This window comes from Carassius gibelio, chromosome A6, assembly GCF_023724105.1.
Source record: "Carassius gibelio isolate Cgi1373 ecotype wild population from Czech Republic chromosome A6, carGib1.2-hapl.c, whole genome shotgun sequence".
Lineage (NCBI taxonomy): Eukaryota > Metazoa > Chordata > Actinopteri > Cypriniformes > Cyprinidae > Carassius > Carassius gibelio.
Window position 1 is genome coordinate 833284 of NC_068376.1, and position 72089 is coordinate 905372.

Here is a 72089-nt window from a genome sequence, read left to right on the forward strand (position 1 = left end):
TGCAATGCTGTAAGACAGTTTTTAATGTGTTAGAAGTTATATGCACAAAAACTAATGTTAGGACTGCAATGATCAAGATTGTCAGTTTACAGCTTTCTGAGTCCAGTAATGTTGAAATAGTGTTTCTGTTCAAATGAAGTGAAATCAAGCCCAAATCTGCTCAAAAGCTTTTCTCTCTATTAGATAAAGCTGTTTCATTCAGTATTCAGTGCAAATCTTGCCAAACTGAAACAAGCTTATGTCTTATGAAGTACAATTTTTTCTGCAATGCTGTAAGACAGTTTTTAATGTGTTAGAAGTTATATGCACAAAAACTTATGTTAGGACTTCAATGATCAAGATTGTCAGTTTACAGCTTTCTGAGTCCAGTAATGCTGAAATAGTGTTTCTGTTGAAATGAAGTGAAATCAAGCCCAAATCTGCTCAAAAGCTTTTCTCTCTATTAGATAAAGCTGTTTCATTCAGTATTCAGTGCAAATCTTGCCAAACTGAAACAAGCTTATGTCTTATGAAGTACAATGTTTTCTGCAATGCTGTAAGACAGCTTTTAATGTGTTAGAAGTTATATGCACAAAAACTTATGTTAGGACTTCAATGATCAAGATTGTCAGTTTACAGCTTTCTGAGTCCAGTAATGTTGAAATAGTGTTTCTGTTCAAATGAAGTGAAATCAAGCCCAAGTCTGCTCAAAAGCTTTTCTCTCTATTAGAGAAAGCTGTTTCATTCAATATTCAGTGCAAATCTTGCCAAACTGAAACAAGCGTATGCCTTATGAAGTACACTGTTTTCTGCAATGCTGTAAGACAGTTTTTAATGTGTTAGAAGTTATATGCACAAAAACTAATGTTAGGACTGCAATGATCAAGATTGTCAGTTTACAGCTTTCTGAGTCCAGTAATGTTGAAATAGTGTTTCTGTTCAAATGAAGTGAAATCAAGCCCAAATCTGCTCAAAAGCTTTTCTCTCTATTAGAGAAAGCTGTTTCATTCAATATTCAGTGCAAATCTTGCCAAACTGAAACAAGCTTATGCCTTATGAAGTACAATGTTTTCTGCAATGCTGTAAGACAGTTTTTAATGTGTTAGAAGTTATTTGCACAAAAACTAATGTTAGGACTTCAATGATCAAGATTGTCAGTTTACAGCTTTCTGAGTCCAGTAATGCTGAAATAATGTTTCTGTTGAAATGAAGTGAAATCAAGCCCAAATCTGCTCAAAAGCTTTTCTCTCTATTAGAGAAAGCTGTTTCATTCAATATTCAGTGCAAATCTTGCCAAACTGAAACAAGCTTATGCCTTATGAAGTACAATGTTTTCTGCAATGCTGTAAGACAGTTTTTAATGTGTTAGAAGTTATTTGCACAAAAACTTATGTTAGGACTTCAATGATCAAGATTGTCAGTTTACAGCTTTCTGAGTCCAGTAATGCTGAAATAGTGTTTCTGTTGAAATGAAGTGAAATCAAGCCCAAATCTGCTCAAAAGCTTTTCTCTCTATTAGATAAAGCTGTTTCATTCAGTATTCAGTGCAAATCTTGCCAAACTGAAACATGCTTATGTCTTATGAAGTACAATGTTTTCTGCAATGCTGTAAGACAGTTTTTAATGTGTTAGAAGTTATGTGCACAAAAACTAATGTTAGGACTTCAATGATCAAGATTGTCAGTTTACAGCTTTCTGAGTCCAGTAATGCTGAAATAGTGTTTCTGTTGAAATGAAGTGAAATCAAGCCCAAATCTGCTCAAAAGCTTTTCTCTCTATTAGAGAATGCTGTTTCATTCAATATTCAGTGCAAATCTTGCCAAACTGAAACAAGCGTATGCCTTATGAAGTACAATGTTTTCTGCAATGCTGTAAGACAGTTTTTAATGTGTTAGAAGTTATATGCACAAAAACTAATGTTAGGACTGCAATGATCAAGATTGTCAGTTTACAGCTTTCTGAGTCCAGTAATGTTGAAATAGTGTTTCTGTTCAAATGAAGTGAAATCAAGCCCAAATCTGCTCAAAAGCTTTTCTCTCTATTAGATAAAGCTGTTTCATTCAGTATTCAGTGCAAATCTTGCCAAACTGAAACAAGCTTATGTCTTATGAAGTACAATGTTTTCTGCAATGCTGTAAGACAGTTTTTAATGTGTTAGAAGTTATATGCACAAAAACTAATGTTAGGACTTCAATGATCAAGATTGTCAGTTTACAGCTTTCTGAGTCCAGTAATGCTGAAATAGTGTTTCTGTTCAAATGAAGTGAAATCAAGCCCAAATCTGCTCAAAAGCTTTTCTCTCTATTAGAGAAAGCTGTTTCATTCAGTCTTCAGTGCAAATCTTGCCAAACTGAAACAAGCTTATGTCTTATGAAGTACAATGTTTTCTGCAATGCTGTAAGACAGTTTTTAATGTGTTAGAAGTTATATGCACAAAAACTAATGTTAGGACTTCAATGATCAAGATTGTCAGTTTACAGCTTTCTGAGTCCAGTAATGCTGAAATAGTGTTTCTGTTGAAATGAAGTGAAATCAAGCCCAAATCTGCTCAAAAGCTTTTCTCTCTATTAGATAAAGCTGTTTCATTCAGTATTCAGTGCAAATCTTGCCAAACTGAAACAAGCTTATGCCTTATGAAGTACAATGTTTTCTGCAATGCTGTAAGACAGTTTTTAATGTGTTAGAAGTTATTTGCACAAAAACTTATGTTAGGACTTCAATGATCAAGATTGTCAGTTTACAGCTTTCTGAGTCCAGTAATGCTGAAATAGTGTTTCTGTTGAAATGAAGTGAAATCAAGCCCAAATCTGCTCAAAAGCTTTTCTCTCTATTAGAGAAAGCTGTTTCATTCAATATTCAGAGCAAATCTTGCCAAACTGAAACAAGCTTATGCCTTATGAAGTACAATGTTTTCTGCAATGCTGTAAGACAGTTTTTAATGTGTTAGAAGTTATTTGCACAAAAACTTATGTTAGGACTTCAATGATCAAGATTGTCAGTTTACAGCTTTCTGAGTCCAGTAATGCTGAAATAGTGTTTCTGTTGAAATGAAGTGAAATCAAGCCCAAATCTGCTCAAAAGCTTTTCTCTCTATTAGATAAAGCTGTTTCATTCAGTATTCAGTGCAAATCTTGCCAAACTGAAACAAGCTTATGTCTTATGAAGTACAATGTTTTCTGCAATGCTGTAAGACAGTTTTTAATGTGTTAGAAGTTATATGCACAAAAACTAATGTTAGGACTTCAATGATCAAGATTGTCAGTTTACAGCTTTCTGAGTCCAGTAATGCTGAAATAGTGTTTCTGTTCAAATGAAGTGAAATCAAGCCCAAATCTGCTCAAAAGCTTTTCTCTCTATTAGAGAAAGCTGTTTCATTCAGTATTCAGTGCAAATCTTGCCAAACTGAAACAAGCTTATGTCTTATGAAGTACAATGTTTTCTGCAATGCTGTAAGACAGTTTTTAATGTGTTAGAAGTTATATGCACAAAAACTAATGTTAGGACTTCAATGATCAAGATTGTCAGTTTACAGCTTTCTGAGTCCAGTAATGCTGAAATAGTGTTTCTGTTGAAATGAAGTGAAATCAAGCCCAAATCTGCTCAAAAGCTTTTCTCTCTATTAGATAAAGCTGTTTCATTCAGTATTCAGTGCAAATCTTGCCAAACTGAAACAAGCTTATGTCTCATGAAGTACAATGTTTTCTGCAATGCTGTAAGACAGTTTTTAATGTGTTAGAAGTTATATGCACAAAAACTAATGTTAGGACTTCAATGATCAAGATTGTCAGTTTACAGCTTTCTGAGTCCAGTAATGCTGAAATAGTGTTTCTGTTCAAATGAAGTGAAATCAAGCCCAAATCTGCTCAAAAGCTTTTCTCTCTATTAGAGAAAGCTGTTTCATTCAGTATTCAGTGCAAATCTTGCCAAACTGAAACAAGCTTATGTCTTATGAAGTACAATGTTTTCTGCAATGCTGTAAGACAGTTTTTAATGTGTTAGAAGTTATATGCACAAAAACTAATGTTAGGACTTCAATGATCAAGATTGTCAGTTTACAGCTTTCTGAGTCCAGTAATGCTGAAATAGTGTTTCTGTTGAAATGAAGTGAAATCAAGCCCAAATCTGCTCAAAAGCTTTTCTCTCTATTAGATAAAGCTGTTTCATTCAGTATTCAGTGCAAATCTTGCCAAACTGAAACAAGCTTATGTCTTATGAAGTACAATGTTTTCTGCAATGCTGTAAGACAGTTTTTAATGTGTTAGAAGTTATATGCACAAAAACTTATGTTAGGACTTCAATGATCAAGATTGTCAGTTTACAGCTTTCTGAGTCCAGTAATGCTGAAATAGTGTTTCTGTTGAAATGAAGTGAAATCAAGCCCAAATCTGCTCAAAAGCTTTTCTCTCTATTAGATAAAGCTGTTTCATTCAGTATTCAGTGCAAATCTTGCCAAACTGAAACAAGCTTATGTCTTATGAAGTACAATGTTTTCTGCAATGCTGTAAGACAGTTTTTAATGTGTTAGAAGTTATATGCACAAAAACTAATGTTAGGACTTCAATGATCAAGATTGTCAGTTTACAGCTTTCTGAGTCCAGTAATGCTGAAATAGTGTTTCTGTTGAAATGAAGTGAAATCAAGCCCAAATCTGCTCAAAAGCTTTTCTCTCTATTAGATAAAGCTGTTTCATTCAGTATTCAGTGCAAATCTTGCCAAACTGAAACAAGCTTATGTCTTATGAAGTACAATGTTTTCTGCAATGCTGTAAGACAGCTTTTAATGTGTTAGAAGTTATATGCACAAAAACTTATGTTAGGACTTCAATGATCAAGATTGTCAGTTTACAGCTTTCTGAGTCCAGTAATGCTGAAATAGTGTTTCTGTTGAAATGAAGTGAAATCAAGCCCAAATCTGCTCAAAAGCTTTTCTCTCTATTAGATAAAGCTGTTTCATTCAGTATTCAGTGCAAATCTTGCCAAACTGAAACAAGCTTATGCCTTATGAAGTACAATGTTTTCTGCAATGCTGTAAGACAGTTTTTAATGTGTTAGAAGTTATATGCACAAAAACTAATGTTAGGACTTCAATGATCAAGATTGTCAGTTTACAGCTTTCTGAGTCCAGTAATGCTGAAATAGTGTTTCTGTTCAAATGAAGTGAAATCAAGCCCAAATCTGCTCAAAAGCTTTTCTCTCTATTAGAGAAAGCTGTTTCATTCAGTATTCAGTGCAAATCTTGCCAAACTGAAACATGCTTATGTCTTATGAAATAAAATGTTTTCTGCAATGCTGTAAGAAAGTTTTTAATGTGTTAGAAGTTATATACACAAAAACTAATGTTAGGACTGCAATGATCAAGATTGTCAGTTTACAGCTTTCTGAGTCCAGTAATGTTGAAATAGTGTTTCTGTTCAAATGAAGTGAAATCAAGCCCAGTCTGCTCAAAAGCTTTTCTCTCTATTAGAGAAAGCTGTTTCATTCAATATTCAGTGCAAATCTTGCCAAACTGAAACAAGCGTATGCCTTATGAAGTACAATGTTTTCTGCAATGCTGTAAGACAGTTTTTAATGTGTTAGAAGTTATATGCACAAAAACTAATGTTAGGACTGCAATGATCAAGATTGTCAGTTTACAGCTTCCTGAGTCCAGTAATGTTGAAATAGTGTTTCTGTTCAAATGAAGTGCAATCAAGCCCAAATCTGCTCAAAAGCTTTTCTCTCTATTAGAGAAAGCTGTTTCATTCAATATTCAGTGCAAATCTTGCCAAACTGAAACAAGCTTATGCCTTATGAAGTACAATGTTTTCTGCAATGCTGTAAGACAGTTTTTAATGTGTTAGAAGTTATTTGCACAAAAACTTATGTTAGGACTTCAATGATCAAGATTGTCAGTTTACAGCTTTCTGAGTCCAGTAATGCTGAAATAATGTTTCTGTTGAAATGAAGTGAAATCAAGCCCAAATCTGCTCAAAAGCTTTTCTCTCTATTAGAGAAAGCTGTTTCATTCAATATTCAGAGCAAATCTTGCCAAACTGAAACAAGCTTATGCCTTATGAAGTACAATGTTTTCTGCAATGCTGTAAGACAGTTTTTAATGTGTTAGAAGTTATTTGCACAAAAACTTATGTTAGGACTTCAATGATCAAGATTGTCAGTTTACAGCTTTCTGAGTCCAGTAATGCTGAAATAGTGTTTCTGTTGAAATGAAGTGAAATCAAGCCCAAATCTGCTCAAAAGCTTTTCTCTCTATTAGATAAAGCTGTTTCATTCAGTATTCAGTGCAAATCTTGCCAAACTGAAACAAGCTTATGTCTTATGAAGTACAATGTTTTCTGCAATGCTGTAAGACAGTTTTTAATGTGTTAGAAGTTATATGCACAAAAACTAATGTTAGGACTTCAATGATCAAGATTGTCAGTTTACAGCTTTCTGAGTCCAGTAATGCTGAAATAGTGTTTCTGTTCAAATGAAGTGAAATCAAGCCCAAATCTGCTCAAAAGCTTTTCTCTCTATTAGAGAAAGCTGTTTCATTCAGTATTCAGTGCAAATCTTGCCAAACTGAAACAAGCTTATGTCTTATGAAGTACAATGTTTTCTGCAATGCTGTAAGACAGTTTTTAATGTGTTAGAAGTTATATGCACAAAAACTAATGTTAGGACTTCAATGATCAAGATTGTCAGTTTACAGCTTTCTGAGTCCAGTAATGCTGAAATAGTGTTTCTGTTGAAATGAAGTGAAATCAAGCCCAAATCTGCTCAAAAGCTTTTCTCTCTATTAGATAAAGCTGTTTCATTCAGTATTCAGTGCAAATCTTGCCAAACTGAAACAAGCTTATGTCTTATGAAGTACAATGTTTTCTGCAATGCTGTAAGACAGTTTTTAATGTGTTAGAAGTTATATGCACAAAAACTAATGTTAGGACTTCAATGATCAAGATTGTCAGTTTACAGCTTTCTGAGTCCAGTAATGCTGAAATAGTGTTTCTGTTCAAATGAAGTGAAATCAAGCCCAAATCTGCTCAAAAGCTTTTCTCTCTATTAGAGAAAGCTGTTTCATTCAGTATTCAGTGCAAATCTTGCCAAACTGAAACAAGCTTATGTCTTATGAAGTACAATGTTTTCTGCAATGCTGTAAGACAGTTTTTAATGTGTTAGAAGTTATATGCACAAAAACTAATGTTAGGACTTCAATGATCAAGATTGTCAGTTTACAGCTTTCTGAGTCCAGTAATGCTGAAATAGTGTTTCTGTTGAAATGAAGTGAAATCAAGCCCAAATCTGCTCAAAAGCTTTTCTCTCTATTAGATAAAGCTGTTTCATTCAGTATTCAGTGCAAATCTTGCCAAACTGAAACAAGCTTATGTCTTATGAAGTACAATGTTTTCTGCAATGCTGTAAGACAGTTTTTAATGTGTTAGAAGTTATATGCACAAAAACTTATGTTAGGACTTCAATGATCAAGATTGTCAGTTTACAGCTTTCTGAGTCCAGTAATGCTGAAATAGTGTTTCTGTTGAAATGAAGTGAAATCAAGCCCAAATCTGCTCAAAAGCTTTTCTCTCTATTAGATAAAGCTGTTTCATTCAGTATTCAGTGCAAATCTTGCCAAACTGAAACAAGCTTATGTCTTATGAAGTACAATGTTTTCTGCAATGCTGTAAGACAGTTTTTAATGTGTTAGAAGTTATATGCACAAAAACTTATGTTAGGACTTCAATGATCAAGATTGTCAGTTTACAGCTTTCTGAGTCCAGTAATGCTGAAATAGTGTTTCTGTTGAAATGAAGTGAAATCAAGCCCAAATCTGCTCAAAAGCTTTTCTCTCTATTAGATAAAGCTGTTTCATTCAGTATTCAGTGCAAATCTTGCCAAACTGAAACAAGCTTATGTCTTATGAAGTACAATGTTTTCTGCAATGCTGTAAGACAGCTTTTAATGTGTTAGAAGTTATATGCACAAAAACTTATGTTAGGACTTCAATGATCAAGATTGTCAGTTTACAGCTTTCTGAGTCCAGTAATGCTGAAATAGTGTTTCTGTTGAAATGAAGTGAAATCAAGCCCAAATCTGCTCAAAAGCTTTTCTCTCTATTAGATAAAGCTGTTTCATTCAGTATTCAGTGCAAATCTTGCCAAACTGAAACAAGCTTATGCCTTATGAAGTACAATGTTTTCTGCAATGCTGTAAGACAGTTTTTAATGTGTTAGAAGTTATATGCACAAAAACTAATGTTAGGACTTCAATGATCAAGATTGTCAGTTTACAGCTTTCTGAGTCCAGTAATGCTGAAATAGTGTTTCTGTTCAAATGAAGTGAAATCAAGCCCAAATCTGCTCAAAAGCTTTTCTCTCTATTAGAGAAAGCTGTTTCATTCAGTATTCAGTGCAAATCTTGCCAAACTGAAACATGCTTATGTCTTATGAAATAAAATGTTTTCTGCAATGCTGTAAGAAAGTTTTTAATGTGTTAGAAGTTATATACACAAAAACTAATGTTAGGACTGCAATGATCAAGATTGTCAGTTTACAGCTTTCTGAGTCCAGTAATGTTGAAATAGTGTTTCTGTTCAAATGAAGTGAAATCAAGCCCAAGTCTGCTCAAAAGCTTTTCTCTCTATTAGAGAAAGCTGTTTCATTCAATATTCAGTGCAAATCTTGCCAAACTCAAACAAGCGTATGCCTTATGAAGTACAATGTTTTCTGCAATGCTGTAAGACAGTTTTTAATGTGTTAGAAGTTATATGCACAAAAACTAATGTTAGGACTGCAATGATCAAGATTGTCAGTTTACAGCTTCCTGAGTCCAGTAATGTTGAAATAGTGTTTCTGTTCAAATGAAGTGCAATCAAGCCCAAATCTGCTCAAAAGCTTTTCTCTCTATTAGAGAAAGCTGTTTCATTCAATATTCAGTGCAAATCTTGCCAAACTGAAACAAGCTTATGCCTTATGAAGTACAATGTTTTCTGCAATGCTGTAAGACAGTTTTTAATGTGTTAGAAGTTATTTGCACAAAAACTTATGTTAGGACTTCAATGATCAAGATTGTCAGTTTACAGCTTTCTGAGTCCAGTAATGCTGAAATAATGTTTCTGTTGAAATGAAGTGAAATCAAGCCCAAATCTGCTCAAAAGCTTTTCTCTCTATTAGAGAAAGCTGTTTCATTCAATATTCAGTGCAAATCTTGCCAAACTGAAACAAGCTTATGCCTTATGAAGTACAATGTTTTCTGCAATGCTGTAAGACAGTTTTTAATGTGTTAGAAGTTATTTGCACAAAAACTTATGTTAGGACTTCAATGATCAAGATTGTCAGTTTACAGCTTTCTGAGTCCAGTAATGCTGAAATAGTGTTTCTGTTGAAATGAAGTGAAATCAAGCCCAAATCTGCTCAAAAGCTTTTCTCTCTATTAGATAAAGCTGTTTCATTCAGTATTCAGTGCAAATCTTGCCAAACTGAAACAAGCTTATGTCTTATGAAGTACAATGTTTTCTGCAATGCTGTAAGACAGCTTTTAATGTGTTAGAAGTTATATGCACAAAAACTTATGTTAGGACTTCAATGATCAAGATTGTCAGTTTACAGCTTTCTGAGTCCAGTAATGCTGAAATAGTGTTTCTGTTCAAATGAAGTGAAATCAAGCCCAAATCTGCTCAAAAGCTTTTCTCTCTATTAGAGAAAGCTGTTTCATTCAGTATTCAGTGCAAATCTTGCCAAACTGAAACATGCTTATGTCTTATGAAATAAAATGTTTTCTGCAATGCTGTAAGACAGTTTTTAATGTGTTAGAAGTTATATACACAAAAACTAATGTTAGGACTGCAATGATCAAGATTGTCAGTTTACAGCTTTCTGAGTCCAGTAATGTTGAAATAGTGTTTCTGTTCAAATGAAGTGAAATCAAGCCCAAATCTGCTCAAAAGCTTTTCTCTCTATTAGAGAATGCTGTTTCATTCAATATTCAGTGCAAATCTTGCCAAACTGAAACAAGCGTATGTCTTATGAAGTACAATGTTTTCTGCAATGCTGTAAGACAGTTTTTAATGTGTTAGAAGTTATATGCACAAAAACTAATGTTAGGACTGCAATGATCAAGATTGTCAGTTTACAGCTTTCTGAGTCCAGTAATGTTGAAATAGTGTTTCTGTTCAAATGAAGTGAAATCAAGCCCAAATCTGCTCAAAAGCTTTTCTCTCTATTAGATAAAGCTGTTTCATTCAGTATTCAGTGCAAATCTTGCCAAACTGAAACAAGCTTATGTCTTATGAAGTACAATTTTTTCTGCAATGCTGTAAGACAGTTTTTAATGTGTTAGAAGTTATATGCACAAAAACTTATGTTAGGACTTCAATGATCAAGATTGTCAGTTTACAGCTTTCTGAGTCCAGTAATGCTGAAATAGTGTTTCTGTTGAAATGAAGTGAAATCAAGCCTAAATCTGCTCAAAAGCTTTTCTCTCTATTAGATAAAGCTGTTTCATTCAGTATTCAGTGCAAATCTTGCCAAACTGAAACAAGCTTATGTCTTATGAAGTACAATGTTTTCTGCAATGCTGTAAGACAGCTTTTAATGTGTTAGAAGTTATATGCACAAAAACTTATGTTAGGACTTCAATGATCAAGATTGTCAGTTTACAGCTTTCTGAGTCCAGTAATGCTGAAATAGTGTTTCTGTTGAAATGAAGTGAAATCAAGCCCAAATCTGCTCAAAAGCTTTTCTCTCTATTAGATAAAGCTGTTTCATTCAGTATTCAGTGCAAATCTTGCCAAACTGAAACAAGCTTATGCCTTATGAAGTACAATGTTTTCAGCAATGCTGTAAGACAGTTTTTAATGTGTTAGAAGTTATATGCACAAAAACTAATGTTAGGACTTCAATGATCAAGATTGTCAGTTTACAGCTTTCTGAGTCCAGTAATGCTGAAATAGTGTTTCTGTTGAAATGAAGTGAAATCAAGCCCAAATCTGCTCAAAAGCTTTTCTCTCTATTAGATAAAGCTGTTTCATTCAGTATTCAGTGCAAATCTTGCCAAACTGAAACAAGCTTATGTCTTATGAAGTACAATGTTTTCTGCAATGCTGTAAGACAGCTTTTAATGTGTTAGAAGTTATATGCACAAAAACTTATGTTAGGACTTCAATGATCAAGATTGTCAGTTTACAGCTTTCTGAGTCCAGTAATGCTGAAATAGTGTTTCTGTTGAAATGAAGTGAAATCAAGCCCAAATCTGCTCAAAAGCTTTTCTCTCTATTAGATAAAGCTGTTTCATTCAGTATTCAGTGCAAATCTTGCCAAACTGAAACAAGCTTATGTCTTATGAAGTACAATGTTTTCTGCAATGCTGTAAGACAGTTTTTAATGTGTTAGAAGTTATATGCACAAAAACTTATGTTAGGACTTCAATGATCAAGATTGTCAGTTTACAGCTTTCTGAGTCCAGTAATGCTGAAATAGTGTTTCTGTTGAAATGAAGTGAAATCAAGCCCAAATCTGCTCAAAAGCTTTTCTCTCTATTAGATAAAGCTGTTTCATTCAGTATTCAGTGCAAATCTTGCCAAACTGAAACAAGCTTATGTCTTATGAAGTACAATGTTTTCTGCAATGCTGTAAGACAGCTTTTAATGTGTTAGAAGTTATATGCACAAAAACTTATGTTAGGACTTCAATGATCAAGATTGTCAGTTTACAGCTTTCTGAGTCCAGTAATGCTGAAATAGTGTTTCTGTTGAAATGAAGTGAAATCAAGCCCAAATCTGCTCAAAAGCTTTTCTCTCTATTAGATAAAGCTGTTTCATTCAGTATTCAGTGCAAATCTTGCCAAACTGAAACAAGCTTATGCCTTATGAAGTACAATGTTTTCTGCAATGCTGTAAGACAGTTTTTAATGTGTTAGAAGTTATATGCACAAAAACTAATGTTAGGACTTCAATGATCAAGATTGTCAGTTTACAGCTTTCTGAGTCCAGTAATGCTGAAATAGTGTTTCTGTTCAAATGAAGTGAAATCAAGCCCAAATCTGCTCAAAAGCTTTTCTCTCTATTAGAGAAAGCTGTTTCATTCAGTATTCAGTGCAAATCTTGCCAAACTGAAACATGCTTATGTCTTATGAAATAAAATGTTTTCTGCAATGCTGTAAGAAAGTTTTTAATGTGTTAGAAGTTATATACACAAAAACTAATGTTAGGACTGCAATGATCAAGATTGTCAGTTTACAGCTTTCTGAGTCCAGTAATGTTGAAATAGTGTTTCTGTTCAAATGAAGTGAAATCAAGCCCAAGTCTGCTCAAAAGCTTTTCTCTCTATTAGAGAAAGCTGTTTCATTCAATATTCAGTGCAAATCTTGCCAAACTGAAACAAGCGTATGCCTTATGAAGTACAATGTTTTCTGCAATGCTGTAAGACAGTTTTTAATGTGTTAGAAGTTATATGCACAAAAACTTATGTTAGGACTTCAATGATCAAGATTGTCAGTTTACAGCTTTCTGAGTCCAGTAATGCTGAAATAGTGTTTCTGTTGAAATGAAGTGAAATCAAGCCCAAATCTGCTCAAAAGCTTTTCTCTCTATTAGATAAAGCTGTTTCATTCAGTATTCAGTGCAAATCTTGCCAAACTGAAACAAGCTTATGCCTTATGAAGTACAATGTTTTCAGCAATGCTGTAAGACAGTTTTTAATGTGTTAGAAGTTATATGCACAAAAACTAATGTTAGGACTGCAATGATCAAGATTGTCAGTTTACAGCTTCCTGAGTCCAGTAATGTTGAAATAGTGTTTCTGTTCAAATGAAGTGCAATCAAGCCCAAATCTGCTCAAAAGCTTTTCTCTCTATTAGAGAAAGCTGTTTCATTCAATATTCAGTGCAAATCTTGCCAAACTGAAACAAGCTTATGCCTTATGAAGTACAATGTTTTCTGCAATGCTGTAAGACAGTTTTTAATGTGTTAGAAGTTATTTGCACAAAAACTTATGTTAGGACTTCAATGATCAAGATTGTCAGTTTACAGCTTTCTGAGTCCAGTAATGCTGAAATAATGTTTCTGTTGAAATGAAGTGAAATCAAGCCCAAATCTGCTCAAAAGCTTTTCTCTCTATTAGAGAAAGCTGTTTCATTCAATATTCAGTGCAAATCTTGCCAAACTGAAACAAGCTTATGCCTTATGAAGTACAATGTTTTCTGCAATGCTGTAAGACAGTTTTTAATGTGTTAGAAGTTATTTGCACAAAAACTTATGTTAGGACTTCAATGATCAAGATTGTCAGTTTACAGCTTTCTGAGTCCAGTAATGCTGAAATAGTGTTTCTGTTGAAATGAAGTGAAATCAAGCCCAAATCTGCTCAAAAGCTTTTCTCTCTATTAGATAAAGCTGTTTCATTCAGTATTCAGTGCAAATCTTGCCAAACTGAAACAAGCTTATGTCTTATGAAGTACAATGTTTTCTGCAATGCTGTAAGACAGCTTTTAATGTGTTAGAAGTTATATGCACAAAAACTTATGTTAGGACTTCAATGATCAAGATTGTCAGTTTACAGCTTTCTGAGTCCAGTAATGCTGAAATAGTGTTTCTGTTCAAATGAAGTGAAATCAAGCCCAAATCTGCTCAAAAGCTTTTCTCTCTATTAGAGAAAGCTGTTTCATTCAGTATTCAGTGCAAATCTTGCCAAACTGAAACATGCTTATGTCTTATGAAATAAAATGTTTTCTGCAATGCTGTAAGACAGTTTTTAATGTGTTAGAAGTTATATACACAAAAACTAATGTTAGGACTGCAATGATCAAGATTGTCAGTTTACAGCTTTCTGAGTCCAGTAATGTTGAAATAGTGTTTCTGTTCAAATGAAGTGAAATCAAGCCCAAATCTGCTCAAAAGCTTTTCTCTCTATTAGAGAATGCTGTTTCATTCAATATTCAGTGCAAATCTTGCCAAACTGAAACAAGCGTATGTCTTATGAAGTACAATGTTTTCTGCAATGCTGTAAGACAGTTTTTAATGTGTTAGAAGTTATATGCACAAAAACTAATGTTAGGACTGCAATGATCAAGATTGTCAGTTTACAGCTTTCTGAGTCCAGTAATGTTGAAATAGTGTTTCTGTTCAAATGAAGTGAAATCAAGCCCAAATCTGCTCAAAAGCTTTTCTCTCTATTAGATAAAGCTGTTTCATTCAGTATTCAGTGCAAATCTTGCCAAACTGAAACAAGCTTATGTCTTATGAAGTACAATTTTTTCTGCAATGCTGTAAGACAGTTTTTAATGTGTTAGAAGTTATATGCACAGAAACTTATGTTAGGACTTCAATGATCAAGATTGTCAGTTTACAGCTTTCTGAGTCCAGTAATGCTGAAATAGTGTTTCTGTTGAAATGAAGTGAAATCAAGCCCAAATCTGCTCAAAAGCTTTTCTCTCTATTAGATAAAGCTGTTTCATTCAGTATTCAGTGCAAATCTTGCCAAACTGAAACAAGCTTATGTCTTATGAAGTACAATGTTTTCTGCAATGCTGTAAGACAGCTTTTAATGTGTTAGAAGTTATATGCACAAAAACTTATGTTAGGACTTCAATGATCAAGATTGTCAGTTTACAGCTTTCTGAGTCCAGTAATGCTGAAATAGTGTTTCTGTTGAAATGAAGTGAAATCAAGCCCAAATCTGCTCAAAAGCTTTTCTCTCTATTAGATAAAGCTGTTTCATTCAGTATTCAGTGCAAATCTTGCCAAACTGAAACAAGCTTATGCCTTATGAAGTACAATGTTTTCAGCAATGCTGTAAGACAGTTTTTAATGTGTTAGAAGTTATATGCACAAAAACTAATGTTAGGACTTCAATGATCAAGATTGTCAGTTTACAGCTTTCTGAGTCCAGTAATGCTGAAATAGTGTTTCTGTTGAAATGAAGTGAAATCAAGCCCAAATCTGCTCAAAAGCTTTTCTCTCTATTAGATAAAGCTGTTTCATTCAGTATTCAGTGCAAATCTTGCCAAACTGAAACAAGCTTATGTCTTATGAAGTACAATGTTTTCTGCAATGCTGTAAGACAGCTTTTAATGTGTTAGAAGTTATATGCACAAAAACTTATGTTAGGACTTCAATGATCAAGATTGTCAGTTTACAGCTTTCTGAGTCCAGTAATGCTGAAATAGTGTTTCTGTTGAAATGAAGTGAAATCAAGCCCAAATCTGCTCAAAAGCTTTTCTCTCTATTAGATAAAGCTGTTTCATTCAGTATTCAGTGCAAATCTTGCCAAACTGAAACAAGCTTATGCCTTATGAAGTACAATGTTTTCTGCAATGCTGTAAGACAGTTTTTAATGTGTTAGAAGTTATATGCACAAAAACTAATGTTAGGACTTCAATGATCAAGATTGTCAGTTTACAGCTTTCTGAGTCCAGTAATGCTGAAATAGTGTTTCTGTTCAAATGAAGTGAAATCAAGCCCAAATCTGCTCAAAAGCTTTTCTCTCTAATAGAGAATGCGGTTTCATGAGTATTCAGTGCAAATCTTGCCAAACTGAAACAAGCTTATGTCTTATGAAATGAAATGTTTTTTGCAATGCTGTAAGACAGTTTTTAATGTGTTAGAAGTTATATACACAAAAACTAATGTTAGAACTTCAATGATCAAGATTGGCAGTTTACAGCTTTCTGAGTCCAGTAATGTTGAAATAGTGTTTCTGTTGAAATGAAGTGAAATCAAGCCCAAATCTGCTCAAAAGCTTTTCTCTCTAATAGAGAATGCGGTTTCATGAGTATTCAGTGCAAATCTTGCCAAACTGAAACAAGCTTATGTCTTATGAAATGAAATGTTTTTTGCAATGCTGTAAGACAGTTTTTAATGTGTTAGAAGTTATATACACAAAAACTAATGTTAGAACTTCAATGATCAAGATTGGCAGTTTACAGCTTTCTGAGTCCAGTAATGTTGAAATAGTGTTTCTGTTGAAATGAAGTGAAATCAAGCCCAAATCTGCTCAAAAGCTTTTCTCTCTATTAGAGAAAGCTGTTTCATTCAATATTCAGTGCAAATCTTGCCAAACTGAAACAAGCTTATGCCTTATGAAGTACAATGTTTTCTGCAATGCTATAAGACAGTTTTTAATGTGTTAGAAGTTATATGCACAAAAACTAATGTTAGGACTGCAATGATCAAGATTGTCAGTTTACAGCTTTCTGAGTCCAGTAATGTTGAAATAGTGTTTCTGTTCAAATGAAGTGAAATCAAGCCCAAATCTGCTCAAAAGCTTTTCTCTCTATTAGATAAAGCTGTTTCATTCAATATTCAGTGCAAATCTTGCCAAACTGAAACAAGCTTATGTCTTATGAAGTACAATGTTTTCTGCAATGCTGTAAGACAGTTTTTAATGTGTTAGAAGTTATATGCACAAAATCTTATGTTAGGACTTCAATGATCAAGATTGTCAGTTTACAGCTTTCTGAGTCCAGTAATGCTGAAATAGTGTTTCTGTTGAAATGAAGTGAAATCAAGCCCAAATCTACTCAAAAGCTTTTCTCTCTATTAGATAAAGCTGTTTCATTCAGTATTCAGTGCAAATCTTGCCAAACTGAAACAAGGTTATGTCTTATGAAGTACAATGTTTTCTGCAATGCTGTAAGACAGTTTTTAATGTGTTAGAAGTTATATGCACAAAAACGTCCCAAGGTTACGCATGTAACCCTAGTTCCTTGAGGGAACGAGACGCTGCGTCGTAAAACGCTTTGGGGAACGTCCCTGACGAGACCGGCTCTGAACATCGTGTGCAAACTGTCCAATGGACGGGCGTGACGTCACGGAGCGGGGTGACGTAGCGACCAGGAAGCTATATAAGCACGTGCCGTGCAGCTGGCTTCAGCTTCGAGTAGGGAAGCAAGCGCCGGCAGGGGTGCCGGGAGTATGGCTCTGCGACGCAGCGTCTCGTTCCCTCAAGGAACTAGGGTTACATGCGTAACCTTGGGACGTTCCTTTTCGGGAACTCGAGCTGCGTCGTAAAACGCTTTGGGGAACGAGGTGCCCACGCTGCCAGACTACCAAAGCCCTGCCTAGTGTGTATCCGGAGAGCACAGCTTAGGACAAGAGAACAGAAGAGCCCGGAGTGGCTCGCATATCAAGATCGTAGAATCTGACAAATGTAGAGGGCGTGGACCACCCCGCAGCGTTGCAGATGTCCAAGAGGGACACACCTGCTGAGAAGGCCTTGGAGGCCGCCATACCCCGAGTAGAGTGAGCCTTGGCCCCCAAAGGAGGGGGAAGACCAGAGGACTCATAGGACTCGTTGATAGCCTCGACTATCCAACGACTAAGGGTCTGCTTGGTGGCAGGAGAACCCTTATTAGTAGGACCGTAGCATACAAGCAATTGGTCGGACTTTCTCCACAGGGCAGCTCTGTGGACGTATGCGTCGAGTGCTCGCACTGGACACATACAATTTAGCTTCTCTTGGTCTGGCTCCCGAAAGGGAGGAGGACAGAAGGCCTGCAGTACGATAGGCTGTGGTGTAACAGAGGGAACCTTTGGAACATAACCCGCTCGAGGGTATAAGAATGCTTTGGCCATACCAGGGGCAAAGTCTAAATAAGTAGGGGCCACCGAAAGGGCCTGGAGATCTCCAACTCGTTTCAGCGAGGTGATTGCCAGTAGCAGGGCAGTTTTCAGTGTCAGATGTCTATCTGAGATATCTTGAATTGGCTCGAATGGAGCTTTACAAAGAGCCTCTAGAACCACAACCAAATCCCATGGGGGAATACGGGACCGTACTGGAGGTCTCAGCCTCAATGCACCTCGGAGGAAACGTGTAACTAGGGGGTGTCTACCCACTGACTGATCATTGAAAGGGACATGGAAAGCAGCTATGGCCGCCACGTACACCTTTAAGGTGGAGTGGGATAACCCCGCAGAGAGCCTAGCTTGTAAAAACTCCAGAACTGTACCAACTGGGCAGTTAACAGGGTCAAGATGGCGATCTCTGCACCATGAAGTGAAGAATGACCACTTCAGGGCGTACAGTTTCCTCGTAGAGGGAGCTCTGGACTGGAGGAGGGTCTCAACAACCTCGGTTGAGAGACCAGCTGCTAACAGTTGTGCCCCCTCAGGGGCCACACCCACAGCTTGAACACCTCCGGGCGAGGGTGGATTATCGTGCCCTGCGCTTGTGAGAGTAGGTCTTTTCTGATCGGTATCTCCCACGGAGAGCCGTCGAGGAGCGAGACTAGATCTGAGAACCATATTCGGCCCGGCCAGAACGGGGCTACTAACAACAGACGGACCCCGTGCTGGCGTACTCTCGCCAGAACTCCCGGGAGCAGAGCGATAGGGGGAAAAACGTACAGACGAAGCCTCGGCCAGGTCTGTACCATAGCGTCCAGTCCCAGAGGAGCTGGATGAACTAGAGAGAACCAGAGGGGACATTGCGATGTCTCTCGAGTCGCGAAGAGGTCCACCTGAGCTTTGCCATACACTCTCCATATCTGCTTCACCACCTCGGGGTGAAGCATCCATTCCCCGGGCCTCGGCCCCTGCCTCGACAGTATGTCTGCTCCCACATTCAATCTCCCAGGAATATACACTGCTCTGATCGAGAGGAGTTTGCCCTGGGACCAGAGAAGGATCTGGTATGCCAGCTTGTACAAGGGGCGTGAGCGCAGACCCCCCTGGTGATTGATATAAGAGACCACTGATGTGTTGTCGGTGCGCACCAACACATGGTGACCTCTCAGGTCTGGGAGGAAATATTTTAATGCTCGATAGACTGCTAACATCTCTAGGCAATTGATGTGCCACGTCAGGTGGCGACCACTCCACAGACCGCGGGCAGGGTGGCCACTCATGACCGCACCCCAACCGGTGAGGGACGCGTCTGTCGCTAGCGTTACACGGCGACGAAGAGCTCCCAGCACCGGGCCCTGATTCAAGAACCAAGGTTTCTTCCACATGTCTAAGGCACGAAGGCATCGCCGCGTGACCTTGATAAATCGAAGTGGATTTCCCCTCGGGGAAAAGCCCTTGGACTTGAGCCACCACTGTAGGGGTCTCATGTGCAGCAGGCCAAAAGGTATCACGTTGGACGCAGCTGCCATCAGCCCTAACAATCTCTGGAATTGTTTGACAGTGAGTGACTGGCCTTCTTTGACTCTCTCGACTGATGTGAGGATCGACTCGATCCGCGCAGGAGACATACGTGCCTGCATCGTGGTCGAATCCCACACTACGCCTAGATAGGTGGTTCTCTGAACTGGAGAAAGTACACTCTTCTTGGCATTTAGTCTCAAACCCAGCTCCCCCATATGTGCGAGAACGACATCTCGATGTCGAACCGCCATCTGCTCTGATTGAGCTAGGATCAACCAATCGTCGATATAATTTAGAATGCGGATGCCCTGCATACGGAGGGATACCAGAGCCGCATCTACACACTTCGTGAACGTGCGGGGTGAGAGTGCAAGGCCGAAGGGAAGTACTCGATATTGATAAGCTTTGCCCCCGAAAGCGAACCTCAGAAACTTCCTGTGTTGTGGAAGGATGGATATGTGGAAGTATGCGTCTTTGAGATCTATGGTGACAAACCAGTCCTCGGATCTGATTTGAGCTACAACCTGCTTGACAGTGAGCATTTTGAACTTCAGTGACATAACTGAGCGGTTCAGGAGACGTAAGTCTAAGATCGGACGCAACCCCCCATCCTTCTTTGGAACTATGAAATACCGGCTGTAAAATCCGGATTCCCTGTCTAGAGGAGGGACCACCTCGATGGCCTCCTTCCTTAATAGGGCTTTCACTTCTTGTTCCATAACCAGAGCCTGCCGGGGGCCGACCACAGTCGGTGTAACCCCGTTGAATTTCGGTGGTGGATGACCGAACTGAATGCAATAGCCTTTTTCTATTGTACGCAGGACCCAATGAGATACATTTGGCAGTAGCTTCCACGCTGCTAAATAATCTACTAAGGGAATCAGTCTCTCGAGACTGACCTCTGGTGTAAGAGGCCCCCGAAGGGGCGGCGAGCATCCCAGCTCCGCTGCGCTCACGGGCGGAAATAGCTGGGAGTAGTACTCGCTGGAGGCCGCTGCGCCCTGAAACTCTGGCAGGGTTGGCAGGCCGACCTCCTGAGGGCACTGAGGTGAGGCGGGCACCGTATACTGAGGTGGACCGCGCTCTACCCCAGTAGGGGCTACCCTCTGGACCCTGATGTCAGGACCTTTTCGTCGAGGACTTCCGGGCCTCGATAACTGTTCTCAAATCGGGCTTTTTAACTCTGGAAGTCCCTGACTCAGAGCGTCGCTGGGGTCCTCGGTCCCGACGTGGGGGAACACGAGCGGCGACACTCTGTTTTTGCGCTTCCCGGTATGAGGAGCCGGTATGTGGCGTGGTGATCTCCCGCCCAGATGCACCACGAGAGCGACGAGGGAGGAAATTCTGGAACGCCGCCGCCTGCTTGTGTGCCTCCTGGAACCTGTCGACGACAGTATTGACTGTGTCGCCAAACAGGCCCGAGGCTTGGAGCGGGGCGTCCAGAAGGCAGACCCTGTCTCGTTCTTTTATTTCTGACAGGGTCAGCCACAAATGCCTCTCCGCGGCCACTAAGGCTGCCATAGACCGCCCAATTGCGCGAGCGGTCTCTTTAGTGGCGCGGAGGGAGAGATCAGCGGTCTTTCTGAGTTCATCGATATCTTCAGACTTAATCCCCTCCCCCTCATCGATATCTCTCAGCAGGTCGGCCTGATAAGCTTGAAGGACTGCCATGGTGTGAAGGCAAGCCCCAGCCTGACCTGCTGCCACATAACCTTTGCCCACAAGCGATGATGTAACTCGCAGCGGCTTAGTGGGCAATGCCGGAGCCTTTAGGGACGATGCCGAGCCGGGTGACAGATAGCCCGCGAGCGTCTGTTCAACCCGTGGCAACGTCCTATAACCCCGCTCTCCCAGCCCCATCACGTTGCCATAATATAGTGAATCGGGGCCAAAGAGGCGGGTCGAATACGGGTGTTTCCACGATCTCGATAACTCATCATGGAGATCGGGAAAAAATGGTAGACTCCGGCGTGGAGGTGGTTGCCTCGGCCGCAGAAAGCGTTCATCTAGCTTGCTTTTCTGCGGCTCAGTGTGTTTTTCTGCAGGCCACTCGATTTTTAATTTATCAACTGCACGCGTAACCACCTCCAACAGCTCCTCATACTGGGGCGACAGGGGTGGCGAATCCCCAGCAACAGTCTCCACGTCAACCTCCTCGGAGGAAGAGAGGCGAAGAGCTGATCCCTCGCCCTGGGGGGAAGAAACCGACGAGCGTGCTTCCGAACCCAGGGTTTGGGCGCCTGATCTGGCAGATGAGGAAGGAGATAAGGACTGGCCCGTCTCCATTCCCTCTGACAGATCCACCTGCGAACCCCACGAGTGCAGCAGCCGCTCTGCCTCGGCAGAAGCGGGGCCAGCACCGCGAGGAACGCTGGTGAAGGCTCCCTCCTCGAAGAGAGCCCTCCGGGATCGAAGCGCCCGCATTGGCAATCGCTCGCAATGCGGGCAGTCGGCCCCCTCGAGAGCCGACTCAGCGTGCTTCGATCCCAGGCAAGCCACGCACAAATTGTGTGTATCCCCACCCGTGATATAGCGAGGGCAGGGAGGAACACACAATCTGTAACGCGGCTTGGAATCGCCCTTCATATACTTGGTCTTTTGCTTAGATTTAGGCATTATTGAGCTGTATTAGCGATCTTTTTATGGCTAAGAGACAGACAACAATAAATAGGACCAACGGGACAGACTGTTTAACATGCACACACAGAGCGCTTGCTGACAGAGCGAAGCTGAAGCCAGCTGCACGGCACGTGCTTATATAGCTTCCTGGTCGCTACGTCACCCCGCTCCGTGACGTCACGCTCGTCCATTGGACAGATTGCACACGATATTCAGAGTCGGTCTCGTCAGGGACGTTCCCCAAAGCGTTTTACGACGCAGCTCGAGTTCCCGAAAAGGAACTAATGTTAGGACTGCAATGATCAAGATTGTCAGTTTACAGCTTTCTGAGTCCAGTAATGTTGAAATAGTGTTTCTGTTCAAATGAAGTGAAATCAAGCCCAAATCTGCTCAAAAGCTTTTCTCTCTATTAGATAAAGCTGTTTCATTCAATATTCAGTGCAAATCTTGCCAAACTGAAACAAGCTTATGTCTTATGAAGTACAATGTTTTCTGCAATGCTGTAAGACAGTTTTTAATGTGTTAGAAGTTATATGCACAAAATCTTATGTTAGGACTTCAATGATCAAGATTGTCAGTTTACAGCTTTCTGAGTCCAGTAATGCTGAAATAGTGTTTCTGTTGAAATGAAGTGAAATCAAGCCCAAATCTGCTCAAAAGCTTTTCTCTCTATTAGATAAAGCTGTTTCATTCAGTATTCAGTGCAAATCTTGCCAAACTGAAACATGCTTATGTCTTATGGAGTACAATGTTTTCTGCAATGCTGTAAGACAGTTTTTAATGTGTTAGAAGTTATATGCACAAAAACTAATGTTAGGACTTCAATGATCAAGATTGTCAGTTTACAGCTTTCTGAGTCCAGTAATGCTGAAACAGTGTTTCTGTTGAAATGAAGTGAAATCAAGCCCAAGTCTGCTCAAAAGCTTTTCTCTCTATTAGATAAAGCTGTTTCATTCAGTATTCAGTGCAAATCTTGCCAAACTGAAACAAGCTTATGCCTTATGAAGTACAATGTTTTCTGCAATGCTGTAAGACAGTTTTTAATGTGTTAGAAGTTATATGCACAAAAACTTATGTTAGGACTTCAATGATCAAGATTGTCAGTTTACAGCTTTCTGAGTCCAGTAATGCTGAAATAGTGTTTCTGTTCAAATGAAGTGAAATCAAGCCCAAATCTGCTCAAAAGCTTTTCTCTCTATTAGAGAAAGCTGTTTCATTCAGTATTCAGTGCAAATCTTGCCAAACTGAAACATGCTTATGTCTTATGAAATAAAATGTTTTCTGCAATGCTGTAAGACAGTTTTTAATGTGTTAGAAGTTATATACACAAAAACTAAAGTTAGGACTGCAATGATCAAGATTGTCAGTTTACAGCTTTCTGAGTCCAGTAATGTTGAAATAGTGTTTCTGTTCAAATGAAGTGAAATCAAGCCCAAATCTGCTCAAAAGCTTTTCTCTCTATTAGAGAATGCTGTTTCATTCAATATTCAGTGCAAATCTTGCCAAACTGAAACAAGCGTATGTCTTATGAAGTACAATGTTTTCTGCAATGCTGTAAGACAGTTTTTAATGTGTTAGAAGTTATATGCACAAAAACTAATGTTAGGACTGCAATGATCAAGATTGTCAGTTTACAGCTTTCTGAGTCCAGTAATGTTGAAATAGTGTTTCTGTTCAAATGAAGTGAAATCAAGCCCAAATCTGCTCAAAAGCTTTTCTCTCTATTAGATAAAGCTGTTTCATTCAGTATTCAGTGCAAATCTTGCCAAACTGAAACAAGCTTATGTCTTATGAAGTACAATTTTTTCTGCAATGCTGTAAGACAGTTTTTAATGTGTTAGAAGTTATTTGCACAAAAACTTATGTTAGGACTTCAATGATCAAGATTGTCAGTTTACAGCTTTCTGAGTCCAGTAATGCTGAAATAGTGTTTCTGTTGAAATGAAGTGAAATCAAGCCCAAATCTGCTCAAAAGCTTTTCTCTCTATTAGATAAAGCTGTTTCATTCAGTATTCAGTGCAAATCTTGCCAAACTGAAACAAGCTTATGTCTTATGAAGTACAATGTTTTCTGCAATGCTGTAAGACAGCTTTTAATGTGTTAGAAGTTATATGCACAAAAACTTATGTTAGGACTTCAATGATCAAGATTGTCAGTTTACAGCTTTCTGAGTCCAGTAATGCTGAAATAGTTTTTCTGTTGAAATGAAGTGAAATCAAGCCCAAATCTGCTCAAAAGCTTTTCTCTCTATTAGATAAAGCTGTTTCATTCAGTATTCAGTGCAAATCTTGCCAAACTGAAACAAGCTTATGCCTTATGAAGTACAATGTTTTCTGCAATGCTGTAAGACAGTTTTTAATGTGTTAGAAGTTATATGCACAAAAACTAATGTTAGGACTTCAATGATCAAGATTGTCAGTTTACAGCTTTCTGAGTCCAGTAATGCTGAAATAGTGTTTCTGTTCAAATGAAGTGAAATCAAGCCCAAATCTGCTCAAAAGCTTTTCTCTCTATTAGAGAAAGCTGTTTCATTCAGTATTCAGTGCAAATCTTGCCAAACTGAAACATGCTTATGTCTTATGAAATAAAATGTTTTCTGCAATGCTGTAAGAAAGTTTTTAATGTGTTAGAAGTTATATACACAAAAACTAATGTTAGGACTGCAATGATCAAGATTGTCAGTTTACAGCTTTCTGAGTCCAGTAATGTTGAAATAGTGTTTCTGTTCAAATGAAGTGAAATCAAGCCCAAGTCTGCTCAAAAGCTTTTCTCTCTATTAGAGAAAGCTGTTTCATTCAATATTCAGTGCAAATCTTGCCAAACTGAAACAAGCGTATGCCTTATGAAGTACAATGTTTTCTGCAATGCTGTAAGACAGTTTTTAATGTGTTAGAAGTTATATGCACAAAAACTAATGTTAGGACTGCAATGATCAAGATTGTCAGTTTACAGCTTTCTGAGTCCAGTAATGTTGAAATAGTGTTTCTGTTCAAATGAAGTGAAATCAAGCCCAAATCTGCTCAAAAGCTTTTCTCTCTATTAGAGAAAGCTGTTTCATTCAATATTCAGTTCAAATCTTGCCAAACTGAAACAAGCTTATGCCTTATGAAGTACAATGTTTTCTGCAATGCTGTAAGACAGTTTTTAATGTGTTAGAAGTTATTTGCACAAAAACTTATGTTAGGACTTCAATGATCAAGATTGTCAGTTTACAGCTTTCTGAGTCCAGTAATGCTGAAATAATGTTTCTGTTGAAATGAAGTGAAATCAAGCCCAAATCTGCTCAAAAGCTTTTCTCTCTATTAGAGAAAGCTGTTTCATTCAATATTCAGTGCAAATCTTGCCAAACTGAAACACGCTTATGCCTTATGAAGTACAATGTTTTCTGCAATGCTGTAAGACAGTTTTTAATGTGTTAGAAGTTATTTGCACAAAAACTTATGTTAGGACTTCAATGATCAAGATTGTCAGTTTACAGCTTTCTGAGTCCAGTAATGCTGAAATAGTGTTTCTGTTGAAATGAAGTGAAATCAAGCCCAAATCTGCTCAAAAGCTTTTCTCTCTATTAGATAAAGCTGTTTCATTCAGTATTCAGTGCAAATCTTGCCAAACTGAAACAAGCTTATGTCTTATGAAGTACAATGTTTTCTGCAATGCTGTAAGACAGTTTTTAATGTGTTAGAAGTTATATGCACAAAAACTAATGTTAGGACTTCAATTATCAAGATTGTCAGTTTACAGCTTTCTGAGTCCAGTAATGCTGAAATAGTGTTTCTGTTGAAATGAAGTGAAATCAAGCCCAAATCTGCTCAAAAGCTTTTCTCTCTATTAGAGAATGCTGTTTCATTCAATATTCAGTGCAAATCTTGCCAAACTGAAACAAGCGTATGCCTTATGAAGTACAATGTTTTCTGCAATGCTGTAAGACAGTTTTTAATGTGTTAGAAGTTATATGCACAAAAACTAATGTTAGGACTGCAATGATCAAGATTGTCAGTTTACAGCTTTCTGAGTCCAGTAATGTTGAAATAGTGTTTCTGTTCAAATGAAGTGAAATCAAGCCCAAATCTGCTCAAAAGCTTTTCTCTCTATTAGATAAAGCTGTTTCATTCAGTATTCAGTGCAAATCTTGCCAAACTGAAACAAGCTTATGTCTTATGAAGTACAATGTTTTCTGCAATGCTGTAAGACAGTTTTTAATGTGTTAGAAGTTATATGCACAAAATCTTATGTTAGGACTTCAATGATCAAGATTGTCAGTTTACAGCTTTCTGAGTCCAGTAATGCTGAAATAGTGTTTCTGTTGAAATGAAGTGAAATCAAGCCCAAATCTGCTCAAAAGCTTTTCTCTCTATTAGATAAAGCTGTTTCATTCAGTATTCAGTGCAAATCTTGCCAAACTGAAACATGCTTATGTCTTATGGAGTACAATGTTTTCTGCAATGCTGTAAGACAGTTTTTAATGTGTTAGAAGTTATATGCACAAAAACTAATGTTAGGACTTCAATGATCAAGATTGTCAGTTTACAGCTTTCTGAGTCCAGTAATGCTGAAACAGTGTTTCTGTTGAAATGAAGTGAAATCAAGCCCAAGTCTGCTCAAAAGCTTTTCTCTCTATTAGATAAAGCTGTTTCATTCAGTATTCAGTGCAAATCTTGCCAAACTGAAACAAGCTTATGCCTTATGAAGTACAATGTTTTCTGCAATGCTGTAAGACAGTTTTTAATGTGTTAGAAGTTATATGCACAAAAACTTATGTTAGGACTTCAATGATCAAGATTGTCAGTTTACAGCTTTCTGAGTCCAGTAATGCTGAAATAGTGTTTCTGTTCAAATGAAGTGAAATCAAGCCCAAATCTGCTCAAAAGCTTTTCTCTCTATTAGAGAAAGCTGTTTCATTCAGTATTCAGTGCAAATCTTGCCAAACTGAAACATGCTTATGTCTTATGAAATAAAATGTTTTCTGCAATGCTGTAAGACAGTTTTTAATGTGTTAGAAGTTATATACACAAAAACTAAAGTTAGGACTGCAATGATCAAGATTGTCAGTTTACAGCTTTCTGAGTCCAGTAATGTTGAAATAGTGTTTCTGTTCAAATGAAGTGAAATCAAGCCCAAATCTGCTCAAAAGCTTTTCTCTCTATTAGAGAATGCTGTTTCATTCAATATTCAGTGCAAATCTTGCCAAACTGAAACAAGCGTATGTCTTATGAAGTACAATGTTTTCTGCAATGCTGTAAGACAGTTTTTAATGTGTTAGAAGTTATATGCACAAAAACTAATGTTAGGACTGCAATGATCAAGATTGTCAGTTTACAGCTTTCTGAGTCCAGTAATGTTGAAATAGTGTTTCTGTTCAAATGAAGTGAAATCAAGCCCAAATCTGCTCAAAAGCTTTTCTCTCTATTAGATAAAGCTGTTTCATTCAGTATTCAGTGCAAATCTTGCCAAACTGAAACAAGCTTATGTCTTATGAAGTACAATTTTTTCTGCAATGCTGTAAGACAGTTTTTAATGTGTTAGAAGTTATTTGCACAAAAACTTATGTTAGGACTTCAATGATCAAGATTGTCAGTTTACAGCTTTCTGAGTCCAGTAATGCTGAAATAGTGTTTCTGTTGAAATGAAGTGAAATCAAGCCCAAATCTGCTCAAAAGCTTTTCTCTCTATTAGATAAAGCTGTTTCATTCAGTATTCAGTGCAAATCTTGCCAAACTGAAACAAGCTTATGTCTTATGAAGTACAATGTTTTCTGCAATGCTGTAAGACAGCTTTTAATGTGTTAGAAGTTATATGCACAAAAACTTATGTTAGGACTTCAATGATCAAGATTGTCAGTTTACAGCTTTCTGAGTCCAGTAATGCTGAAATAGTTTTTCTGTTGAAATGAAGTGAAATCAAGCCCAAATCTGCTCAAAAGCTTTTCTCTCTATTAGATAAAGCTGTTTCATTCAGTATTCAGTGCAAATCTTGCCAAACTGAAACAAGCTTATGCCTTATGAAGTACAATGTTTTCTGCAATGCTGTAAGACAGTTTTTAATGTGTTAGAAGTTATATGCACAAAAACTAATGTTAGGACTTCAATGATCAAGATTGTCAGTTTACAGCTTTCTGAGTCCAGTAATGCTGAAATAGTGTTTCTGTTCAAATGAAGTGAAATCAAGCCCAAATCTGCTCAAAAGCTTTTCTCTCTATTAGAGAAAGCTGTTTCATTCAGTATTCAGTGCAAATCTTGCCAAACTGAAACATGCTTATGTCTTATGAAATAAAATGTTTTCTGCAATGCTGTAAGAAAGTTTTTAATGTGTTAGAAGTTATATACACAAAAACTAATGTTAGGACTGCAATGATCAAGATTGTCAGTTTACAGCTTTCTGAGTCCAGTAATGTTGAAATAGTGTTTCTGTTCAAATGAAGTGAAATCAAGCCCAAGTCTGCTCAAAAGCTTTTCTCTCTATTAGAGAAAGCTGTTTCATTCAATATTCAGTGCAAATCTTGCCAAACTGAAACAAGCGTATGCCTTATGAAGTACAATGTTTTCTGCAATGCTGTAAGACAGTTTTTAATGTGTTAGAAGTTATATGCACAAAAACTAATGTTAGGACTGCAATGATCAAGATTGTCAGTTTACAGCTTTCTGAGTCCAGTAATGTTGAAATAGTGTTTCTGTTCAAATGAAGTGAAATCAAGCCCAAATCTGCTCAAAAGCTTTTCTCTCTATTAGAGAAAGCTGTTTCATTCAATATTCAGTTCAAATCTTGCCAAACTGAAACAAGCTTATGCCTTATGAAGTACAATGTTTTCTGCAATGCTGTAAGACAGTTTTTAATGTGTTAGAAGTTATTTGCACAAAAACTTATGTTAGGACTTCAATGATCAAGATTGTCAGTTTACAGCTTTCTGAGTCCAGTAATGCTGAAATAATGTTTCTGTTGAAATGAAGTGAAATCAAGCCCAAATCTGCTCAAAAGCTTTTCTCTCTATTAGAGAAAGCTGTTTCATTCAATATTCAGTGCAAATCTTGCCAAACTGAAACACGCTTATGCCTTATGAAGTACAATGTTTTCTGCAATGCTGTAAGACAGTTTTTAATGTGTTAGAAGTTATTTGCACAAAAACTTATGTTAGGACTTCAATGATCAAGATTGTCAGTTTACAGCTTTCTGAGTCCAGTAATGCTGAAATAGTGTTTCTGTTGAAATGAAGTGAAATCAAGCCCAAATCTGCTCAAAAGCTTTTCTCTCTATTAGATAAAGCTGTTTCATTCAGTATTCAGTGCAAATCTTGCCAAACTGAAACAAGCTTATGTCTTATGAAGTACAATGTTTTCTGCAATGCTGTAAGACAGTTTTTAATGTGTTAGAAGTTATATGCACAAAAACTAATGTTAGGACTTCAATTATCAAGATTGTCAGTTTACAGCTTTCTGAGTCCAGTAATGCTGAAATAGTGTTTCTGTTGAAATGAAGTGAAATCAAGCCCAAATCTGCTCAAAAGCTTTTCTCTCTATTAGAGAATGCTGTTTCATTCAATATTCAGTGCAAATCTTGCCAAACTGAAACAAGCGTATGCCTTATGAAGTACAATGTTTTCTGCAATGCTGTAAGACAGTTTTTAATGTGTTAGAAGTTATATGCACAAAAACTAATGTTAGGACTGCAATGATCAAGATTGTCAGTTTACAGCTTTCTGAGTCCAGTAATGTTGAAATAGTGTTTCTGTTCAAATGAAGTGAAATCAAGCCCAAATCTGCTCAAAAGCTTTTCTCTCTATTAGATAAAGCTGTTTCATTCAGTATTCAGTGCAAATCTTGCCAAACTGAAACAAGCTTATGTCTTATGAAGTACAATGTTTTCTGCAATGCTGTAAGACAGTTTTTAATGTGTTAGAAGTTATATGCACAAAATCTTATGTTAGGACTTCAATGATCAAGATTGTCAGTTTACAGCTTTCTGAGTCCAGTAATGCTGAAATAGTGTTTCTGTTGAAATGAAGTGAAATCAAGCCCAAATCTGCTCAAAAGCTTTTCTCTCTATTAGATAAAGCTGTTTCATTCAGTATTCAGTGCAAATCTTGCCAAACTGAAACATGCTTATGTCTTATGGAGTACAATGTTTTCTGCAATGCTGTAAGACAGTTTTTAATGTGTTAGAAGTTATATGCACAAAAACTAATGTTAGGACTTCAATGATCAAGATTGTCAGTTTACAGCTTTCTGAGTCCAGTAATGCTGAAACAGTGTTTCTGTTGAAATGAAGTGAAATCAAGCCCAAGTCTGCTCAAAAGCTTTTCTCTCTATTAGATAAAGCTGTTTCATTCAGTATTCAGTGCAAATCTTGCCAAACTGAAACAAGCTTATGCCTTATGAAGTACAATGTTTTCTGCAATGCTGTAAGACAGTTTTTAATGTGTTAGAAGTTATATGCACAAAAACTTATGTTAGGACTTCAATGATCAAGATTGTCAGTTTACAGCTTTCTGAGTCCAGTAATGCTGAAATAGTGTTTCTGTTCAAATGAAGTGAAATCAAGCCCAAATCTGCTCAAAAGCTTTTCTCTCTATTAGAGAAAGCTGTTTCATTCAGTATTCAGTGCAAATCTTGCCAAACTGAAACATGCTTATGTCTTATGAAATAAAATGTTTTCTGCAATGCTGTAAGACAGTTTTTAATGTGTTAGAAGTTATATACACAAAAACTAAAGTTAGGACTGCAATGATCAAGATTGTCAGTTTACAGCTTTCTGAGTCCAGTAATGTTGAAATAGTGTTTCTGTTCAAATGAAGTGAAATCAAGCCCAAATCTGCTCAAAAGCTTTTCTCTCTATTAGAGAATGCTGTTTCATTCAATATTCAGTGCAAATCTTGCCAAACTGAAACAAGCGTATGTCTTATGAAGTACAATGTTTTCTGCAATGCTGTAAGACAGTTTTTAATGTGTTAGAAGTTATATGCACAAAAACTAATGTTAGGACTGCAATGATCAAGATTGTCAGTTTACAGCTTTCTGAGTCCAGTAATGTTGAAATAGTGTTTCTGTTCAAATGAAGTGAAATCAAGCCCAAATCTGCTCAAAAGCTTTTCTCTCTATTAGATAAAGCTGTTTCATTCAGTATTCAGTGCAAATCTTGCCAAACTGAAACAAGCTTATGTCTTATGAAGTACAATTTTTTCTGCAATGCTGTAAGACAGTTTTTAATGTGTTAGAAGTTATTTGCACAAAAACTTATGTTAGGACTTCAATGATCAAGATTGTCAGTTTACAGCTTTCTGAGTCCAGTAATGCTGAAATAGTGTTTCTGTTGAAATGAAGTGAAATCAAGCCCAAATCTGCTCAAAAGCTTTTCTCTCTATTAGATAAAGCTGTTTCATTCAGTATTCAGTGCAAATCTTGCCAAACTGAAACAAGCTTATGTCTTATGAAGTACAATGTTTTCTGCAATGCTGTAAGACAGCTTTTAATGTGTTAGAAGTTATATGCACAAAAACTTATGTTAGGACTTCAATGATCAAGATTGTCAGTTTACAGCTTTCTGAGTCCAGTAATGCTGAAATAGTTTTTCTGTTGAAATGAAGTGAAATCAAGCCCAAATCTGCTCAAAAGCTTTTCTCTCTATTAGATAAAGCTGTTTCATTCAGTATTCAGTGCAAATCTTGCCAAACTGAAACAAGCTTATGCCTTATGAAGTACAATGTTTTCTGCAATGCTGTAAGACAGTTTTTAATGTGTTAGAAGTTATATGCACAAAAACTAATGTTAGGACTTCAATGATCAAGATTGTCAGTTTACAGCTTTCTGAGTCCAGTAATGCTGAAATAGTGTTTCTGTTCAAATGAAGTGAAATCAAGCCCAAATCTGCTCAAAAGCTTTTCTCTCTATTAGAGAAAGCTGTTTCATTCAGTATTCAGTGCAAATCTTGCCAAACTGAAACATGCTTATGTCTTATGAAATAAAATGTTTTCTGCAATGCTGTAAGAAAGTTTTTAATGTGTTAGAAGTTATATACACAAAAACTAATGTTAGGACTGCAATGATCAAGATTGTCAGTTTACAGCTTTCTGAGTCCAGTAATGTTGAAATAGTGTTTCTGTTCAAATGAAGTGAAATCAAGCCCAAGTCTGCTCAAAAGCTTTTCTCTCTATTAGAGAAAGCTGTTTCATTCAATATTCAGTGCAAATCTTGCCAAACTGAAACAAGCGTATGCCTTATGAAGTACAATGTTTTCTGCAATGCTGTAAGACAGTTTTTAATGTGTTAGAAGTTATATGCACAAAAACTAATGTTAGGACTGCAATGATCAAGATTGTCAGTTTACAGCTTTCTGAGTCCAGTAATGTTGAAATAGTGTTTCTGTTCAAATGAAGTGAAATCAAGCCCAAATCTGCTCAAAAGCTTTTCTCTCTATTAGAGAAAGCTGTTTCATTCAATATTCAGTTCAAATCTTGCCAAACTGAAACAAGCTTATGCCTTATGAAGTACAATGTTTTCTGCAATGCTGTAAGACAGTTTTTAATGTGTTAGAAGTTATTTGCACAAAAACTTATGTTAGGACTTCAATGATCAAGATTGTCAGTTTACAGCTTTCTGAGTCCAGTAATGCTGAAATAATGTTTCTGTTGAAATGAAGTGAAATCAAGCCCAAATCTGCTCAAAAGCTTTTCTCTCTATTAGAGAAAGCTGTTTCATTCAATATTCAGTGCAAATCTTGCCAAACTGAAACAAGCTTATGCCTTATGAAGTACAATGTTTTCTGCAATGCTGTAAGACAGTTTTTAATGTGTTAGAAGTTATTTGCACAAAAACTTATGTTAAGACTTCAATGATCAAGATTGTCAGTTTACAGCTTTCTGAGTCCAGTAATGCTGAAATAGTGTTTCTGTTGAAATGAAGTGAAATCAAGCCCAAATCTGCTCAAAAGCTTTTCTCTCTATTAGATAAAGCTGTTTCATTCAGTATTCAGTGCAAATCTTGCCAAACTGAAACAAGCTTATGTCTTATGAAGTACAATGTTTTCTGCAATGCTGTAAGACAGTTTTTAATGTGTTAGAAGTTATATGCACAAAAACTAATGTTAGGACTTCAATTATCAAGATTGTCAGTTTACAGCTTTCTGAGTCCAGTAATGCTGAAATAGTGTTTCTGTTGAAATGAAGTGAAATCAAGCCCAAATCTGCTCAAAAGCTTTTCTCTCTATTAGAGAATGCTGTTTCATTCAATATTCAGTGCAAATCTTGCCAAACTGAAACAAGCGTATGCCTTATGAAGTACAATGTTTTCTGCAATGCTGTAAGACAGTTTTTAATGTGTTAGAAGTTATATGCACAAAAACTAATGTTAGGACTGCAATGATCAAGATTGTCAGTTTACAGCTTTCTGAGTCCAGTAATGTTGAAATAGTGTTTCTGTTCAAATGAAGTGAAATCAAGCCCAAATCTGCTCAAAAGCTTTTCTCTCTATTAGATAAAGCTGTTTCATTCAGTATTCAGTGCAAATCTTGCCAAACTGAAACAAGCTTATGTCTTATGAAGTACAATGTTTTCTGCAATGCTGTAAGACAGCTTTTAATGTGTTAGAAGTTATATGCACAAAAACTTATGTTAGGACTTCAATGATCAAGATTGTCAGTTTACAGCTTTCTGAGTCCAGTAATGCTGAAATAGTGTTTCTGTTGAAATGAAGTGAAATCAAGCCCAAATCTGCTCAAAAGCTTTTCTCTCTATTAGATAAAGCTGTTTCATTCAGTATTCAGTGCAAATCTTGCCAAACTGAAACAAGCTTATGCCTTATGAAGTACAATGTTTTCTGCAATTCTGTAAGACAGTTTTTAATGTGTTAGAAGTTATATGCACAAAAACTAATGTTAGGACTTCAATGATCAAGATTGTCAGTTTACAGCTTTCTGAGTCCAGTAATGCTGAAATAGTGTTTCTGTTGAAATGAAGTGAAATCAAGCCCAAATCTGCTCAAAAGCTTTTCTCTCTATTAGATAAAGCTGTTTCATTCAGTATTCAGTGCAAATCTTGCCAAACTGAAACAAGCTTATGTCTTATGAAGTACAATGTTTTCTGCAATGCTGTAAGACAGTTTTTAATGTGTTAGAAGTTATATGCACAAAAACTAATGTTAGGACTTCAATGATCAAGATTGTCAGTTTACAGCTTTCTGAGTCCAGTAATGCTGAAATAGTGTTTCTGTTGAAATGAAGTGAAATCAAGCCCAAATCTGCTCAAAAGCTTTTCTCTCTATTAGATAAAGCTGTTTCATTCAGTATTCAGTGCAAATCTTGCCAAACTGAAACAAGCTTATGTCTTATGAAGTACAATGTTTTCTGCAATGCTGTAAGACAGCTTTTAATGTGTTAGAAGTTATATGCACAAAAACTTATGTTAGGACTTCAATGATAAAGATTGTCAGTTTACAGCTTTCTGAGTCCAGTAATGCTGAAATAGTGTTTCTGTTGAAATGAAGTGAAATCAAGCCCAAATCTGCTCAAAAGCTTTTCTCTCTATTAGATAAAGCTGTTTCATTCAGTATTCAGTGCAAATCTTGCCAAACTGAAACAAGCTTATGCCTTATGAAGTACAATGTTTTCTGCAATGCTGTAAGACAGTTTTTAATGTGTTAGAAGTTATATGCACAAAAACTAATGTTAGGACTTCAATGATCAAGATTGTCAGTTTACAGCTTTCTGAGTCCAGTAATGCTGAAATAGTGTTTCTGTTCAAATGAAGTGAAATCAAGCCCAAATCTGCTCAAAAGCTTTTCTCTCTATTAGAGAAAGCTGTTTCATTCAGTATTCAGTGCAAATCTTGCCAAACTGAAACAAGCTTATGTCTTATGAAGTACAATGTTTTCTGCAATGCTGTAAGACAGTTTTTAATGTGTTAGAAGTTATATGCACAAAAACTAATGTTAGGACTTCAATGATCAAGATTGTCAGTTTACAGCTTTCTGAGTCCAGTAATGCTGAAATAGTGTTTCTGTTCAAATGAAGTGAAATCAAGCCCAAGTCTGCTCAAAAGCTTTTCTCTCTATTAGATAAAGCTGTTTCATTCAGTATTCAGTGCAAATCTTGCCAAACTGAAACAAGCTTATGCCTTATGAAGTACAATGTTTTCTGCAATGCTGTAAGACAGTTTTTAATGTGTTAGAAGTTATATGCACAAAAACTAATGTTAGGACTTCAATGATCAAGATTGTCAGTTTACAGCTTTCTGAGTCCAGTAATGCTGAAATAGTGTTTCTGTTGAAATGAAGTGAAATCAAGCCCAAATCTGCTCAAAAGCTTTTCTCTCTATTAGATAAAGCTGTTTCATTCAGTATTCAGTGCAAATCTTGCCAAACTGAAACAAGCTTATGTCTTATGAAGTACAATGTTTTCTGCAATGCTGTAAGACAGTTTTTAATGTGTTAGAAGTTATATGCACAAAAACTAATGTTAGGACTTCAATGATCAAGATTGTCAGTTTACAGCTTTCTGAGTCCAGTAATGCTGAAATAGTGTTTCTGTTGAAATGAAGTGAAATCAAGCCCAAATCTGCTCAAAAGCTTTTCTCTCTATTAGATAAAGCTGTTTCATTCAGTATTCAGTGCAAATCTTGCCAAACTGAAACAAGCTTATGTCTTATGAAGTACAATGTTTTCTGCAATGCTGTAAGACAGCTTTTAATGTGTTAGAAGTTATATGCACAAAAACTTATGTTAGGACTTCAATGATCAAGATTGTCAGTTTACAGCTTTCTGAGTCCAGTAATGCTGAAATAGTGTTTCTGTTGAAATGAAGTGAAATCAAGCCCAAATCTGCTCAAAAGCTTTTCTCTCTATTAGATAAAGCTGTTTCATTCAGTATTCAGTGCAAATCTTGCCAAACTGAAACAAGCTTATGCCTTATGAAGTACAATGTTTTCTGCAATGCTGTATGACAGTTTTTAATGTGTTAGAAGTTATATGCACAAAAACTAATGTTAGGACTTCAATGATCAAGATTGTCAGTTTACAGCTTTCTGAGTCCAGTAATGCTGAAATAGTGTTTCTGTTCAAATGAAGTGAAATCAAGCCCAAATCTGCTCAAAAGCTTTTCTCTCTATTAGAGAAAGCTGTTTCATTCAGTATTCAGTGCAAATCTTGCCAAACTGAAACATGCTTATGTCTTATGAAATAAAATGTTTTCTGCAATGCTGTAAGAAAGTTTTTAATGTGTTAGAAGTTATATACACAAAAACTAATGTTAGGACTGCAATGATCAAGATTGTCAGTTTACAGCTTTCTGAGTCCAGTAATGTTGAAATAGTGTTTCTGTTCAAATGAAGTGAAATCAAGCCCAAGTCTGCTCAAAAGCTTTTCTCTCTATTAGAGAAAGCTGTTTCATTCAATATTCAGTGCAAATCTTGCCAAACTGAAACAAGTGTATGCCTTATGAAGTACAATGTTTTCTGCAATGCTATAAGACAGTTTTTAATGTGTTAGAAGTTATATGCACAAAAACTAATGTTAGGACTGCAATGATCAAGATTGTCAGTTTACAGCTTTCTGAGTCCAGTAATGTTGAAATAGTGTTTCTGTTCAAATGAAGTGAAATCAAGCCCAAATCTGCTCAAAAGCTTTTCTCTCTATTAGAGAAAGCTGTTTCATTCAATATTCAGTGCAAATCTTGCCAAACTGAAACAAGCTTATGCCTTATGAAGTACAATGTTTTCTGCAATGCTGTAAGACAGTTTTTAATGTGTTAGAAGTTATTTGCACAAAAACTTATGTTAGGACTTCAATGATCAAGATTGTCAGTTTACAGCTTTATGAGTCCAGTAATGCTGAAATAATGTTTCTGTTGAAATGAAGTGAAATCAAGCCCAAATCTGCTCAAAAGCTTTTCTCTCTATTAGAGAAAGCTGTTTCATTCAAAATTCAGTGCAAATCTTGCCAAACTGAAACAAGCTTATGCCTTATGAAGTACAATGTTTTCTGCAATGCTGTAAGACAGTTTTTAATGTGTTAGAAGTTATTTGCACAAAAACTTATGTTAGGACTTCAATGATCAAGATTGTCAGTTTACAGCTTTCTGAGTCCAGTAATGCTGAAATAGTGTTTCTGTTGAAATGAAGTGAAATCAAGCCCAAATCTGCTCAAAAGCTTTTCTCTCTATTAGATAAAGCTGTTTCATTCAGTATTCAGTGCAAATCTTGCCAAACTGAAACAAGCTTATGTCTTATGAAGTACAATGTTTTCTGCAATGCTGTAAGACAGTTTTTAATGTGTTAGAAGTTATATGCACAAAAACTTATGTTAGGACTTCAATGATCAAGATTGTCAAATTACAGCTTTCTGAGTCCAGTAATGCTGAAACAGTGTTTCTGTTGAAATGAAGTGAAATCAAGCCCAAATCTGCTCAAAAGCTTTTCTCTCTATTAGATAAAGCTGTTTCATTCAGTATTCAGTGCAAATCTTGCCAAACTGAAACAAGCTTATGTCTTATGAAGTACAATGTTTTCTGCAATGCTGTAAGACAGTTTTTAATGTGTTAGAAGTTATATGCACAAAAACTAATGTTAGGACTTCAATGATCAAGATTGTCAGTTTACAGCTTTCTGAGTCCAGTAATGCTGAAATAGTGTTTCTGTTGAAATGAAGTGAAATCAAGCCCAAATCTGCTCAAAAGCTTTTCTCTCTATTAGATAAAGCTGTTTCATTCAGTATTCAGTGCAAATCTTGCCAAACTGAAACAAGCTTATGTCTTATGAAGTACAATGTTTTCTGCAATGCTGTAAGACAGCTTTTAATGTGTTAGAAGTTATATGCACAAAAACTTATGTTAGGACTTCAATGATAAAGATTGTCAGTTTACAGCTTTCTGAGTCCAGTAATGCTGAAATAGTGTTTCTGTTGAAATGAAGTGAAATCAAGCCCAAATCTGCTCAAAAGCTTTTCTCTCTATTAGATAAAGCTGTTTCATTCAGTATTCAGTGCAAATCTTGCCAAACTGAAACAAGCTTATGCCTTATGAAGTACAATGTTTTCTGCAATGCTGTAAGACAGTTTTTAATGTGTTAGAAGTTATATGCACAAAAACTAATGTTAGGACTTCAATGATCAAGATTGTCAGTTTACAGCTTTCTGAGTCCAGTAATGCTGAAATAGTGTTTCTGTTCAAATGAAGTGAAATCAAGCCCAAATCTGCTCAAAAGCTTTTCTCTCTATTAGAGAAAGCTGTTTCATTCAGTATTCAGTGCAAATCTTGCCAAACTGAAACAAGCTTATGTCTTATGAAGTACAATGTTTTCTGCAATGCTGTAAGACAGTTTTTAATGTGTTAGAAGTTATATGCACAAAAACTAATGTTAGGACTTCAATGATCAAGATTGTCAGTTTACAGCTTTCTGAGTCCAGTAATGCTGAAATAGTGTTTCTGTTCAAATGAAGTGAAATCAAGCCCAAGTCTGCTCAAAAGCTTTTCTCTCTATTAGATAAAGCTGTTTCATTCAGTATTCAGTGCAAATCTTGCCAAACTGAAACAAGCTTATGCCTTATGAAGTACAATGTTTTCTGCAATGCTGTAAGACAGTTTTTAATGTGTTAGAAGTTATATGCACAAAAACTAATGTTAGGACTTCAATGATCAAGATTGTCAGTTTACAGCTTTCTGAGTCCAGTAATGCTGAAATAGTGTTTCTGTTGAAATGAAGTGAAATCAAGCCCAAATCTGCTCAAAAGCTTTTCTCTCTATTAGATAAAGCTGTTTCATTCAGTATTCAGTGCAAATCTTGCCAAACTGAAACAAGCTTATGTCTTATGAAGTACAATGTTTTCTGCAATGCTGTAAGACAGTTTTTAATGTGTTAGAAGTTATATGCACAAAAACTAATGTTAGGACTTCAATGATCAAGATTGTCAGTTTACAGCTTTCTGAGTCCAGTAATGCTGAAATAGTGTTTCTGTTGAAATGAAGTGAAATCAAGCCCAAATCTGCTCAAAAGCTTTTCTCTCTATTAGATAAAGCTGTTTCATTCAGTATTCAGTGCAAATCTTGCCAAACTGAAACAAGCTTATGTCTTATGAAGTACAATGTTTTCTGCAATGCTGTAAGACAGCTTTTAATGTGTTAGAAGTTATATGCACAAAAACTTATGTTAGGACTTCAATGATCAAGATTGTCAGTTTACAGCTTTCTGAGTCCAGTAATGCTGAAATAGTGTTTCTGTTGAAATGAAGTGAAATCAAGCCCAAATCTGCTCAAAAGCTTTTCTCTCTATTAGATAAAGCTGTTTCATTCAGTATTCAGTGCAAATCTTGCCAAACTGAAACAAGCTTATGCCTTATGAAGTACAATGTTTTCTGCAATGCTGTAAGACAGTTTTTAATGTGTTAGAAGTTATATGCACAAAAACTAATGTTAGGACTTCAATGATCAAGATTGTCAGTTTACAGCTTTCTGAGTCCAGTAATGCTGAAATAGTGTTTCTGTTCAAATGAAGTGAAATCAAGCCCAAATCTGCTCAAAAGCTTTTCTCTCTATTAGAGAAAGCTGTTTCATTCAGTATTCAGTGCAAATCTTGCCAAACTGAAACATGCTTATGTCTTATGAAATAAAATGTTTTCTGCAATGCTGTAAGAAAGTTTTTAATGTGTTAGAAGTTATATACACAAAAACTAATGTTAGGACTGCAATGATCAAGATTGTCAGTTTACAGCTTTCTGAGTCCAGTAATGTTGAAATAGTGTTTCTGTTCAAATGAAGTGAAATCAAGCCCAAGTCTGCTCAAAAGCTTTTCTCTCTATTAGAGAAAGCTGTTTCATTCAATATTCAGTGCAAATCTTGCCAAACTGAAACAAGTGTATGCCTTATGAAGTACAATGTTTTCTGCAATGCTATAAGACAGTTTTTAATGTGTTAGAAGTTATATGCACAAAAACTAATGTTAGGACTGCAATGATCAAGATTGTCAGTTTACAGCTTTCTGAGTCCAGTAATGTTGAAATAGTGTTTCTGTTCAAATGAAGTGAAATCAAGCCCAAATCTGCTCAAAAGCTTTTCTCTCTATTAGAGAAAGCTGTTTCATTCAATATTCAGTGCAAATCTTGCCAAACTGAAACAAGCTTATGCCTTATGAAGTACAATGTTTTCTGCAATGCTGTAAGACAGTTTTTAATGTGTTAGAAGTTATTTGCACAAAAACTTATGTTAGGACTTCAATGATCAAGATTGTCAGTTTACAGCTTTATGAGTCCAGTAATGCTGAAATAATGTTTCTGTTGAAATGAAGTGAAATCAAGCCCAAATCTGCTCAAAAGCTTTTCTCTCTATTAGAGAAAGCTGTTTCATTCAAAATTCAGTGCAAATCTTGCCAAACTGAAACAAGCTTATGCCTTATGAAGTACAATGTTTTCTGCAATGCTGTAAGACAGTTTTTAATGTGTTAGAAGTTATTTGCACAAAAACTTATGTTAGGACTTCAATGATCAAGATTGTCAGTTTACAGCTTTCTGAGTCCAGTAATGCTGAAATAGTGTTTCTGTTGAAATGAAGTGAAATCAAGCCCAAATCTGCTCAAAAGCTTTTCTCTCTATTAGATAAAGCTGTTTCATTCAGTATTCAGTGCAAATCTTGCCAAACTGAAACAAGCTTATGTCTTATGAAGTACAATGTTTTCTGCAATGCTGTAAGACAGTTTTTAATGTGTTAGAAGTTATATGCACAAAAACTAATGTTAGGACTTCAATGATCAAGATTGTCAGTTTACAGCTTTCTGAGTCCAGTAATGCTGAAATAGTGTTTCTGTTGAAATGAAGTGAAATCAAGCCCAAATCTGCTCAAAAGCTTTTCTCTCTATTAGATAAAGCTGTTTCATTCAGTATTCAGTGCAAATCTTGCCAAACTGAAACAAGCTTATGTCTTATGAAGTACAATGTTTTCTGCAATGCTGTAAGACAGTTTTTAATGTGTTAGAAGTTATATGCACAAAAACTTATGTTAGGACTTCAATGATCAAGATTGTCAAATTACAGCTTTCTGAGTCCAGTAATGCTGAAATAGTGTTTCTGTTGAAATGAAGTGAAATCAAGCCCAAATCTGCTCAAAAGCTTTTCTCTCTATTAGATAAAGCTGTTTCATTCAGTATTCAGTGCAAATCTTGCCAAACTGAAACAAGCTTATGCCTTATGAAGTACAATGTTTTCTGCAATGCTGTAAGACAGTTTTTAATGTGTTAGAAGTTATATGCACAAAAACTTATGTTAGGACTTCAATGATCAAGATTGTCAGTTTACAGCTTTCTGAGTCCAGTAATGCTGAAATAGTGTTTCTGTTCAAATGAAGTGAAATCAAGCCCAAATCTGCTCAAAAGCTTTTCTCTCTAATGTAGAATGCGGTTTCATGAGTATTCAGTGCAAATCTTGCCAAACTGAAACAAGCTTATGTCTTATGAAATGAAATGTTTTTTGCAATGCTGTAAGACAGTTTTTAATGTGTTAGAAGTTATATACACAAAAACTAATGTTAGAACTTCAATGATCAAGATTGGCAGTTTACAGCTTTCTGAGTCCAGTAATGTTGAAATAGTGTTTCTGTTCAAATGAAGTGAAATCAAGCCCAAATCTGCTCAAAAGCTTTTCTCTCTATTAGAGAAAGCTGTTTCATTCAATATTCAGTGCAAATCTTGCCAAACTGAAACAAGCTTATGCCTTATGAAGTACAATGTTTTCTGCAATGCTGTAAGACAGTTTTTAATGTGTTAGAAGTTATATGCACAAAAACTAATGTTAGGACTGCAATGATCAAGATTGTCAGTTTACAGCTTTCTGAGTCCAGTAATGTTGAAATAGTGTTTCTGTTCAAATGAAGTGAAATCAAGCCCAAATCTGCTCAAAAGCTTTTCTCTCTATTAGATAAAGCTGTTTCATTCAATATTCAGTGCAAATCTTGCCAAACTGAAACAAGCTTATGTCTTATGAAGTACAATGTTTTCTGCAATGCTGTAAGACAGTTTTTAATGTGTTAGAAGTTATATGCACAAAATCTTATGTTAGGACTTCAATGATCAAGATTGTCAGTTTACAGCTTTCTGAGTCCAGTAATGCTGAAATAGTGTTTCTGTTGAAATGAAGTGAAATCAAGCCCAAATCTGCTCAAAAGCTTTTCTCTCTATTAGATAAAGCTGTTTCATTCAGTATTCAGTGCAAATCTTGCCAAACTGAAACAAGCTTATGTCTTATGAAGTACAATGTTTTCTGCAATGCTGTAAGACAGTTTTTAATGTGTTAGAAGTTATATGCACAAAAACTAATGTTAGGACTTCAATGATCAAGATTGTCAGTTTACAGCTTTCTGAGTCCAGTAATGCTGAAACAGTGTTTCTGTTGAAATGAAGTGAAATCAAGCCCAAGTCTGCTCAAAAGCTTTTCTCTCTATTAGATAAAGCTGTTTCATTCAGTATTCAGTGCAAATCTTGCCAAACTGAAACAAGCTTATGCCTTATGAAGTACAATGTTTTCTGCAATGCTGTAAGACAGTTTTTAATGTGTTAGAAGTTATATACACAAAAACTAATGTTAGGACTGCAATGATCAAGATTGTCAGTTTACAGCTTTCTGAGTCCAGTAATGTTGAAATAGTGTTTCTGTTCAAATGAAGTGAAATCAAGCCCAAATCTGCTCAAAAGCTTTTCTCTCTATTAGAGTATGCTGTTTCATTCAATATTCAGTGCAAATCTTGCCAAACTGAAACAAGCGTATGTCTTATGAAGTACAATGTTTTCTGCAATGCTGTAAGACAGTTTTTAATGTGTTAGAAGTTATATGCACAAAAACTAATGTTAGGACTGCAATGATCAAGATTGTCAGTTTACAGCTTTCTGAGTCCAGTAATGTTGAAATAGTGTTTCTGTTCAAATGAAGTGAAATCAAGCCCAAATCTGCTCAAAAGCTTTTCTCTCTATTAGATAAAGCTGTTTCATTCAGTATTCAGTGCAAATCTTGCCAAACTGAAACAAGCTTATGTCTTATGAAGTACAATTTTTTCTGCAATGCTGTAAGACAGTTTTTAATGTGTTAGAAGTTATATGCACAAAAACTTATGTTAGGACTTCAATGATCAAGATTGTCAGTTTACAGCTTTCTGAGTCCAGTAATGCTGAAATAGTGTTTCTGTTGAAATGAAGTGAAATCAAGCCCAAATCTGCTCAAAAGCTTTTCTCTCTATTAGATAAAGCTGTTTCATTCAGTATTCAGTGCAAATCTTGCCAAACTGAAACAAGCTTATGTCTTATGAAGTACAATGTTTTCTGCAATGCTGTAAGACAGCTTTTAATGTGTTAGAAGTTATATGCACAAAAACTTATGTTAGGACTTCAATGATCAAGATTGTCAGTTTACAGCTTTCTGAGTCCAGTAATGTTGAAATAGTGTTTCTGTTCAAATGAAGTGAAATCAAGCCCAAGTCTGCTCAAAAGCTTTTCTCTCTATTAGAGAAAGCTGTTTCATTCAATATTCAGTGCAAATCTTGCCAAACTGAAACAAGCGTATGCCTTATGAAGTACACTGTTTTCTGCAATGCTGTAAGACAGTTTTTAATGTGTTAGAAGTTATATGCACAAAAACTAATGTTAGGACTGCAATGATCAAGATTGTCAGTTTACAGCTTTCTGAGTCCAGTAATGTTGAAATAGTGTTTCTGTTCAAATGAAGTGAAATCAAGCCCAAATCTGCTCAAAAGCTTTTCTCTCTATTAGAGAAAGCTGTTTCATTCAATATTCAGTGCAAATCTTGCCAAACTGAAACAAGCTTATGCCTTATGAAGTACAATGTTTTCTGCAATGCTGTAAGACAGTTTTTAATGTGTTAGAAGTTATTTGCACAAAAACTAATGTTAGGACTTCAATGATCAAGATTGTCAGTTTACAGCTTTCTGAGTCCAGTAATGCTGAAATAATGTTTCTGTTGAAATGAAGTGAAATCAAGCCCAAATCTGCTCAAAAGCTTTTCTCTCTATTAGAGAAAGCTGTTTCATTCAATATTCAGTGCAAATCTTGCCAAACTGAAACAAGCTTATGCCTTATGAAGTACAATGTTTTCTGCAATGCTGTAAGACAGTTTTTAATGTGTTAGAAGTTATTTGCACAAAAACTTATGTTAGGACTTCAATGATCAAGATTGTCAGTTTACAGCTTTCTGAGTCCAGTAATGCTGAAATAGTGTTTCTGTTGAAATGAAGTGAAATCAAGCCCAAATCTGCTCAAAAGCTTTTCTCTCTATTAGATAAAGCTGTTTCATTCAGAATTCAGTGCAAATCTTGCCAAACTGAAACATGCTTATGTCTTATGAAGTACAATGTTTTCTGCAATGCTGTAAGACAGTTTTTAATGTGTTAGAAGTTATGTGCACAAAAACTAATGTTAGGACTTCAATGATCAAGATTGTCAGTTTACAGCTTTCTGAGTCCAGTAATGCTGAAATAGTGTTTCTGTTGAAATGAAGTGAAATCAAGCCCAAATCTGCTCAAAAGCTTTTCTCTCTATTAGAGAATGCTGTTTCATTCAATATTCAGTGCAAATCTTGCCAAACTGAAACAAGCGTATGCCTTATGAAGTACAATGTTTTCTGCAATGCTGTAAGACAGTTTTTAATGTGTTAGAAGTTATATGCACAAAAACTAATGTTAGGACTGCAATGATCAAGATTGTCAGTTTACAGCTTTCTGAGTCCAGTAATGTTGAAATAGTGTTTCTGTTCAAATGAAGTGAAATCAAGCCCAAATCTGCTCAAAAGCTTTTCTCTCTATTAGATAAAGCTGTTTCATTCAGTATTCAGTGCAAATCTTGCCAAACTGAAACAAGCTTATGTCTTATGAAGTACAATGTTTTCTGCAATGCTGTAAGACAGTTTTTAATGTGTTAGAAGTTATATGCACAAAAACTAATGTTAGGACTTCAATGATCAAGATTGTCAGTTTACAGCTTTCTGAGTCCAGTAATGCTGAAATAGTGTTTCTGTTCAAATGAAGTGAAATCAAGCCCAAATCTGCTCAAAAGCTTTTCTCTCTATTAGAGAAAGCTGTTTCATTCAGTCTTCAGTGCAAATCTTGCCAAACTGAAACAAGCTTATGTCTTATGAAGTACAATGTTTTCTGCAATGCTGTAAGACAGTTTTTAATGTGTTAGAAGTTATATGCACAAAAACTAATGTTAGGACTTCAATGATCAAGATTGTCAGTTTACAGCTTTCTGAGTCCAGTAATGCTGAAATAGTGTTTCTGTTGAAATGAAGTGAAATCAAGCCCAAATCTGCTCAAAAGCTTTTCTCTCTATTAGATAAAGCTGTTTCATTTAGTATTCAGTGCAAATCTTGCCAAACTGAAACAAGCTTATGCCTTATGAAGTACAATGTTTTCTGCAATGCTGTAAGACAGTTTTTAATGTGTTAGAAGTTATTTGCACAAAAACTTATGTTAGGACTTCAATGATCAAGATTGTCAGTTTACAGCTTTCTGAGTCCAGTAATGCTGAAATAGTGTTTCTGTTGAAATGAAGTGAAATCAAGCCCAAATCTGCTCAAAAGCTTTTCTCTCTATTAGATAAAGCTGTTTCATTCAGTATTCAGTGCAAATCTTGCCAAACTGAAACAAGCGTATGCCTTATGAAGTACAATGTTTTCTGCAATGCTGTAAGACAGTTTTTAATGTGTTAGAAGTTATATGCACAAAAACTAATGTTAGGACTGCAATGATCAAGATTGTCAGTTTACAGCTTTCTGAGTCCAGTAATGTTGAAATAGTGTTTCTGTTCAAATGAAGTGAAATCAAGCCCAAATCTGCTCAAAAGCTTTTCTCTCTATTAGAGAAAGCTGTTTCATTCAATATTCAGTGCAAATCTTGCCAAACTGAAACAAGCTTATGCCTTATGAAGTACAATGTTTTCTGCAATGCTGTAAGACAGTTTTTAATGTGTTAGAAGTTATTTGCACAAAAACTTATGTTAGGACTTCAATGATCAAGATTGTCAGTTTACAGCTTTCTGAGTCCAGTAATGCTGAAATAATGTTTCTGTTGAAATGAAGTGAAATCAAGCCCAAATCTGCTCAAAAGCTTTTCTCTCTATTAGAGAAAGCTGTTTCATTCAATATTCAGAGCAAATCTTGCCAAACTGAAACAAGCTTATGCCTTATGAAGTACAATGTTTTCTGCAATGCTGTAAGACAGTTTTTAATGTGTTAGAAGTTATTTGCACAAAAACTTATGTTAGGACTTCAATGATCAAGATTGTCAGTTTACAGCTTTCTGAGTCCAGTAATGCTGAAATAGTGTTTCTGTTGAAATGAAGTGAAATCAAGCCCAAATCTGCTCAAAAGCTTTTCTCTCTATTAGATAAAGCTGTTTCATTCAGTATTCAGTGCAAATCTTGCCAAACTGAAACAAGCTTATGTCTTATGAAGTACAATGTTTTCTGCAATGCTGTAAGACAGTTTTTAATGTGTTAGAAGTTATATGCACAAAAACTAATGTTAGGACTTCAATGATCAAGATTGTCAGTTTACAGCTTTCTGAGTCCAGTAATGCTGAAATAGTGTTTCTGTTCAAATGAAGTGAAATCAAGCCCAAATCTGCTCAAAAGCTTTTCTCTCTATTAGAGAAAGCTGTTTCATTCAGTATTCAGTGCAAATCTTGCCAAACTGAAACAAGCTTATGTCTTATGAAGTACAATGTTTTCTGCAATGCTGTAAGACAGTTTTTAATGTGTTAGAAGTTATATGCACAAAAACTAATGTTAGGACTTCAATGATCAAGATTGTCAGTTTACAGCTTTCTGAGTCCAGTAATGCTGAAATAGTGTTTCTGTTGAAATGAAGTGAAATCAAGCCCAAATCTGCTCAAAAGCTTTTCTCTCTATTAGATAAAGCTGTTTCATTCAGTATTCAGTGCAAATCTTGCCAAACTGAAACAAGCTTATGTCTCATGAAGTACAATGTTTTCTGCAATGCTGTAAGACAGTTTTTAATGTGTTAGAAGTTATATGCACAAAAACTAATGTTAGGACTTCAATGATCAAGATTGTCAGTTTACAGCTTTCTGAGTCCAGTAATGCTGAAATAGTGTTTCTGTTCAAATGAAGTGAAATCAAGCCCAAATCTGCTCAAAAGCTTTTCTCTCTATTAGAGAAAGCTGTTTCATTCAGTATTCAGTGCAAATCTTGCCAAACTGAAACAAGCTTATGTCTTATGAAGTACAATGTTTTCTGCAATGCTGTAAGACAGTTTTTAATGTGTTAGAAGTTATATGCACAAAAACTAATGTTAGGACTTCAATGATCAAGATTGTCAGTTTACAGCTTTCTGAGTCCAGTAATGCTGAAATAGTGTTTCTGTTGAAATGAAGTGAAATCAAGCCCAAATCTGCTCAAAAGCTTTTCTCTCTATTAGATAAAGCTGTTTCATTCAGTATTCAGTGCAAATCTTGCCAAACTGAAACAAGCTTATGTCTTATGAAGTACAATGTTTTCTGCAATGCTGTAAGACAGTTTTTAATGTGTTAGAAGTTATATGCACAAAAACTTATGTTAGGACTTCAATGATCAAGATTGTCAGTTTACAGCTTTCTGAGTCCAGTAATGCTGAAATAGTGTTTCTGTTGAAATGAAGTGAAATCAAGCCCAAATCTGCTCAAAAGCTTTTCTCTCTATTAGATAAAGCTGTTTCATTCAGTATTCAGTGCAAATCTTGCCAAACTGAAACAAGCTTATGTCTTATGAAGTACAATGTTTTCTGCAATGCTGTAAGACAGTTTTTAATGTGTTAGAAGTTATATGCACAAAAACTAATGTTAGGACTTCAATGATCAAGATTGTCAGTTTACAGCTTTCTGAGTCCAGTAATGCTGAAATAGTGTTTCTGTTGAAATGAAGTGAAATCAAGCCCAAATCTGCTCAAAAGCTTTTCTCTCTATTAGATAAAGCTGTTTCATTCAGTATTCAGTGCAAATCTTGCCAAACTGAAACAAGCTTATGTCTTATGAAGTACAATGTTTTCTGCAATGCTGTAAGACAGCTTTTAATGTGTTAGAAGTTATATGCACAAAAACTTATGTTAGGACTTCAATGATCAAGATTGTCAGTTTACAGCTTTCTGAGTCCAGTAATGCTGAAATAGTGTTTCTGTTGAAATGAAGTGAAATCAAGCCCAAATCTGCTCAAAAGCTTTTCTCTCTATTAGATAAAGCTGTTTCATTCAGTATTCAGTGCAAATCTTGCCAAACTGAAACAAGCTTATGCCTTATGAAGTACAATGTTTTCTGCAATGCTGTAAGACAGTTTTTAATGTGTTAGAAGTTATATGCACAAAAACTAATGTTAGGACTTCAATGATCAAGATTGTCAGTTTACAGCTTTCTGAGTCCAGTAATGCTGAAATAGTGTTTCTGTTCAAATGAAGTGAAATCAAGCCCAAATCTGCTCAAAAGCTTTTCTCTCTATTAGAGAAAGCTGTTTCATTCAGTATTCAGTGCAAATCTTGCCAAACTGAAACATGCTTATGTCTTATGAAATAAAATGTTTTCTGCAATGCTGTAAGAAAGTTTTTAATGTGTTAGAAGTTATATACACAAAAACTAATGTTAGGACTGCAATGATCAAGATTGTCAGTTTACAGCTTTCTGAGTCCAGTAATGTTGAAATAGTGTTTCTGTTCAAATGAAGTGAAATCAAGCCCAGTCTGCTCAAAAGCTTTTCTCTCTATTAGAGAAAGCTGTTTCATTCAATATTCAGTGCAAATCTTGCCAAACTGAAACAAGCGTATGCCTTATGAAGTACAATGTTTTCTGCAATGCTGTAAGACAGTTTTTAATGTGTTAGAAGTTATATGCACAAAAACTAATGTTAGGACTGCAATGATCAAGATTGTCAGTTTACAGCTTCCTGAGTCCAGTAATGTTGAAATAGTGTTTCTGTTCAAATGAAGTGCAATCAAGCCCAAATCTGCTCAAAAGCTTTTCTCTCTATTAGAGAAAGCTGTTTCATTCAATATTCAGTGCAAATCTTGCCAAACTGAAACAAGCTTATGCCTTATGAAGTACAATGTTTTCTGCAATGCTGTAAGACAGTTTTTAATGTGTTAGAAGTTATTTGCACAAAAACTTATGTTAGGACTTCAATGATCAAGATTGTCAGTTTACAGCTTTCTGAGTCCAGTAATGCTGAAATAATGTTTCTGTTGAAATGAAGTGAAATCAAGCCCAAATCTGCTCAAAAGCTTTTCTCTCTATTAGAGAAAGCTGTTTCATTCAATATTCAGAGCAAATCTTGCCAAACTGAAACAAGCTTATGCCTTATGAAGTACAATGTTTTCTGCAATGCTGTAAGACAGTTTTTAATGTGTTAGAAGTTATTTGCACAAAAACTTATGTTAGGACTTCAATGATCAAGATTGTCAGTTTACAGCTTTCTGAGTCCAGTAATGCTGAAATAGTGTTTCTGTTGAAATGAAGTGAAATCAAGCCCAAATCTGCTCAAAAGCTTTTCTCTCTATTAGATAAAGCTGTTTCATTCAGTATTCAGTGCAAATCTTGCCAAACTGAAACAAGCTTATGTCTTATGAAGTACAATGTTTTCTGCAATGCTGTAAGACAGTTTTTAATGTGTTAGAAGTTATATGCACAAAAACTAATGTTAGGACTTCAATGATCAAGATTGTCAGTTTACAGCTTTCTGAGTCCAGTAATGCTGAAATAGTGTTTCTGTTCAAATGAAGTGAAATCAAGCCCAAATCTGCTCAAAAGCTTTTCTCTCTATTAGATAAAGCTGTTTCATTCAGTATTCAGTGCAAATCTTGCCAAACTGAAACAAGCTTATGTCTTATGAAGTACAATGTTTTCTGCAATGCTGTAAGACAGCTTTTAATGTGTTAGAAGTTATATGCACAAAAACTTATGTTAGGACTTCAATGATCAAGATTGTCAGTTTACAGCTTTCTGAGTCCAGTAATGCTGAAATAGTGTTTCTGTTGAAATGAAGTGAAATCAAGCCCAAATCTGCTCAAAAGCTTTTCTCTCTATTAGATAAAGCTGTTTCATTCAGTATTCAGTGCAAATCTTGCCAAACTGAAACAAGCTTATGCCTTATGAAGTACAATGTTTTCTGCAATGCTGTAAGACAGTTTTTAATGTGTTAGAAGTTATATGCACAAAAACTAATGTTAGGACTTCAATGATCAAGATTGTCAGTTTACAGCTTTCTGAGTCCAGTAATGCTGAAATAGTGTTTCTGTTCAAATGAAGTGAAATCAAGCCCAAATCTGCTCAAAAGCTTTTCTCTCTATTAGAGAAAGCTGTTTCATTCAGTATTCAGTGCAAATCTTGCCAAACTGAAACATGCTTATGTCTTATGAAATAAAATGTTTTCTGCAATGCTGTAAGAAAGTTTTTAATGTGTTAGAAGTTATATACACAAAAACTAATGTTAGGACTGCAATGATCAAGATTGTCAGTTTACAGCTTTCTGAGTCCAGTAATGTTGAAATAGTGTTTCTGTTCAAATGAAGTGAAATCAAGCCCAAGTCTGCTCAAAAGCTTTTCTCTCTATTAGAGAAAGCTGTTTCATTCAATATTCAGTGCAAATCTTGCCAAACTGAAACAAGCGTATGCCTTATGAAGTACAATGTTTTCTGCAATGCTGTAAGACAGTTTTTAATGTGTTAGAAGTTATATGCACAAAAACTAATGTTAGGACTGCAATGATCAAGATTGTCAGTTTACAGCTTCCTGAGTCCAGTAATGTTGAAATAGTGTTTCTGTTCAAATGAAGTGCAATCAAGCCCAAATCTGCTCAAAAGCTTTTCTCTCTATTAGAGAAAGCTGTTTCATTCAATATTCAGTGCAAATCTTGCCAAACTGAAACAAGCTTATGCCTTATGAAGTACAATGTTTTCTGCAATGCTGTAAGACAGTTTTTAATGTGTTAGAAGTTATTTGCACAAAAACTTATGTTAGGACTTCAATGATCAAGATTGTCAGTTTACAGCTTTCTGAGTCCAGTAATGCTGAAATAATGTTTCTGTTGAAATGAAGTGAAATCAAGCCCAAATCTGCTCAAAAGCTTTTCTCTCTATTAGAGAAAGCTGTTTCATTCAATATTCAGTGCAAATCTTGCCAAACTGAAACAAGCTTATGCCTTATGAAGTACAATGTTTTCTGCAATGCTGTAAGACAGTTTTTAATGTGTTAGAAGTTATTTGCACAAAAACTTATGTTAGGACTTCAATGATCAAGATTGTCAGTTTACAGCTTTCTGAGTCCAGTAATGCTGAAATAGTGTTTCTGTTGAAATGAAGTGAAATCAAGCCCAAATCTGCTCAAAAGCTTTTCTCTCTATTAGATAAAGCTGTTTCATTCAGTATTCAGTGCAAATCTTGCCAAACTGAAACAAGCTTATGTCTTATGAAGTACAATGTTTTCTGCAATGCTGTAAGACAGCTTTTAATGTGTTAGAAGTTATATGCACAAAAACTTATGTTAGGACTTCAATGATCAAGATTGTCAGTTTACAGCTTTCTGAGTCCAGTAATGCTGAAATAGTGTTTCTGTTCAAATGAAGTGAAATCAAGCCCAAATCTGCTCAAAAGCTTTTCTCTCTATTAGAGAAAGCTGTTTCATTCAGTATTCAGTGCAAATCTTGCCAAACTGAAACATGCTTATGTCTTATGAAATAAAATGTTTTCTGCAATGCTGTAAGACAGTTTTTAATGTGTTAGAAGTTATATACACAAAAACTAATGTTAGGACTGCAATGATCAAGATTGTCAGTTTACAGCTTTCTGAGTCCAGTAATGTTGAAATAGTGTTTCTGTTCAAATGAAGTGAAATCAAGCCCAAATCTGCTCAAAAGCTTTTCTCTCTATTAGAGAATGCTGTTTCATTCAATATTCAGTGCAAATCTTGCCAAACTGAAACAAGCGTATGTCTTATGAAGTACAATGTTTTCTGCAATGCTGTAAGACAGTTTTTAATGTGTTAGAAGTTATATGCACAAAAACTAATGTTAGGACTGCAATGATCAAGATTGTCAGTTTACAGCTTTCTGAGTCCAGTAATGTTGAAATAGTGTTTCTGTTCAAATGAAGTGAAATCAAGCCCAAATCTGCTCAAAAGCTTTTCTCTCTATTAGATAAAGCTGTTTCATTCAGTATTCAGTGCAAATCTTGCCAAACTGAAACAAGCTTATGTCTTATGAAGTACAATTTTTTCTGCAATGCTGTAAGACAGTTTTTAATGTGTTAGAAGTTATATGCACAAAAACTTATGTTAGGACTTCAATGATCAAGATTGTCAGTTTACAGCTTTCTGAGTCCAGTAATGCTGAAATAGTGTTTCTGTTGAAATGAAGTGAAATCAAGCCCAAATCTGCTCAAAAGCTTTTCTCTCTATTAGATAAAGCTGTTTCATTCAGTATTCAGTGCAAATCTTGCCAAACTGAAACAAGCTTATGTCTTATGAAGTACAATGTTTTCTGCAATGCTGTAAGACAGCTTTTAATGTGTTAGAAGTTATATGCACAAAAACTTATGTTAGGACTTCAATGATCAAGATTGTCAGTTTACAGCTTTCTGAGTCCAGTAATGCTGAAATAGTGTTTCTGTTGAAATGAAGTGAAATCAAGCCCAAATCTGCTCAAAAGCTTTTCTCTCTATTAGATAAAGCTGTTTCATTCAGTATTCAGTGCAAATCTTGCCAAACTGAAACAAGCTTATGCCTTATGAAGTACAATGTTTTCAGCAATGCTGTAAGACAGTTTTTAATGTGTTAGAAGTTATATGCACAAAAACTAATGTTAGGACTTCAATGATCAAGATTGTCAGTTTACAGCTTTCTGAGTCCAGTAATGCTGAAATAGTGTTTCTGTTGAAATGAAGTGAAATCAAGCCCAAATCTGCTCAAAAGCTTTTCTCTCTATTAGATAAAGCTGTTTCATTCAGTATTCAGTGCAAATCTTGCCAAACTGAAACAAGCTTATGTCTTATGAAGTACAATGTTTTCTGCAATGCTGTAAGACAGCTTTTAATGTGTTAGAAGTTATATGCACAAAAACTTATGTTAGGACTTCAATGATCAAGATTGTCAGTTTACAGCTTTCTGAGTCCAGTAATGCTGAAATAGTGTTTCTGTTGAAATGAAGTGAAATCAAGCCCAAATCTGCTCAAAAGCTTTTCTCTCTATTAGATAAAGCTGTTTCATTCAGTATTCAGTGCAAATCTTGCCAAACTGAAACAAGCTTATGTCTTATGAAGTACAATGTTTTCTGCAATGCTGTAAGACAGTTTTTAATGTGTTAGAAGTTATATGCACAAAAACTTATGTTAGGACTTCAATGATCAAGATTGTCAGTTTACAGCTTTCTGAGTCCAGTAATGCTGAAATAGTGTTTCTGTTGAAATGAAGTGAAATCAAGCCCAAATCTGCTCAAAAGCTTTTCTCTCTATTAGATAAAGCTGTTTCATTCAGTATTCAGTGCAAATCTTGCCAAACTGAAACAAGCTTATGTCTTATGAAGTACAATGTTTTCTGCAATGCTGTAAGACAGCTTTTAATGTGTTAGAAGTTATATGCACAAAAACTTATGTTAGGACTTCAATGATCAAGATTGTCAGTTTACAGCTTTCTGAGTCCAGTAATGCTGAAATAGTGTTTCTGTTGAAATGAAGTGAAATCAAGCCCAAATCTGCTCAAAAGCTTTTCTCTCTATTAGATAAAGCTGTTTCATTCAGTATTCAGTGCAAATCTTGCCAAACTGAAACAAGCTTATGCCTTATGAAGTACAATGTTTTCTGCAATGCTGTAAGACAGTTTTTAATGTGTTAGAAGTTATATGCACAAAAACTAATGTTAGGACTTCAATGATCAAGATTGTCAGTTTACAGCTTTCTGAGTCCAGTAATGCTGAAATAGTGTTTCTGTTCAAATGAAGTGAAATCAAGCCCAAATCTGCTCAAAAGCTTTTCTCTCTATTAGAGAAAGCTGTTTCATTCAGTATTCAGTGCAAATCTTGCCAAACTGAAACATGCTTATGTCTTATGAAATAAAATGTTTTCTGCAATGCTGTAAGAAAGTTTTTAATGTGTTAGAAGTTATATACACAAAAACTAATGTTAGGACTGCAATGATCAAGATTGTCAGTTTACAGCTTTCTGAGTCCAGTAATGTTGAAATAGTGTTTCTGTTCAAATGAAGTGAAATCAAGCCCAAGTCTGCTCAAAAGCTTTTCTCTCTATTAGAGAAAGCTGTTTCATTCAATATTCAGTGCAAATCTTGCCAAACTGAAACAAGCGTATGCCTTATGAAGTACAATGTTTTCTGCAATGCTGTAAGACAGTTTTTAATGTGTTAGAAGTTATATGCACAAAAACTTATGTTAGGACTTCAATGATCAAGATTGTCAGTTTACAGCTTTCTGAGTCCAGTAATGCTGAAATAGTGTTTCTGTTGAAATGAAGTGAAATCAAGCCCAAATCTGCTCAAAAGCTTTTCTCTCTATTAGATAAAGCTGTTTCATTCAGTATTCAGTGCAAATCTTGCCAAACTGAAACAAGCTTATGCCTTATGAAGTACAATGTTTTCAGCAATGCTGTAAGACAGTTTTTAATGTGTTAGAAGTTATATGCACAAAAACTAATGTTAGGACTGCAATGATCAAGATTGTCAGTTTACAGCTTCCTGAGTCCAGTAATGTTGAAATAGTGTTTCTGTTCAAATGAAGTGCAATCAAGCCCAAATCTGCTCAAAAGCTTTTCTCTCTATTAGAGAAAGCTGTTTCATTCAATATTCAGTGCAAATCTTGCCAAACTGAAACAAGCTTATGCCTTATGAAGTACAATGTTTTCTGCAATGCTGTAAGACAGTTTTTAATGTGTTAGAAGTTATTTGCACAAAAACTTATGTTAGGACTTCAATGATCAAGATTGTCAGTTTACAGCTTTCTGAGTCCAGTAATGCTGAAATAATGTTTCTGTTGAAATGAAGTGAAATCAAGCCCAAATCTGCTCAAAAGCTTTTCTCTCTATTAGAGAAAGCTGTTTCATTCAATATTCAGTGCAAATCTTGCCAAACTGAAACAAGCTTATGCCTTATGAAGTACAATGTTTTCTGCAATGCTGTAAGACAGTTTTTAATGTGTTAGAAGTTATTTGCACAAAAACTTATGTTAGGACTTCAATGATCAAGATTGTCAGTTTACAGCTTTCTGAGTCCAGTAATGCTGAAATAGTGTTTCTGTTGAAATGAAGTGAAATCAAGCCCAAATCTGCTCAAAAGCTTTTCTCTCTATTAGATAAAGCTGTTTCATTCAGTATTCAGTGCAAATCTTGCCAAACTGAAACAAGCTTATGTCTTATGAAGTACAATGTTTTCTGCAATGCTGTAAGACAGCTTTTAATGTGTTAGAAGTTATATGCACAAAAACTTATGTTAGGACTTCAATGATCAAGATTGTCAGTTTACAGCTTTCTGAGTCCAGTAATGCTGAAATAGTGTTTCTGTTCAAATGAAGTGAAATCAAGCCCAAATCTGCTCAAAAGCTTTTCTCTCTATTAGAGAAAGCTGTTTCATTCAGTATTCAGTGCAAATCTTGCCAAACTGAAACATGCTTATGTCTTATGAAATAAAATGTTTTCTGCAATGCTGTAAGACAGTTTTTAATGTGTTAGAAGTTATATACACAAAAACTAATGTTAGGACTGCAATGATCAAGATTGTCAGTTTACAGCTTTCTGAGTCCAGTAATGTTGAAATAGTGTTTCTGTTCAAATGAAGTGAAATCAAGCCCAAATCTGCTCAAAAGCTTTTCTCTCTATTAGAGAATGCTGTTTCATTCAATATTCAGTGCAAATCTTGCCAAACTGAAACAAGCGTATGTCTTATGAAGTACAATGTTTTCTGCAATGCTGTAAGACAGTTTTTAATGTGTTAGAAGTTATATGCACAAAAACTAATGTTAGGACTGCAATGATCAAGATTGTCAGTTTACAGCTTTCTGAGTCCAGTAATGTTGAAATAGTGTTTCTGTTCAAATGAAGTGAAATCAAGCCCAAATCTGCTCAAAAGCTTTTCTCTCTATTAGATAAAGCTGTTTCATTCAGTATTCAGTGCAAATCTTGCCAAACTGAAACAAGCTTATGTCTTATGAAGTACAATTTTTTCTGCAATGCTGTAAGACAGTTTTTAATGTGTTAGAAGTTATATGCACAGAAACTTATGTTAGGACTTCAATGATCAAGATTGTCAGTTTACAGCTTTCTGAGTCCAGTAATGCTGAAATAGTGTTTCTGTTGAAATGAAGTGAAATCAAGCCCAAATCTGCTCAAAAGCTTTTCTCTCTATTAGATAAAGCTGTTTCATTCAGTATTCAGTGCAAATCTTGCCAAACTGAAACAAGCTTATGTCTTATGAAGTACAATGTTTTCTGCAATGCTGTAAGACAGCTTTTAATGTGTTAGAAGTTATATGCACAAAAACTTATGTTAGGACTTCAATGATCAAGATTGTCAGTTTACAGCTTTCTGAGTCCAGTAATGCTGAAATAGTGTTTCTGTTGAAATGAAGTGAAATCAAGCCCAAATCTGCTCAAAAGCTTTTCTCTCTATTAGATAAAGCTGTTTCATTCAGTATTCAGTGCAAATCTTGCCAAACTGAAACAAGCTTATGCCTTATGAAGTACAATGTTTTCAGCAATGCTGTAAGACAGTTTTTAATGTGTTAGAAGTTATATGCACAAAAACTAATGTTAGGACTTCAATGATCAAGATTGTCAGTTTACAGCTTTCTGAGTCCAGTAATGCTGAAATAGTGTTTCTGTTGAAATGAAGTGAAATCAAGCCCAAATCTGCTCAAAAGCTTTTCTCTCTATTAGATAAAGCTGTTTCATTCAGTATTCAGTGCAAATCTTGCCAAACTGAAACAAGCTTATGTCTTATGAAGTACAATGTTTTCTGCAATGCTGTAAGACAGCTTTTAATGTGTTAGAAGTTATATGCACAAAAACTTATGTTAGGACTTCAATGATCAAGATTGTCAGTTTACAGCTTTCTGAGTCCAGTAATGCTGAAATAGTGTTTCTGTTGAAATGAAGTGAAATCAAGCCCAAATCTGCTCAAAAGCTTTTCTCTCTATTAGATAAAGCTGTTTCATTCAGTATTCAGTGCAAATCTTGCCAAACTGAAACAAGCTTATGCCTTATGAAGTACAATGTTTTCTGCAATGCTGTAAGACAGTTTTTAATGTGTTAGAAGTTATATGCACAAAAACTAATGTTAGGACTTCAATGATCAAGATTGTCAGTTTACAGCTTTCTGAGTCCAGTAATGCTGAAATAGTGTTTCTGTTCAAATGAAGTGAAATCAAGCCCAAATCTGCTCAAAAGCTTTTCTCTCTAATAGAGAATGCGGTTTCATGAGTATTCAGTGCAAATCTTGCCAAACTGAAACAAGCTTATGTCTTATGAAATGAAATGTTTTTTGCAATGCTGTAAGACAGTTTTTAATGTGTTAGAAGTTATATACACAAAAACTAATGTTAGAACTTCAATGATCAAGATTGGCAGTTTACAGCTTTCTGAGTCCAGTAATGTTGAAATAGTGTTTCTGTTGAAATGAAGTGAAATCAAGCCCAAATCTGCTCAAAAGCTTTTCTCTCTAATAGAGAATGCGGTTTCATGAGTATTCAGTGCAAATCTTGCCAAACTGAAACAAGCTTATGTCTTATGAAATGAAATGTTTTTTGCAATGCTGTAAGACAGTTTTTAATGTGTTAGAAGTTATATACACAAAAACTAATGTTAGAACTTCAATGATCAAGATTGGCAGTTTACAGCTTTCTGAGTCCAGTAATGTTGAAATAGTGTTTCTGTTGAAATGAAGTGAAATCAAGCCCAAATCTGCTCAAAAGCTTTTCTCTCTATTAGAGAAAGCTGTTTCATTCAATATTCAGTGCAAATCTTGCCAAACTGAAACAAGCTTATGCCTTATGAAGTACAATGTTTTCTGCAATGCTATAAGACAGTTTTTAATGTGTTAGAAGTTATATGCACAAAAACTAATGTTAGGACTGCAATGATCAAGATTGTCAGTTTACAGCTTTCTGAGTCCAGTAATGTTGAAATAGTGTTTCTGTTCAAATGAAGTGAAATCAAGCCCAAATCTGCTCAAAAGCTTTTCTCTCTATTAGATAAAGCTGTTTCATTCAATATTCAGTGCAAATCTTGCCAAACTGAAACAAGCTTATGTCTTATGAAGTACAATGTTTTCTGCAATGCTGTAAGACAGTTTTTAATGTGTTAGAAGTTATATGCACAAAATCTTATGTTAGGACTTCAATGATCAAGATTGTCAGTTTACAGCTTTCTGAGTCCAGTAATGCTGAAATAGTGTTTCTGTTGAAATGAAGTGAAATCAAGCCCAAATCTACTCAAAAGCTTTTCTCTCTATTAGATAAAGCTGTTTCATTCAGTATTCAGTGCAAATCTTGCCAAACTGAAACAAGGTTATGTCTTATGAAGTACAATGTTTTCTGCAATGCTGTAAGACAGTTTTTAATGTGTTAGAAGTTATATGCACAAAAACGTCCCAAGGTTACGCATGTAACCCTAGTTCCTTGAGGGAACGAGACGCTGCGTCGTAAAACGCTTTGGGGAACGTCCCTGACGAGACCGGCTCTGAACATCGTGTGCAAACTGTCCAATGGACGGGCGTGACGTCACGGAGCGGGGTGACGTAGCGACCAGGAAGCTATATAAGCACGTGCCGTGCAGCTGGCTTCAGCTTCGAGTAGGGAAGCAAGCGCCGGCAGGGGTGCCGGGAGTATGGCTCTGCGACGCAGCGTCTCGTTCCCTCAAGGAACTAGGGTTACATGCGTAACCTTGGGACGTTCCTTTTCGGGAACTCGAGCTGCGTCGTAAAACGCTTTGGGGAACGAGGTGCCCACGCTGCCAGACTACCAAAGCCCTGCCTAGTGTGTATCCGGAGAGCACAGCTTAGGACAAGAGAACAGAAGAGCCCGGAGTGGCTCGCATATCAAGATCGTAGAATCTGACAAATGTAGAGGGCGTGGACCACCCCGCAGCGTTGCAGATGTCCAAGAGGGACACACCTGCTGAGAAGGCCTTGGAGGCCGCCATACCCCGAGTAGAGTGAGCCTTGGCCCCCAAAGGAGGGGGAAGACCAGAGGACTCATAGGACTCGTTGATAGCCTCGACTATCCAACGACTAAGGGTCTGCTTGGTGGCAGGAGAACCCTTATTAGTAGGACCGTAGCATACAAGCAATTGGTCGGACTTTCTCCACAGGGCAGCTCTGTGGACGTATGCGTCGAGTGCTCGCACTGGACACATACAATTTAGCTTCTCTTGGTCTGGCTCCCGAAAGGGAGGAGGACAGAAGGCCTGCAGTACGATAGGCTGTGGTGTAACAGAGGGAACCTTTGGAACATAACCCGCTCGAGGGTATAAGAATGCTTTGGCCATACCAGGGGCAAAGTCTAAATAAGTAGGGGCCACCGAAAGGGCCTGGAGATCTCCAACTCGTTTCAGCGAGGTGATTGCCAGTAGCAGGGCAGTTTTCAGTGTCAGATGTCTATCTGAGATATCTTGAATTGGCTCGAATGGAGCTTTACAAAGAGCCTCTAGAACCACAACCAAATCCCATGGGGGAATACGGGACCGTACTGGAGGTCTCAGCCTCAATGCACCTCGGAGGAAACGTGTAACTAGGGGGTGTCTACCCACTGACTGATCATTGAAAGGGACATGGAAAGCAGCTATGGCCGCCACGTACACCTTTAAGGTGGAGTGGGATAACCCCGCAGAGAGCCTAGCTTGTAAAAACTCCAGAACTGTACCAACTGGGCAGTTAACAGGGTCAAGATGGCGATCTCTGCACCATGAAGTGAAGAATGACCACTTCAGGGCGTACAGTTTCCTCGTAGAGGGAGCTCTGGACTGGAGGAGGGTCTCAACAACCTCGGTTGAGAGACCAGCTGCTAACAGTTGTGCCCCCTCAGGGGCCACACCCACAGCTTGAACACCTCCGGGCGAGGGTGGATTATCGTGCCCTGCGCTTGTGAGAGTAGGTCTTTTCTGATCGGTATCTCCCACGGAGAGCCGTCGAGGAGCGAGACTAGATCTGAGAACCATATTCGGCCCGGCCAGAACGGGGCTACTAACAACAGACGGACCCCGTGCTGGCGTACTCTCGCCAGAACTCCCGGGAGCAGAGCGATAGGGGGAAAAACGTACAGACGAAGCCTCGGCCAGGTCTGTACCATAGCGTCCAGTCCCAGAGGAGCTGGATGAACTAGAGAGAACCAGAGGGGACATTGCGATGTCTCTCGAGTCGCGAAGAGGTCCACCTGAGCTTTGCCATACACTCTCCATATCTGCTTCACCACCTCGGGGTGAAGCATCCATTCCCCGGGCCTCGGCCCCTGCCTCGACAGTATGTCTGCTCCCACATTCAATCTCCCAGGAATATACACTGCTCTGATCGAGAGGAGTTTGCCCTGGGACCAGAGAAGGATCTGGTATGCCAGCTTGTACAAGGGGCGTGAGCGCAGACCCCCCTGGTGATTGATATAAGAGACCACTGATGTGTTGTCGGTGCGCACCAACACATGGTGACCTCTCAGGTCTGGGAGGAAATATTTTAATGCTCGATAGACTGCTAACATCTCTAGGCAATTGATGTGCCACGTCAGGTGGCGACCACTCCACAGACCGCGGGCAGGGTGGCCACTCATGACCGCACCCCAACCGGTGAGGGACGCGTCTGTCGCTAGCGTTACACGGCGACGAAGAGCTCCCAGCACCGGGCCCTGATTCAAGAACCAAGGTTTCTTCCACATGTCTAAGGCACGAAGGCATCGCCGCGTGACCTTGATAAATCGAAGTGGATTTCCCCTCGGGGAAAAGCCCTTGGACTTGAGCCACCACTGTAGGGGTCTCATGTGCAGCAGGCCAAAAGGTATCACGTTGGACGCAGCTGCCATCAGCCCTAACAATCTCTGGAATTGTTTGACAGTGAGTGACTGGCCTTCTTTGACTCTCTCGACTGATGTGAGGATCGACTCGATCCGCGCAGGAGACATACGTGCCTGCATCGTGGTCGAATCCCACACTACGCCTAGATAGGTGGTTCTCTGAACTGGAGAAAGTACACTCTTCTTGGCATTTAGTCTCAAACCCAGCTCCCCCATATGTGCGAGAACGACATCTCGATGTCGAACCGCCATCTGCTCTGATTGAGCTAGGATCAACCAATCGTCGATATAATTTAGAATGCGGATGCCCTGCATACGGAGGGATACCAGAGCCGCATCTACACACTTCGTGAACGTGCGGGGTGAGAGTGCAAGGCCGAAGGGAAGTACTCGATATTGATAAGCTTTGCCCCCGAAAGCGAACCTCAGAAACTTCCTGTGTTGTGGAAGGATGGATATGTGGAAGTATGCGTCTTTGAGATCTATGGTGACAAACCAGTCCTCGGATCTGATTTGAGCTACAACCTGCTTGACAGTGAGCATTTTGAACTTCAGTGACATAACTGAGCGGTTCAGGAGACGTAAGTCTAAGATCGGACGCAACCCCCCATCCTTCTTTGGAACTATGAAATACCGGCTGTAAAATCCGGATTCCCTGTCTAGAGGAGGGACCACCTCGATGGCCTCCTTCCTTAATAGGGCTTTCACTTCTTGTTCCATAACCAGAGCCTGCCGGGGGCCGACCACAGTCGGTGTAACCCCGTTGAATTTCGGTGGTGGATGACCGAACTGAATGCAATAGCCTTTTTCTATTGTACGCAGGACCCAATGAGATACATTTGGCAGTAGCTTCCACGCTGCTAAATAATCTACTAAGGGAATCAGTCTCTCGAGACTGACCTCTGGTGTAAGAGGCCCCCGAAGGGGCGGCGAGCATCCCAGCTCCGCTGCGCTCACGGGCGGAAATAGCTGGGAGTAGTACTCGCTGGAGGCCGCTGCGCCCTGAAACTCTGGCAGGGTTGGCAGGCCGACCTCCTGAGGGCACTGAGGTGAGGCGGGCACCGTATACTGAGGTGGACCGCGCTCTACCCCAGTAGGGGCTACCCTCTGGACCCTGATGTCAGGACCTTTTCGTCGAGGACTTCCGGGCCTCGATAACTGTTCTCAAATCGGGCTTTTTAACTCTGGAAGTCCCTGACTCAGAGCGTCGCTGGGGTCCTCGGTCCCGACGTGGGGGAACACGAGCGGCGACACTCTGTTTTTGCTCTTCCCGGTATGAGGAGCCGGTATGTGGCGTGGTGATCTCCCGCCCAGATGCACCACGAGAGCGACGAGGGAGGAAATTCTGGAACGCCGCCGCCTGCTTGTGTGCCTCCTGGAACCTGTCGACGACAGTGTTGACTGTGTCGCCAAACAGGCCCGAGGCTTGGAGCGGGGCGTCCAGAAGGCAGACCCTGTCTCGTTCTTTTATTTCTGACAGGGTCAGCCACAAATGCCTCTCCGCGGCCACTAAGGCTGCCATAGACCGCCCAATTGCGCGAGCGGTCTCTTTAGTGGCGCGGAGGGAGAGATCAGCGGTCTTTCTGAGTTCATCGATATCTTCAGACTTAATCCCCTCCCCCTCATCGATATCTCTCAGCAGGTCGGCCTGATAAGCTTGAAGGACTGCCATGGTGTGAAGGCAAGCCCCAGCCTGACCTGCTGCCACATAACCTTTGCCCACAAGCGATGATGTAACTCGCAGCGGCTTAGTGGGCAATGCCGGAGCCTTTAGGGACGATGCCGAGCCGGGTGACAGATAGCCCGCGAGCGTCTGTTCAACCCGTGGCAACGTCCTATAACCCCGCTCTCCCAGCCCCATCACGTTGCCATAATATAGTGAATCGGGGCCAAAGAGGCGGGTCGAATACGGGTGTTTCCACGATCTCGATAACTCATCATGGAGATCGGGAAAAAATGGTAGACTCCGGCGTGGAGGTGGTTGCCTCGGCCGCAGAAAGCGTTCATCTAGCTTGCTTTTCTGCGGCTCAGTGTGTTTTTCTGCAGGCCACTCGATTTTTAATTTATCAACTGCACGCGTAACCACCTCCAACAGCTCCTCATACTGGGGCGACAGGGGTGGCGAATCCCCAGCAACAGTCTCCACATCAACCTCCTCGGAGGAAGAGAGGCGAAGAGCTGATCCCTCGCCCTGGGGGGAAGAAACCGACGAGCGTGCTTCCGAACCCAGGGTTTGGGCGCCTGATCTGGCAGATGAGGAAGGAGATAAGGACTGGCCCGTCTCCATTCCCTCTGACAGATCCACCTGCGAACCCCACGAGTGCAGCAGCCGCTCTGCCTCGGCAGAAGCGGGGCCAGCACCGCGAGGAACGCTGGTGAAGGCTCCCTCCTCGAAGAGAGCCCTCCGGGATCGAAGCGCCCGCATTGGCAATCGCTCGCAATGCGGGCAGTCGGCCCCCTCGAGAGCCGACTCAGCGTGCTTCGATCCCAGGCAAGCCACGCACAAACTGTGTGTATCCCCACCCGTGATGTAGCGAGGGCAGGGAGGAACACACAATCTGTAACGCGGCTTGGAATCGCCCTTCATATACTTGGTCTTTTGCTTAGATTTAGGCATTATTGAGCTGTATTAGCGATCTTTTTATGGCTAAGAGACAGACAACAATAAATAGGACCAACGGGACAGACTGTTTAACATGCACACACAGAGCGCTTGCTGACAGAGCGAAGCTGAAGCCAGCTGCACGGCACGTGCTTATATAGCTTCCTGGTCGCTACGTCACCCCGCTCCGTGACGTCACGCCCGTCCATTGGACAGTTTGCACACGATGTTCAGAGCCGGTCTCGTCAGGGACGTTCCCCAAAGCGTTTTACGACGCAGCTCGAGTTCCCGAAAAGGAACTAATGTTAGGACTTCAATGATCAAGATTGTCAGTTTACAGCTTTCTGAGTCCAGTAATGCTGAAACAGTGTTTCTGTTGAAATGAAGTGAAATCAAGCCCAAGTCTGCTCAAAAGCTTTTCTCTCTATTAGATAAAGCTGTTTCATTCAGTATTCAGTGCAAATCTTGCCAAACTGAAACAAGCTTATGCCTTATGAAGTACAATGTTTTCTGCAATGCTGTAAGACAGTTTTTAATGTGTTAGAAGTTATATGCACAAAAACTTATGTTAGGACTTCAATGATCAAGATTGTCAGTTTACAGCTTTCTGAGTCCAGTAATGCTGAAATAGTGTTTCTGTTCAAATGAAGTGAAATCAAGCCCAAATCTGCTCAAAAGCTTTTCTCTCTATTAGAGAAAGCTGTTTCATTCAGTATTCAGTGCAAATCTTGCCAAACTGAAACATGCTTATGTCTTATGAAATAAAATGTTTTCTGCAATGCTGTAAGACAGTTTTTAATGTGTTAGAAGTTATATACACAAAAACTAATGTTAGGACTGCAATGATCAAGATTGTCAGTTTACAGCTTTCTGAGTCCAGTAATGTTGAAATAGTGTTTCTGTTCAAATGAAGTGAAATCAAGCCCAAATCTGCTCAAAAGCTTTTCTCTCTATTAGAGAATGCTGTTTCATTCAATATTCAGTGCAAATCTTGCCAAACTGAAACAAGCGTATGTCTTATGAAGTACAATGTTTTCTGCAATGCTGTAAGACAGTTTTTAATGTGTTAGAAGTTATATGCACAAAAACTTATGTTAGGACTTCAATGATCAAGATTGTCAGTTTACAGCTTTCTGAGTCCAGTAATGCTGAAATAGTGTTTCTGTTGAAATGAAGTGAAATCAAGCCCAAATCTGCTCAAAAGCTTTTCTCTCTATTAGATAAAGCTGTTTCATTCAGTATTCAGTGCAAATCTTGCCAAACTGAAACAAGCTTATGTCTTATGAAGTACAATGTTTTCTGCAATGCTGTAAGACAGCTTTTAATGTGTTAGAAGTTATATGCACAAAAACTTATGTTAGGACTTCAATGATCAAGATTGTCAGTTTACAGCTTTCTGAGTCCAGTAATGCTGAAATAGTGTTTCTGTTGAAATGAAGTGAAATCAAGCCCAAATCTGCTCAAAAGCTTTTCTCTCTATTAGATAAAGCTGTTTCATTCAGTATTCAGTGCAAATCTTGCCAAACTGAAACAAGCTTATGCCTTATGAAGTACAATGTTTTCAGCAATGCTGTAAGACAGTTTTTAATGTGTTAGAAGTTATATGCACAAAAACTAATGTTAGGACTTCAATGATCAAGATTGTCAGTTTACAGCTTTCTGAGTCCAGTAATGCTGAAATAGTGTTTCTGTTGAAATGAAGTGAAATCAAGCCCAATTCTGCTCAAAAGCTTTTCTCTCTATTAGATAAAGCTGTTTCATTCAGTATTCAGTGCAAATCTTGCCAAACTGAAACAAGCTTATGTCTTATGAAGTACAATGTTTTCTGCAATGCTGTAAGACAGCTTTTAATGTGTTAGAAGTTATATGCACAAAAACTTATGTTAGGACTTCAAAGATCAAGATTGTCAGTTTACAGCTTTCTGAGTCCAGTAATGCTGAAATAGTGTTTCTGTTGAAATGAAGTGAAATCAAGCCCAAATCTGCTCAAAAGCTTTTCTCTCTATTAGATAAAGCTGTTTCATTCAGTATTCAGTGCAAATCTTGCCAAACTGAAACAAGCTTATGCCTTATGAAGTACAATGTTTTCTGCAATGCTGTAAGACAGTTTTTAATGTGTTAGAAGTTATATGCACAAAAACTAATGTTAGGACTTCAATGATCAAGATTGTCAGTTTACAGCTTTCTGAGTCCAGTAATGCTGAAATAGTGTTTCTGTTCAAATGAAGTGAAATCAAGCCCAAATCTGCTCAAAAGCTTTTCTCTCTAATAGAGAATGCGGTTTCATGAGTATTCAGTGCAAATCTTGCCAAACTGAAACAAGCTTATGTCTTATGAAATGAAATGTTTTTTGCAATGCTGTAAGACAGTTTTTAATGTGTTAGAAGTTATATACACAAAAACTAATGTTAGAACTTCAATGATCAAGATTGGCAGTTTACAGCTTTCTGAGTCCAGTAATGTTGAAATAGTGTTTCTGTTCAAATGAAGTGAAATCAAGCCCAAATCTGCTCAAAAGCTTTTCTCTCTATTAGAGAAAGCTGTTTCATTCAATATTCAGTGCAAATCTTGCCAAACTGAAACAAGCTTATGCCTTATGAAGTACAATGTTTTCTGCAATGCTATAAGACAGTTTTTAATGTGTTAGAAGTTATATGCACAAAAACTAATGTTAGGACTGCAATGATCAAGATTGTCAGTTTACAGCTTTCTGAGTCCAGTAATGTTGAAATAGTGTTTCTGTTCAAATGAAGTGAAATCAAGCCCAAATCTGCTCAAAAGCTTTTCTCTCTATTAGATAAAGCTGTTTCATTCAATATTCAGTGCAAATCTTGCCAAACTGAAACAAGCTTATGTCTTATGAAGTACAATGTTTTCTGCAATGCTGTAAGACAGTTTTTAATGTGTTAGAAGTTATATGCACAAAATCTTATGTTAGGACTTCAATGATCAAGATTGTCAGTTTACAGCTTTCTGAGTCCAGTAATGCTGAAATAGTGTTTCTGTTGAAATGAAGTGAAATCAAGCCCAAATCTGCTCAAAAGCTTTTCTCTCTATTAGATAAAGCTGTTTCATTCAGTATTCAGTGCAAATCTTGCCAAACTGAAACAAGCTTATGTCTTATGAAGTACAATGTTTTCTGCAATGCTGTAAGACAGTTTTTAATGTGTTAGAAGTTATATGCACAAAAACTAATGTTAGGACTTCAATGATCAAGATTGTCAGTTTACAGCTTTCTGAGTCCAGTAATGCTGAAACAGTGTTTCTGTTGAAATGAAGTGAAATCAAGCCCAAGTCTGCTCAAAAGCTTTTCTCTCTATTAGATAAAGCTGTTTCATTCAGTATTCAGTGCAAATCTTGCCAAACTGAAACAAGCTTATGCCTTATGAAGTACAATGTTTTCTGCAATGCTGTAAGACAGTTTTTAATGTGTTAGAAGTTATATGCACAAAAACTTATGTTAGGACTTCAATGATCAAGATTGTCAGTTTACAGCTTTCTGAGTCCAGTAATGCTGAAATAGTGTTTCTGTTCAAATGAAGTGAAATCAAGCCCAAATCTGCTCAAAAGCTTTTCTCTCTATTAGAGAAAGCTGTTTCATTCAGTATTCAGTGCAAATCTTGCCAAACTGAAACATGCTTATGTCTTATGAAATAAAATGTTTTCTGCAATGCTGTAAGACAGTTTTTAATGTGTTAGAAGTTATATACACAAAAACTAATGTTAGGACTGCAATGATCAAGATTGTCAGTTTACAGCTTTCTGAGTCCAGTAATGTTGAAATAGTGTTTCTGTTCAAATGAAGTGAAATCAAGCCCAAATCTGCTCAAAAGCTTTTCTCTCTATTAGAGAAAGCTGTTTCATTCAATATTCAGTGCAAATCTTGCCAAACTGAAACAAGCGTATGCCTTATGAAGTACAATGTTTTCTGCAATGCTGTAAGACAGTTTTTAATGTGTTAGAAGTTATATGCACAAAAACTAATGTTAGGACTGCAATGATCAAGATTGTCAGTTTACAGCTTTCTGAGTCCAGTAATGTTGAAATAGTGTTTCTGTTCAAATGAAGTGCAATCAAGCCCAAATCTGCTCAAAAGCTTTTCTCTCTATTAGAGAAAGCTGTTTCATTCAATATTCAGTGCAAATCTTGCCAAACTGAAACAAGCTTATGCCTTATGAAGTACAATGTTTTCTGCAATGCTGTAAGACAGTTTTTAATGTGTTAGAAGTTATTTGCACAAAAACTTATGTTAGGACTTCAATGATCAAGATTGTCAGTTTACAGCTTTCTGAGTCCAGTAATGCTGAAATAATGTTTCTGTTGAAATGAAGTGAAATCAAGCCCAAATCTGCTCAAAAGCTTTTCTCTCTATTAGAGAAAGCTGTTTCATTCAATATTCAGTGCAAATCTTGCCAAACTGAAACAAGCTTATGCCTTATGAAGTACAATGTTTTCTGCAATGCTGTAAGACAGTTTTTAATGTGTTAGAAGTTATTTGCACAAAAACTTATGTTAGGACTTCAATGATCAAGATTGTCAGTTTACAGCTTTCTGAGTCCAGTAATGCTGAAATAGTGTTTCTGTTGAAATGAAGTGAAATCAAGCCCAAATCTGCTCAAAAGCTTTTCTCTCTATTAGATAAAGCTGTTTCATTCAGTATTCAGTGCAAATCTTGCCAAACTGAAACAAGCTTATGTCTTATGAAGTACAATGTTTTCTGCAATGCTGTAAGACAGCTTTTAATGTGTTAGAAGTTATATGCACAAAAACTTATGTTAGGACTTCAATGATCAAGATTGTCAGTTTACAGCTTTCTGAGTCCAGTAATGCTGAAATAGTGTTTCTGTTCAAATGAAGTGAAATCAAGCCCAAATCTGCTCAAAAGCTTTTCTCTCTATTAGAGAAAGCTGTTTCATTCAGTATTCAGTGCAAATCTTGCCAAACTGAAACATGCTTATGTCTTATGAAATAAAATGTTTTCTGCAATGCTGTAAGACAGTTTTTAATGTGTTAGAAGTTATATACACAAAAACTAATGTTAGGACTGCAATGATCAAGATTGTCAGTTTACAGCTTTCTGAGTCCAGTAATGTTGAAATAGTGTTTCTGTTCAAATGAAGTGAAATCAAGCCCAAATCTGCTCAAAAGCTTTTCTCTCTATTAGAGAATGCTGTTTCATTCAATATTCAGTGCAAATCTTGCCAAACTGAAACAAGCGTATGTCTTATGAAGTACAATGTTTTCTGCAATGCTGTAAGACAGTTTTTAATGTGTTAGAAGTTATATGCACAAAAACTAATGTTAGGACTGCAATGATCAAGATTGTCAGTTTACAGCTTTCTGAGTCCAGTAATGTTGAAATAGTGTTTCTGTTCAAATGAAGTGAAATCAAGCCCAAATCTGCTCAAAAGCTTTTCTCTCTATTAGATAAAGCTGTTTCATTCAGTATTCAGTGCAAATCTTGCCAAACTGAAACAAGCTTATGTCTTATGAAGTACAATTTTTTCTGCAATGCTGTAAGACAGTTTTTAATGTGTTAGAAGTTATATGCACAAAAACTTATGTTAGGACTTCAATGATCAAGATTGTCAGTTTACAGCTTTCTGAGTCCAGTAATGCTGAAATAGTGTTTCTGTTGAAATGAAGTGAAATCAAGCCCAAATCTGCTCAAAAGCTTTTCTCTCTATTAGATAAAGCTGTTTCATTCAGTATTCAGTGCAAATCTTGCCAAACTGAAACAAGCTTATGTCTTATGAAGTACAATGTTTTCTGCAATGCTGTAAGACAGCTTTTAATGTGTTAGAAGTTATATGCACAAAAACTTATGTTAGGACTTCAATGATCAAGATTGTCAGTTTACAGCTTTCTGAGTCCAGTAATGCTGAAATAGTGTTTCTGTTGAAATGAAGTGAAATCAAGCCCAAATCTGCTCAAAAGCTTTTCTCTCTATTAGATAAAGCTGTTTCATTCAGTATTCAGTGCAAATCTTGCCAAACTGAAACAAGCTTATGTCTTATGAAGTACAATGTTTTCTGCAATGCTGTAAGACAGCTTTTAATGTGTTAGAAGTTATATGCACAAAAACTTATGTTAGGACTTCAATGATCAAGATTGTCAGTTTACAGCTTTCTGAGTCCAGTAATGCTGAAATAGTGTTTCTGTTGAAATGAAGTGAAATCAAGCCCAAATCTGCTCAAAAGCTTTTCTCTCTATTAGATAAAGCTGTTTCATTCAGTATTCAGTGCAAATCTTGCCAAACTGAAACAAGCTTATGCCTTATGAAGTACAATGTTTTCTGCAATGCTGTAAGACAGTTTTTAATGTGTTAGAAGTTATTTGCACAAAAACTTATGTTAGGACTTCAATGATCAAGATTGTCAGTTTACAGCTTTCTGAGTCCAGTAATGCTGAAATAGTGTTTCTGTTGAAATGAAGTGAAATCAAGCCCAAATCTGCTCAAAAGCTTTTCTCTCTATTAGATAAAGCTGTTTCATTCAGTATTCAGTGCAAATCTTGCCAAACTGAAACAAGCTTATGTCTTATGAAGTACAATGTTTTCTGCAATGCTGTAAGACAGCTTTTAATGTGTTAGAAGTTATATGCACAAAAACTTATGTTAGGACTTCAATGATCAAGATTGTCAGTTTACAGCTTTCTGAGTCCAGTAATGCTGAAATAGTGTTTCTGTTCAAATGAAGTGAAATCAAGCCCAAATCTGCTCAAAAGCTTTTCTCTCTATTAGAGAAAGCTGTTTCATTCAGTATTCAGTGCAAATCTTGCCAAACTGAAACATGCTTATGTCTTATGAAATAAAATGTTTTCTGCAATGCTGTAAGACAGTTTTTAATGTGTTAGAAGTTATATACACAAAAACTAATGTTAGGACTGCAATGATCAAGATTGTCAGTTTACAGCTTTCTGAGTCCAGTAATGTTGAAATAGTGTTTCTGTTCAAATGAAGTGAAATCAAGCCCAAATCTGCTCAAAAGCTTTTCTCTCTATTAGAGAATGCTGTTTCATTCAATATTCAGTGCAAATCTTGCCAAACTGAAACAAGCGTATGTCTTATGAAGTACAAGGTTTTCTGCAATGCTGTAAGACAGTTTTTAATGTGTTAGAAGTTATATGCACAAAAACTAATGTTAGGACTGCAATGATCAAGATTGTCAGTTTACAGCTTTCTGAGTCCAGTAATGGTGAAATAGTGTTTCTGTTCAAATGAAGTGAAATCAAGCCCAAATCTGCTCAAAAGCTTTTCTCTCTATTAGATAAAGCTGTTTCATTCAGTATTCAGTGCAAATCTTGCCAAACTGAAACAAGCTTATGTCTTATGAAGTACAATTTTTTCTGCAATGCTGTAAGACAGTTTTTAATGTGTTAGAAGTTATATGCACAAAAACTTATGTTAGGACTTCAATGATCAAGATTGTCAGTTTACAGCTTTCTGAGTCCAGTAATGCTGAAATAGTGTTTCTGTTGAAATGAAGTGAAATCAAGCCCAAATCTGCTCAAAAGCTTTTCTCTCTATTAGATAAAGCTGTTTCATTCAGTATTCAGTGCAAATCTTGCCAAACTGAAACAAGCTTATGTCTTATGAAGTACAATGTTTTCTGCAATGCTGTAAGACAGCTTTTAATGTGTTAGAAGTTATATGCACAAAAACTTATGTTAGGACTTCAATGATCAAGATTGTCAGTTTACAGCTTTCTGAGTCCAGTAATGCTGAAATAGTGTTTCTGTTGAAATGAAGTGAAATCAAGCCCAAATCTGCTCAAAAGCTTTTCTCTCTATTAGATAAAGCTGTTTCATTCAGTATTCAATGCAAATCTTGCCAAACTGAAACAAGCTTATGTCTTATGAAGTACAATGTTTTCTGCAATGCTGTAAGACAGCTTTTAATGTGTTAGAAGTTATATGCACAAAAACTTATGTTAGGACTTCAATGATCAAGATTGTCAGTTTACAGCTTTCTGAGTCCAGTAATGCTGAAATAGTGTTTCTGTTGAAATGAAGTGAAATCAAGCCCAAATCTGCTCAAAAGCTTTTCTCTCTATTAGATAAAGCTGTTTCATTCAGTATTCAGTGCAAATCTTGCCAAACTGAAACAAGCTTATGCCTTATGAAGTACAATGTTTTCAGCAATGCTGTAAGACAGTTTTTAATGTGTTAGAAGTTATATGCACAAAAACTAATGTTAGGACTTCAAAGATCAAGATTGTCAGTTTACAGCTTTCTGAGTCCAGTAATGCTGAAATAGTGTTTCTGTTGAAATGAAGTGAAATCAAGCCCAAATCTGCTCAAAAGCTTTTCTCTCTATTAGATAAAGCTGTTTCATTCAGTATTCAGTGCAAATCTTGCCAAACTGAAACAAGCTTATGCCTTATGAAGTACAATGTTTTCTGCAATGCTGTAAGACAGTTTTTAATGTGTTAGAAGTTATATGCACAAAAACTAATGTTAGGACTTCAATGATCAAGATTGTCAGTTTACAGCTTTCTGAGTCCAGTAATGCTGAAATAGTGTTTCTGTTCAAATGAAGTGAAATCAAGCCCAAATCTGCTCAAAAGCTTTTCTCTCTAATAGAGAATGCGGTTTCATGAGTATTCAGTGCAAATCTTGCCAAACTGAAACAAGCTTATGTCTTATGAAATGAAATGTTTTTTGCAATGCTGTAAGACAGTTTTTAATGTGTTAGAAGTTATATACACAAAAACTAATGTTAGAACTTCAATGATCAAGATTGGCAGTTTACAGCTTTCTGAGTCCAGTAATGTTGAAATAGTGTTTCTGTTCAAATGAAGTGAAATCAAGCCCAAATCTGCTCAAAAGCTTTTCTCTCTATTAGAGAAAGCTGTTT